The 72,089-nt window shown below is 43.1% G+C and overlaps 1 protein-coding gene across 1 annotated transcript; it reads right to left on the bottom strand.

Moving 5' to 3' along the window:
• Window positions 1-23,129: 23,129 nt before the first annotated feature.
• LOC117854497 (alpha-glucan water dikinase, chloroplastic) lies at window positions 23,130-64,249 on the bottom strand. The gene is made up of 30 exons (XM_072291360.1): window positions 64,067-64,249; window positions 63,922-63,963; window positions 63,637-63,749; window positions 63,479-63,557; window positions 57,267-57,358; window positions 56,879-57,176; window positions 56,673-56,780; window positions 56,498-56,596; window positions 55,992-56,126; window positions 55,807-55,895; window positions 55,597-55,731; window positions 55,278-55,440; window positions 54,715-54,804; window positions 54,443-54,628; window positions 33,337-33,399; window positions 33,206-33,268; window positions 33,064-33,123; window positions 32,807-32,959; window positions 32,594-32,677; window positions 32,124-32,300; window positions 31,914-32,020; window positions 25,261-25,474; window positions 25,039-25,142; window positions 24,814-24,952; window positions 24,577-24,702; window positions 24,171-24,281; window positions 23,978-24,076; window positions 23,622-23,888; window positions 23,422-23,537; window positions 23,130-23,334 (listed from the first exon to the last, which is right to left on the bottom strand). The coding sequence occupies exons 1-30, from the start codon at window positions 64,247-64,249 to the stop codon at window positions 23,130-23,132; spliced, it is 3,900 nt and encodes a 1,299-aa protein (XP_072147461.1).
• Between the last annotated feature and the right edge of the window lie 7,840 nt (window positions 64,250-72,089).

The following is a 72,089-nucleotide window of genomic DNA, read 5'->3' as shown; positions in this document are numbered from 1 at the left end:
ATTTGCCCCTCTCTGATTGAGAGTGATATCTCTGGGCCCCTCGAGTGATCGGATCCAAAAATGCATGGCCATGCTACGTACGGTTAAGAGTTAACCTACAAAGGGATTCCGAATCACAGGATCGAGAAAGAGCGGTCGGCTTGAAGCTAGACCAAATATCGTGAGGCAAAGGGAATAACATATATATTATGTTGTGATGGTTCGTCTGATATGATCTTCGTGTACGTATAGGAGTTGGCACGTCTTGCTAGAGGCCGCTACTGACTATTGGGCCGAGTAGGAGTACTCGGGCCATGTCTATACGTATCCGAACCCATAGGGTCACACACTTAAGGGGCTGGAAGCCCAATTCGGATCTGATCCGAGTTGGATTAGGTTTAGAAGTACTAATGGGCCTCGGACCCAGAGGCCCATCAGGAACCTCTATAAATAGAGGGGTGGGGGCGCCCTAGGGTTTTACACCTTTTTGGCGAAACACACCTGCCGTGCCTCCCACGCCCTCTCGCCTGTTGCAACTCGCGGATCTAGCAGTCCGACTTGCGACGCTTCCTCCCTGCACGTGTGGATACCTTGGAGATGTTGCGCCTGCAGCACTTGGACGAGCCGCCGACGAGCCGCCGACGAGCCACGACGAGCCAACGACGAGCCGCGGTACCGGAGGCGATCTTGCTGCACGTGGACGAGCTGCTGAGGAGCTGCTGGACGTGATCGACTACGTACGACTACGTTGATCGACTACGTACGACTACGTGATCGTCTTCACTGCATCGACGCATATCTACATCTTCCGCACAAGTAGTGCATCGAGTGGTAATCCCGTGATCCTTATACGGTAGTTCTTCCTGGTTATACGCGGTAGAATTTTTGAATTGCGCTAGTGTAGCCTACCTCGTATCCCAACATAGCGGAGGCACCCAGGCATGACATCATGTAGCTGTTGGGAAGCTATGGGCCAAAAGGGGCAGCAAGTCGGCTCGACCAGGGGTTGGCTGAACCTAGGGTTCAGCTCAACCAGCCCAAGAGTCGCTGGGCCCCACCTGCTGCCAACGGCCAGTAGCCGTTGAGCCTTGGCCATTCCCGGTCGTTGGCCCCTTTGCTCTATACATCGGACCCGAGAGGGGGTTGATCTTCATCCATTACTCACATTTCATCCACTCACTCCTTCTCTACTCTTTGCTCTTGGGTTTTCTTGGAAGTTTTGCTCAAAGTTGAGTGGAAGCAATCTCTCTCTCTTGATTTCTTTGCTGCAAGATTGGAAGGGCAATGTGTGGGTAAGAATTTCATTCAATTACACTAACGTAACCCATTCCGAGTTGCTCTTGTGTTTCCTTTCTTTGGTGGCAAGCATGAAGTGGGTTGCAGGCGTGTTCAGGAGGATGGCGGGTTCAAGCTCATCCCGCTCGCTGGCCAGCGCGAGCTCTCCTTACTCCTCCGAACCAATACTGAGCCTGACCTCGATGAACAATGAAGAGCAGCAAAAAGGGCAAGCTAAACTGTAAGTCAAAGCTATAGAGGTGGACGCAAGTGATGCCCCCTACCTCGACTAGCAAGGCGATCAAGAGAAGCAAGCCTACGCCATCCTCAAGGGCTGGGCCTTCGGTCACACCAAGGCCTGCAACTTGGAACTTCTGGAGAAAATAGGTATGGACCTCGACTTCGGCTCTTTTTGTTCAGCTATTGGGTGGGATGAGTTTTTGCCAGTTGAGGAGCTTGGTTCTCGGCCTCTCACCATCTAGTTTCTTTGCACTCTTCGAGAGGTGATGGATGGTGTTTATTTCCAACTCTTCAGGATGGAATACCATTTTACTTGGAAAGAATTTAGCCGTCACCTTTGTTTTAGTCCTTGTTGTGCTATTTCTCTTGACCAAGCTTGTTGCGGTTTTTCTCGACATGGTTTTTGGGGTGAAATTTCCAATCAGATTGTCCATGGCAAATTTGCACCTCGATGCAACGAGATTCAGAATCCGACTCTTTGATTGATGCACAAGTGGTTGGCCATCACTCTCTTTCCAAGAGTGGATGTTAGGACTGTGCACAACGGTGAGTCGATAATTTTATATGTCATGGTCAAGAAGATCAAGATCTCCTCCACAAGGAATTTTAAGATGACGGGTTCCGTTGAGTGCACTTCTTTGATCACTCATGTTGCTTAAGGATTGGGGTTCTAGATGGCATTACTATTCCTTTCATTGAGATGCCTCATCCTCACATGGCGAAGTGTATTTAGTTTATGGCCACACACTCAAGAAGGGCCCAGATGATTCTTTGGTTTTCTTCTTTCCCAGCTATACAAATGAGATCCCGTTACCTAACCCGGGGCTTCGTTTGTATAATTGTTGGCTGCTGACCATGCCTCTTGAGCCACAAGAGGAAGCTCGCAGGAGCAATGTTTCTGGTGGTAGGATGACCGGGAGCATGTCGAGGAGTGCAGCCACGCAGCAGCCACCACCACCACAACCTCTCGTACCTACAATGTCGGCAGGATGGGCTTTGAGTGGGTACATGCCCCAGGTTACACCCGGATATGCTTCTGGTTGGGACATGCTCTCCTATCAACATGGGGCGAGTAGCTCGGCGTGGCAAAATGCGGGCAGTGACAAGTGGGCCGAACCGATCCATCGGGATTGGTCTACTAGTTCCAGCTCCGGTGGTGTTCCTTCCACGTCCACCGCTCGGTGTTCATTCTCAGCTCGAGACTACTCTGGTCTTGCTCAACAGTTGAGTGAGCTCACCATGCGTACTAGTGACATGGTGGAGTCGCTGAACCACCACATCTAGTCCACTCAGGATTGGCAGTGATAGACCAGCGAGAGGATCCACGAGATGCAGCACTTCTAGCGGCTGCAGCAAGAGGAGCTACAGGCTTACTTTCGTTGCATGGGGTACAACCTCAACCAGAAGCAGTGAGCCTGAAGCTAGTTCCCATAACAGAGGTAACTTGTATCTTTATTGTTTCCAGAATATGCATGCTAAAAACAAATAACAATCCAAAAAAATAACAAGACCAAAAATATTTACTGCTTTCCTATTTGCGGTAAGAATATTTTAATTCTACATGGTTGAAATGATGAATAGTTGCTCTATTTATTTCCTCTCATATGTCTTGTTACAACTTAGTATCCTACCCATGTTTTTTTGTTTGTTGGCTTGCATGATCAAACCTTAGCTTGAAACTTGTGGGTAGCAAACAACATGATCCATGTCTAAGTTGTTGTGAGATACGATATGGTAGAATAGAGCTGCTATGATCTTGTTTTATGTGATGCTTGATATCTAGAGTTTTATTTTTGAAAATGCTAAAATGATAAATTCCTCAATGATGAGAAATTCCTATCCGAGGCCATATGTGATACTATTATTTAGCCTTCACATATGCAACTTGTTCTCTCATTGAGCTTTGTCAAATTGTTGTGACCCTTAGTGAGAAACTTGTTGTGACCTCAAATTGTTGTGACCTCTCATGCAGCTTGTTCTCTCATTGAGCGATCCGAGAGTATCATTTGAGGGACTTTATTTCTTTTGAAAAACTTTGCAAAACCTCTAGATTGATAGCTGATCAAGGGATGAGTGAATGGTGCTCTGTAAAACCGTTCTATTTCTCAACCACCCAAGACAAGGCGAAGCTACATGCCCCACAAAAGTAAGTTAAGAGGTAAGATCAATGCCAACTTATTCAATTCTTGGTAGAATATTTTGTTGTAGGCTTGGCATAAGTTAGGAATACAACATAGTAGCAACTCCTGATCAACCAACCTAAGTCTTAGCATTTGCTTGGGACGAGCAAAGGGCTAGCTTGGGGGAGTTGTTGATGGTCGTTAAGTACCAAATATGACCACCAATATACTCAAGAATAAAGGAGGATTGACATTTCTCACACGCATATTTGGTTTCGAATAATGTAGTTCCACTTGTCCTTGGAGAATATTTAGTTGCAAGTGAAATAACACAAAATAATGGAGAAAGCACCCTCTACGTGTGCGTCTCATGGATTGAAGGGCCCACAAACTACCACAACCGCCTCAATCCACCGGAGAACACACACAACCACCGTTGGGACCCACCAAGCAGTCACCCAGAGAAAGCTTGTTGCGAGGGGGCCCAAAGGTTGGCTCTTGTATGAACTCCATCCTGGTATCTGTTGGTATATTTAACAATCATGAATAAATCCGCAAGTGCACAGATATACCATTGTAGCTGTTGGTGCTAGAAATCAGCTGATTGAATCTCTAGCGTCGGACACACGACCCGGGAGAATCTGCTTAACTCCTGTTCGGGTGATTGCCCTGGTGCAGTTCACGCGGCGTGACAGCCAATCTGACATGTTGATTGGCAAGGAAAGAAACGTGTCAGATCCCAGAGGTTGCGATCGGCTAAGGTTCCGATCTCGAGAAAGCTTATCAGCGAATCGACCGATTTGCCGTAGTAAAGAAATCGGCTATAATGCAGCCGATTACCGGGCAACGTTGGTAAAGAAAACTGCTAGAGTAATCGAAACAACGCTACAATAGCAACACTAGGAATAGATCTGAATCGGCTATGATAAATTTAGTAACAAAGTACAAGAAAGCCGAAAGTTCCAATCCCAACCCTGATAACTGGTGATAAAACTAGAACAACAGGTAAAACCTAGAATTCTAGTGAATATCATTAACTAGTGAATAAATCTAAACGAAACAACAATGATGCGCCCAAAGTTAAAGCTTAGATATTACTCGATAAGCGGAACTTACAGAAGGCGGCCCCGCCAACCCGTACGAACTCGTGAAAAGAAGGAAACTATTGGCGAAGTTGCCTGCTCGAAAGTAAAGTGCGAGGAAATAGTATGTTGTTGTATTGATTTGATGATGATTACAGATCTATGAAGGCGGCTATTTATAGCCTGTTATAACCAATCTCTTAACCGACTAGGACTCTATCTCTAGTTTTAAACGAAAATAAATATTTACAAGTATGATTCGTATTGGAGTTGATCATCGCGCTCCCATGGGCTGATCCCCTCTTTATCTTCATAGTTCATTTTAAGCCCATATTGGCCCAATTGCTCCAGCCTCCCAATCGGCCGATTTCCACCAACTCCATCCGCCGAAATACTGCAGCACCAATCGGCCGATCCTCAACTGTAGCACCAATCAGCTGATTCCCAATCGTGACTTCTGTGTCTTGCCGCATCTCTTGATTTCTTCCCTTCTTGATGCCGATTTCATACGTGTCAAAATTTGGTGTCAACACATGCCCCCCAGTTTCGGAGTAAAACATAATCTTTACTTCAAAATTCCTTTCAACTTCCTTTCCGAAACAAACGCATTGAAAATATCCTTCCATTTCGCGGTCTCCAGCCTAATGATTGCAATCTTTTCGAAACGGGCGCCCACGACAACCACTCCTCCCGAAAAAATCAAAATGCCGACGCGGTAAAAATTCCTCTTTTACCCCTTCTCAGACCACCTTTAAATATCAGCACCCCTGTACTCCTCTTCACGAACTCACATCCCCCTTCTTTAACGCACTGATCTTCTTCTTCCTCCGGCACCTTCCTTAGCCTCCAGTCTTTCCTTCTGGCATCTCCTTCCATCTACATTCCACTCCACTTTTCCAATGGCAACACCCTCAGGCACCTCACCAACACCCGAAACCCCAGAGACGGCTCCACCAGCAGCAGCTCCAGAGGCAACGGCGGCGGCTCCATCGGCGGGAGCGGGAGCTCCATCGGCGGGGGTTGGAGCTTCGACTGAGGTCCCAGCAGCGGCTTTAGCATCCGTAGCTCCACCGGCGATCCCGCCAACCACGATGAGCTTCATTCCGAAGGTTGTTACCGAAACTTCTCTTTCTTTAATAATAACACATTTACCTTAGATCCGTTCTTACTTCCACCCCCTTTTTTCCTTTATTAGGAGGTTAGGCATCAGATTACCATTCGTCTCACAGAAACTCCCGGCCTTATCTGTCTCGGTCCCATTTGGAAACCCATAGGATCCCTTTCAAGCAATCAATCATGGACCTAGATCACTGGTCAGGTACCTTTAGATCATGGCCGAATGAAACCCCCGGCTAGAGACAATGGTACTAATGGATAGCCGCCTCCAAGAGAGTCCAATGGGACGAGCACAAAATCGGCCAGTGTATTGATCTGTCTTTATCCCAAATGGAAAGGAACGAGCCCTTAGTGATAGTAGCCTCCTATTTTTGGTCCAATGCCCTCAACGCATTTCTCTTCGGACACGGGCCTATGACTCCCACCCTGGCCGATGTGGTCATGTTGACCGACCTTGACATTTCCTCCCCTGATACCCCTTTTCGTTATCTAGCCAAGATGTCTCATCGGCTAGATACAAAAGGAATCGACGGATGGAAAGGATTCATCAGATGCAACAGAAGGGCCGGAACAGTCGAAAATAGAGAGCATGCGGCCTTCCTGATGATGTGGCTGGAGAAACACTTTTTCTGTGGGAGAGCACCCGGTCCATCTACCAACACGTAGGCTCTGGCTGAGGCACTATCGATAGGGGCCTCTGTTCCCCTTGGAAAGCACTTATTGGGATCAGCCTACCATATGCTGCACCAGATCGGCGTCAAGCTGTCCCAAGGAGAGCCGATTGGAAACCCAGGTGGACCCTGGTGGTTCATCAACTTGTGGCTTAATGTGTACATGAGCAAGATCTCCCAGCAACGAGTGGAGCACATGACGTTCCCCAACATCGAATCCATAGAAAATCGCACTGTCCGACGCTGATGTACGTCCTTCGGCGAAGCGGCATCGGCCTTTTCTGGTTGTTCATATTCTGTTACAAAGGTGGCCGAATACTTCAGATGCTTCTATAATGGCTTCAGCGAAGACGCAACCAGCTGGTTCCCTTATCAGAAGGAGGATCCACTCTTTGAACTCCCCTCCTGTTTCGACTCAGCCACTGGCAAATTCGATGAAGACCTCACAGATGAATTAATCAAGCCGGGGATCTTACCGGCAAACTTCTTCTCGAGGAAAGATGCCCCTACTTATGAGTTTTACAACCCCTCCGTCGCAGCATGGCAATTCGGCTTGGGTCAACTGCCGATTTATGCATACTTCACCGGCCGAGCAAAGTTCAGAGACGAACTTACCAAGGGTCTTGACTACAGCCGGCTGCATCATCGGATCCCAGATTCCAGCACCATAGATCTGACTGGTTGGATAGTAGCTCCTTTCGCCGTTCAGCAGTTCAAGCTATGGTGGGCCGAATGGAAGTAGTACCTGTTCTGCGCTTCTGCGGTGGTATATTGCAATCTCCTGGATCCAGACAACATCGATCCGAATGCTGAGGTACTTCTCTCTTTCTGGCCGATTTTAATCTCCCTTCCTTTTTTTATATATACTGACTCTTACTATTGCTTCAGTCTGAGAGCCGCGCTCCCCCAAAACGCAGCAGAGTGGTCGGCCAATAGAGGACCGCTATCTGTACACAGCATTCCCCCTCATTGGCTATCACGCCCCTTCTGTCGATGACATAGCCAGCCGAGCGAAACAAGCACAGAAGAAGGTCATCAAGAAACCAGTCGCCGAGTGCGTGCTCGTACAGAATCGGCCGATCCACCTGCGATTGCATCGCCGGAAATTTCGGCTGCGCCAACCCTTCCTGCCAACATCATGTGGAAATCTCTAATAGTCAAGAAGTATGAGGAGGGTGCAACAGAAGAAACAAGGCGTCTTGACTTAGATAGCCTTGAAGAAGCTTGTTGTGCAGCACTCATCCAATCTGCAAGGTAAATTGAAGGAATCCACCACTATCATGATCGCAACATCAAAGAACGTTTGTTCAATATAGGCGATATGGTCCTCAAGTGTCTTCAAGACACGAAGGGATTGCACAAGCTAAACTCACCATGGGAGGGACTGTTCATCGTCTCTAAGGTCACTCGACCTGGGTTGTATAGTCTCCAACATCTCTCTTGTGAAGACATCGACAACTCGTGGAACATCGAGCAACTCTGTCAATTTTATCCCTAAATTTTTATTTACATATTCATGAATATCGGCCATCGGCCCTAATTGCAGAATTACAATTCAATAAAGCAGTCATAATTTTAGTCATAATTTGACTACTTATTTCTGCCTATCTACGGCTTGCAGAAGCAAGTTTGCGGAGTTATTCAGCTCCCTGGGCAAAATTGTCAAAATCGTAGCCTATAATAACAAGTCTACACAACTACAGCAAGCTATTCAGCTCCTTGAGTAAACATGCCCACATGCGGCTTGTAATAACAAGTCTACAAAATCTTAAAGAGTTATTCAACTCACTGGACAAAATTGTCCAAACGCTAGCTTGCAAAAGCAAGTCTGCAAGTAAACTTCATGAGTTAGTTAACTCATTGGAGAAATATGTCCCTTAGCGGCTTGCAGAAAAGAAGCCATTAGTACTCCGGGGGTTAATCAAACTACCTGAGATACTATCTAATAGACAAGTCTGTCTAGTCGCTGCTTGTAATAACAAGTTTGCAGTTCCAGGTTTTCTAGAGGGCAACATTAATACTACCTAGAGAGGTTGTAAAGATGGGCTCTAGTTGAAGAAACCCTAAAGCGACTACTCGTCCAAGAGGTCTAACTACCTAGATACCTTGAGTACTCGTACACCACAGAGAGGAGTCGCATCCTAAGCACTCTACAGTGTGTATCTGAAGAGGCTCATCAAAGAAGCCTTGTGCGCAGACCCCTACATCTACCGTATGAGCAAATATCAGGGGAGATTGTAGGATGCACTAAAAAATGACAAGTCAAAAGAAACAAAAATTGCAACAAGACTTAGAATTATTTTCATTTCAAAGCATTCATATCATGTTTACAGTACAAAGAACTAATGTTTGCTCTGGATACAGAACTACTCAAGGTCTAGATGATTTGCTACTTCTTCCGTGATGGGGTCCATCTCTTGCAAATACTACTGAAACAGCTCATCCAAATAGTCTTCCACTATTCCCTCTGCAACAGGCGTCAGATCAGCTTGAGGATAGAAGGACTTCATGAAACTCAGCAGCTGCTTGGAGACCGACTTCACCATCTTCTAAATGTAGCTGGTGAATTTTGCTGGCACGTCCTTGAGTACTTTGGATAGCGGGCGGGGCTCTACACCCTCAACTGGGGGCTTCACCATGTCCGCTATCGGCTGGGCTGCTTCGAGAAATCTCCTTTAGAGCAAGTTTTGCAGATTCTAGCTCGGCTTTGCGCTCTTGAATGGTCTTCATGGCATTGACCAAGTTGACTAGGTGATGATCTAGTTTCTAATATAATGATACCCGTTTATCATGTTGATTTGTCACTCGGTAGTAAGAGTTCTTCCAGTCGGTGACTTGACCCTGAAGATCTTCTTTTGACTTCTCGAGCACTTGACAAATAATACACAAAAGGATCAGTATTACAAACAAAATTAGTACTTGAAATCCAAGGAAGAAGAGCAATTAACTTTCATTTGCTAGTTCAATGACTTGTTGCTTCCCTTGAGACGGTCTTTTTCCTCCACCCCAGCTGTTGGATGCGGTTCCGATATTCAATGGCTTGTCCGTCATACTTTATTAGTAGTGTGAAGGAGTGCTCCCTCTCCTTGGTAAATTTCTTTGCAAGGGCCTCAGTACAGAGTACTGGGTCTCCATAGCCTTCAAGCATCTACGACTTCTGGCAGGAGCATTTGATGACATCCTGCGACACAAAGTAAGTACTCGTATCAGGGCATGGGTACTAATTACTATCTACAAAGTTATGGAAGAAGCTGGATCAAGCATACCTCTGCATAAGCACCGATACGACGGTGCATCTCCATCATCCTAGCTACCATATCATGTTCAGCAACAGGTCGTCCATCAACTGGATATCCTCAAGGCTAATCTCTCCCGCTGCTAGTAGATTCGCATGAGCTTCAAAATCTGTTGTACTAAGTGGAACCACGAAAACTCTTGTCGACGGACCTAGCTCGAAAGATATGTTGGCAGCCATGACTTCCAGGACTTCTGCTGCTTCAATTTCTACCTCTAGCTCGGGGGCTATAAGAGTAGCCATGGTGCTAGAGGTAGTCGCCACCATGTCTTCGGGCACTCGTTGCTTGGGGGTTGGCACTACAACGTTAGTCAACGATGATATAAAATCCTGAATCATTGTTGCTACAAGAGACACAGCACTTGATTTGCTTATTATCGCAGGGCGTTCTTCTGGCTGCGAACTTATTTGAGCTGGGGAAACGTCCTGGACGGAGTTGCTACTACCATCAGTCACGAGCTTCAGGCTAAGCCCTTCAAGTTCCACATCAGAGGATTTTCTACATACAACAAAGTTTCAAAGACATAAAACAAGTCAATCATGAGCTACAATTAGTACTCAAAAGGAGTAGCAAGGCATACCTAGTAGATCTCCTCAACTTCAGTAGGTTCCCCTGTCAGGCGCACCTACACGATTTCTTTGGCGTGACTTGAAGGGTCGGAGCACAACCATCCCCAGCCTTCGTCACTGCCTCTATTTTCTTAGTAGTTCTTGTGCCAGCAGGGTCCACCTCAGTGACAGGAGGCTCTGGATCAGCCTTAATTTCTATCACCTCCTCGATGACCAGCAGTTTGTGTTGAGGAGTCTTAGCAGCAGCCTTCTTCGCCTCACTCGCCTCTTCGAGTACCTGCAAACCACCGATGTCATCTTGAGTAGACATGGTGGTATTAGAATTACCTACTGGGAGTACTCGATCTTTAGGATCTTGTCCTTCCTTCATAAGTTATTACCGCGGGAGGTACATCTTCTGCAGTGATAGATTTCTTTACGGTCCGCTTCGCAGCGATGGACTGCTTCTTCCTCAGTGGCGGAGGAATTGCAGCTTCAAGTTGTCATCAACTGCAAGCTTCATTGATCCCCAAGACAACCTGGCCTTATCAGATGGCCAGGACTTGACTTCGAAGTTCTCCACAGCATCATAACTAGAGCTACTGGAGGCCTCGAGTGCTTCCTCCTCCTCCTCATTGTTGCTTCATGACGCTGAAAGCTACCCCAACTCCAGTCAATCCTTCTTGCTTCAATTTTGATATTCTATCAAGGAGCTCGTGTTGTTGCATGCAATCTTCATGAGTTGCCTCAAACAACTATCGGTTGTTCCAGGTAGGGGCGATGCCCTATTAGCTTGGGGAGCTAATGAAGCAACACTTCTCCTTCCACCCGACATTTGAATCTATCAGCTCATAATCCAAGTAGAGGTTGTTGAGCTTCTCCCGCATTTGGATTCTGGCACCTCCGACTACTTGGGTGTGCTCCCTCTTCGGTTGTGGCTTCACGCGGAAGAATCTTCGGAAAAATTGGAAGTGGGGCCTGATCCCAAGAAAGCTTCATAGAGATGCACAAGAATAGTAGTGTGCAGAATGCCGTTGGGGTTCAAATGAACTAGCTCAAACTTGTAAAACTCCAATAGACCCCAGAAAAAATTGGATGTCGGCAAAGCAAGACCACGCTCAGTGAAGTGAGCGAAGATTACCATTTCATTTGGGTACTCCTTCAATCACCAAGGGTTGCTAGAGGCGGATCTTCAGTTGATAAAATATTGATCTTGGAGCAGATTGGCAGCCACCAGCACCTTGATCTTCTCCTCCTTCAGAGATGATTGCTTCCATGCACACGCAGGAGTTGGCGGTGTAGTTTGGTCCCTCTTCCTGTACTTGGGCACCGGCAACTGTGGCTCCTTCTTCTTGTCGTACTTCTTCTTCTTGTTCTCCACAGCAAGCTTGACAGTAGCAGCTTTTGTTCCCATCGTTGATGTGACGAGTCTCTTCTATCGCACGCGCTCGAGGGCCGAGTGGTGGGGGACCGTGGCGCTAGAGCTACAGTAAGGAAGTTGAAACAACAGATGGTAAAGGTAAAATAGAAGGGATGATTTCCTCTGTTATTTATAACCATGCCACAGTAACAGTAGTGTGAATAAAGGAATATTCAGGGTTAACGGCTCCAAAGATTTCACGGCACCTGATTGGCAGTTACCTCTATTTTTGGAAGAGATAAGGTTTCTGTTCAGAGATGGTCATGTTGACCAGAGGTTGACCCTTATACCCACCAAACTAGTTAGATAATGGCTCGGGGGCTGTGTGCCACGTGCCTATTGACAAAAAAGTTTTTTCTCTGGGTTTTTAAGGGCAAAGTGAATGCAAATTGCAGATTGACCCTCAGCCTGATTCTTTGATTCAACCTAAGGCTCGAGGGCTACAACATATGGAGTGCGATTTTCGTCGCACTTCTATATAAAAATTTGAGATTGAAGCATACAAGACTAAGTTAAATGAGGCTTGACCACATTCTAACTGCATGGCAGTGCTCGGCCATTTTTCATTCCAGGGTTTCTCTGAATTTGGAGTGAAATTGGAATGCCCCCGAAAGGGTGAAGCCTCAATCCGAAGTACTTGAAGATCACCAAAACTAATTGGTGAAATCTATAAAAGTACTAAGAACTGCTACATTTGACTAAACGGTAGTCAAGACTTGTCGTACATACATCTATAGGTCTACCAGAAGGTTTGGATAGTCCTAAATATAGGGCTGGACATCGAGACGTGTCCGACATGAAGACTATGGTGCAGGACAACATAGTCCATGTGGCAAGATAGAAACTAGTCGAGGATTAGGAAAAGTACTCTTAGCAATAGGAGTAGCACTCGTCTAATCGAATCCGACTAGTATTCTTGTAACCAACTGACCTATAACCCTGCCCGTCCCCCCCCTCCCGACAATATAAGGTAAGGCAGGTACCCCCTCCAAAGAAATTCAATCCAACCAACACATAGGACGTAGGGTATTACGCTATTCAATGGCCTAAACCTATCTAAATTGTGTGTGTGTGTTCACCTTCGAGTTCCTGATCTCGGCGAGCCTCACTAACCAAAACACTACCTTGGGCACCCCTCTCGGTAGGTTGCCGGGTCTAAACATCGAAGGATCACAATTTGATATGGATACGATCGAGGATTTCGACTACTACTCAGACCCGGATGAGGAGATACCTTTATTAGGTCTACAGCAGGGCCTGGTGATTACATCAACTTCCTAGGATGGATTCGTCTATTGGCCCAACATGAAGCCACCTGCTCTCACCAAGGATGAAGATTCACACCTCATCGCGTACCTTGACACCCTCCCGTACCAGGAGGAAACTCCTTTGTCACCCATCTATGAAGAAGGTGGCACCACGGAGGTCATCACCTCAGGTTTAGGAAGCTACTCTCCAGAATGAGAACTCTTCGCTCTCATTACTAGACAAGAGAACAAAGAAGAATAGCAACGGGACAGAAACCCACAACAGGAGCATCATCCTGATGACGTATCGCAAGATGAGCTCACTGCCAATGTTGTCGGAGAAGAGATTGAAGCTCAAAGAACTCGACAACGAGCAAGAAACACTACAAGAGCAGAGCGCCACCGCCACCTTGTAGTAGACTTGCTAATGCAGAACTTGGATAACACCTTTGAAGCAGTTCAAACGTGTCACCATCATACCCCTCTAGCTACCATCGCGTCTATTGACCTCGTCACCTGCGTGATGCCTCAGAACAACTACACTAGACAGTTGGCTCAATTGGTGGAACTCGCTTATGAAGAACTTGATCAGCAGAATCTAATACAGTCAGTTCAATGTTCCCCATCCCAGTGTAGTCAACATGGGGCAGCAGCAATAGAGGCCCTCTGTCCGGACCAAGCCAACTTCAAGGCACCAGACCAAGCCAAGCTAGAGCAGAGGGTAGTAGGGCAGGATCTTCGGGAGGCTGTGGCCACCATGGGGCTAACCCAGAACTCGAGCGCCCAGCAGAAGACCTTCGCAACAAGATCAACGCCAGCTGCGACACCTATACCATCATCAACACATGGCACCGCGAGCGCAAGCAAGAAGTCGAGCACCCAGAAGATGATTCTAAAAGGTTCCCCTCCTTCTCAAGACATGTGAGGAGGACAATTCTACCCGAAAAATTTAAACCTTCGGATATCACCAAGTGCGATAGAAAATAAGACCCAATCCAATGGTTGTGGTGCTACTCGCTGTTAGTACAAGTAGCTGGGGAAAATGATGACACCAAAGTCATCTATTTCCCCATCTACATGGAAGCGGTGCCACTCACATGGCTCGAATCATTGGATAAGAACTCCATCGACTCGTGGAAGGACCTCAAGGTAGCGTTCACCAACAACTATGCAAGGGCAATGCACCATCCTGGCAACATGATCGAGTTGTCTCAAGTTAAACAACAAGAAGGAGAGACCCTGCGTAGACATCACGGAACGCGACATCATAGACTGCTTCCAGAATAGCCTCTACAACCGCCGGATGTTCCAGGACTTCGGCAGAAGATGCCCTGCTGATGTCAAATCTCTCAAGATCATGGTACAGGCATAGGCAGATGAAGAAGACAGGAAGATCAAAAGGTTCGAGTCTAATCGCAACAAGGGCTAGAACAACAACAATCTGAATAGTGGCCAATGCAACAACAAGAACCGCAACGATCACCCTAACAATGACAACTGAAATAACTACTCGTAAGGTTATAAGCGCAAGTGAAAGCAAGACAATACTGTCGCAGCAATGTCATAGCCATCTAAGAAAGGTGGCGGCAAGAATCAAGACAGGTCCTCATTCAATGAGCTCCTAAAAAAATAGTGCCCATGGTACCCATACCACAAGCACTCTGCGATAGATTGTTTCAGTCTATGCAAAGTCATGAAGGACCTGCTAAAACCATCTGGCACAAAAGACAAGGGTAAAGCTAAGCAAGATGAAGAAAATGGTGACAATGGCAAGTTCTAGAACCCATCGAGCACCGTCAACATCATCTTTGGTGGAACATCGGGTACTGCTACCAAGCGGTCCCAGAAGCTCGCCCTTCGAGAGATAATGTCCGTTGAACTTGCGACTCCAATGTTCCTCAAATGATCTGAGGTGCCAATTACCTTCTCTAGGAAGGACCAATGGACTAGTTTCTCATACCTAGGACAGTATCCTCTTGTCCTGGACCCGGTTGTCACTGGCTCCAAACTCACTAAAGTACTCATCTATGGTGGCACCGGTCTCAACGTGCTATTCACAAAGACACTGAAGAAGATGGGCCTCGAAATCACCGTTATGCTCACCCCATTGAACTCTTTGTTCTTTGGGATTGTCCTAGGCAACGCAGTTGTACCCCTCGGACAGGTGGTTTTGCCAGTTACCTTTGGGAACAAAGAACAATACCAGACAGAATACATTCAGTTTTAGAGGTAGCAGATTGCGAAACATCATACCACGCCATCCTCGAAAGACCAGCATTGGCCAAATTTATGGCCACCCTGCACTACGTGCACTTTGTACTCAAGATGCTAGGACCCAATGGAGTACTCTCCCTACACGGAGACTTAAAGAGGTCATATGACTGCAACACAGAAGCCATGGAGCTAGCAGCAAACTATACAAGTACCAAATTCGATGATGCAAGTCTCCACCTCATCCAAGAAGCTATCCCCGTCAAAACTCGAGATCCTAGAAAAGAAGTCGGGGGAAACCAAGATCAGGCCAGCAAGTGAAGTAGACGTCAAAGACATTGACCTTGAGACTGGTGATAGCTTCAAAACAGCCCTGATTAGCATAGGGCTAGATCCTAAATAGGAAAGCGCGCTCATCAGCTTCCTCCGAGCCAACCAAGACATTCTCGCATGGAAACCAGCGGACATGCCAGGGATGCCCAGGGAGTTGATCGAGCACTCACTCGACATGGACCCAAAAGCTACACCTAAAAGGCAACGCCTACGACGATTCGCCCAAGACAGAAGGGAAGCTATCAAAAGAGAGCTGGTCAAACTACTTGCGGCGGGCTTCACAAAAGAACTCTATCATCTAGAGTGGCTCACTAATCCCATCCTGATGCGAAAGAAAAATAACAATGAGTGGAGGATGTGCGTTGACTACATAGACCTCAACAAACACTGTCCAAAGGACCCCTTTGGGCTCCCTAGGATTGATCAAGTCATCGACTCCACAGCTGGATGCACCCTACTCTATTTCCTCAATTGCTACTCAGGGTATCACCAGATAGCTATCAAGGAATAAGACCAAATCAAGACCGCATTCATCACCCCATACAGGGCTCTCTCCTACACAACAATATCTCTTGGGTTGAAGAACGCAGGTGCTACTTATCAACGGGTAATCCAAGAGTGCTTCAAGAAGCAGCTACACCGCAACATGGAGGCATACGTGGACGACGTTGTCATAAAGACCTGAAATCCCGATAACCTGATTGCAGTTTTAGAAGAAACGTTCACAACTTTACGAGCATTCGGGTTGAAACTCAACCCAACAAAGTGCATCTTCAGCGTACCCTCCAGGAAACTACTCAGTTTCATCATCAGTCACTAAGGAATTGAAGCTAACCCTGAGAAAATCTCTGCCATCACCGACATGCATGCTCCATCATGTATCAAAGATGTCCAAAAGCTGAATGGATGCATAGCAGCCCTCAACAGATTCATCGCAAGGCTTGGAGAATGAGGACTACCCTTCTTTAAACTACTCAAGTGGCAAGACAATTTTTAGTGGACTGAGGAGGCAGATAAATCCGTACAACAACTAAAGAACTTCCTACCAAAGCCACCGGTCCTCATGGTGCAAAACCCCAACGAAGACTTGCTACTGTACGTCGTCATGACTACCAACATCGTTAGCACGGTGATCGTGGTTGAAAGACCAGAACCAGGCCATGTATACAAAGTACACAGGCCCATTTATTTTGTAAGTGAGGTATTGTCAGATTCCAAGGCTAGATACCCACTAGTCCAGAAATTGCCATATGCAATACTACTCACCACGCGGAAGTTACGACACTACTTCCAGGAGCACAACATCTTCGTCATCACAGCCTTCCCTTTGGGAGAAATCCTCCACAATCAGAATGCAATAGGAAGAATATCTAAGTGGGTGGTAAAACCCGGAGTATTGTCCCTAGAATTCAAGTCAGGGACTGCAGTCAGTTTCATGGTGGAGTGCCGGGAAAGTCAAGTACCAACATCAGCAGAGCGTCCAGAACACTGGTCATGTATTTCGACGGATTGCTCAAGCTCAAGGGAGCTGGCGCATGAGTATTCTCGACATCTCCCATAGGTGAACAACTCAAATATGTCCTGCAAATCTTTTGGGAAGCATCATCAATGAAGCTGAATACGAAGTGCTTCTGCACAAGCATCTCCTAGTAGTCTCGCTAGGAATTAAGCAATTGTTGGTGTATGGCAATTCACTAGTACTGATCAATCAAGTCAACGACGAGTGGGATCACCACAAGGAGAATATGATGCATATTTCCTAGAAGTACGCAAACTAGAGAACAAATTCTTTGGTCTGGAGTTCTACCATGTAGTTTGTGACAACAACATAGCTGCGGACGTTCTATCCAAGCTTGGTTCTACTCGTGACCAAAATCCAGCAGGGGTTTTTGTCCATGAGCTACACAAGTCATCCATAACAGAGTTGGCACCATGAGCAACCACTGGTCAAGGTCTTGTCGCACCAGATTGGGAGGTTATGATGATCGACGTAGTCTAGAGAGCTCCCTTCATCGACTATATCAAAGAGCACAAGTTACTTCCAAACAAAACAGAGGCAGAGCAAGTCTCACGACGCTGCAAAAACTATGTTCTAATCAGAGACATGCTTTACAAAAGAGGTGCATCATCAGGAGTACTCTTGAAGTGTGTCCTACGGCAAGATGGAAAGAACATAATGGATAAAATCCACAAAGGCATTTGCAGCAACCACGCATCCTCACAAACAATCATGAGCAAAGCTTTCAGAGCAGGGTTCTATTGCCCTACAGCTCTCGCTGACATCGAGGAACTAGTCCGCTGATGCTAAGCATGCCAATTCTTCGCCAAACAACAATACATCATGTATTTGAGAGGCTCATCAAGGAAGCCTTGTGCGCAGACCCACCACATCTACCGTACGAGCAAATATCAGGGGAGATTGTGGGATGCACTAAAAACCAACAAGTTGGAAGTAACAAAAATTGCAACAACACTTAGAATTATTTTCATTTCAAAGCATTCGTATCATATTTACAATACAAGAATTAATGTTTGCTCTGGATACAAAACTACTCAAGGTCTAGATGATTTTCTACTTCTTTCGTGTTGGGGTCCATCTGTTAGAAATACTGCTGAAAGAGCTCATCTGAACAGTCCTCCGCTATTCCCTCTGCAATAGGCATCAGATCAGCTTGAGGATAGAAGGACTTGATGAAACTAAGCAGATACTTGGAGACAGACTTCGCCATCTTCTGAATGTAGCTGGTGAATTTCACTGGCACATCCTTGAGTACTTAGGACAGCAGGCGGGGCTCTACACCTTCAACTGGGCGCCCCACCATGTCCGCTATCAGCTGGGCTGCTTCGAAAATCTCCTTTAGAGCAAGTTTCACAGCTTCCAGCTTGGCTTCACGCCCCTAAATGGTCTTCATGGCATTGACCAAGTCGACCGCACCATCTTCGTGCATCTTTTTCTCTTTCTACAGGTGATGATCCAGGTTCTCATATAATGATACCAGCTTATCATGTTGATCTGTCACCTGGTAGTAAGAGTTCTTCCAGTAGGTGACTTGACCCTAGAGATCTTCTTTCGACTTCTCGAGAGCTGCACAAATAATACACAAGAGGATCAGTATTACAAACAAAATTAGTACTCGAAATCCAAGGAAGAAGAGCAGTTACCTTTCATCTGCTAGTTAAACGACTTGTTGCGCCCCTTGAGACGGTCTTTTTCCTCCTCTAGCTGATGGATGCGGTTCTAATATTCAGCGGCTTGTCCGTCAGACTTCACCAGTAGTCTGGAGGAGTACTCCCTCTCCTTGGCAAGTTCCTTTGCAAGGGCCTCAGCACAGAGTACTAAGTCCCCATAGTCTTCAAGTATCTGCGACTTCCGGTGGCAGCGTTTGATGACATCCTACGACACAGAGTAAGTAATTGTATCAGGGCATGGGTACTAATTACTAATTACAAAGTTATGCTAGAAGCAGGAACAAGCATACCTCTACATAAACAACTATACGATGGTGCATCTCCATCATCCTAGCTACCATATGCACGTCCAACAACAGGTCATCGATCAACTGGATATCCTCAAGACTAATCTCCCCAGCTGCCAGTGGATTCGCATGAGCTTCATAATCTGTTGTATTAAGTGGAACCACGACAAGTCTTGTCGACGGACCCGGCTTGGAAGATACGTCGGCAGCCATGACTTCAAGGACTTCCGCTGCTTCAATTTTTACCTCTAGCGCGAGGGCTATGAGATTAGCTATGGTGCCAGAGGTAGTCGCCACCACATCTTAGGGCACTTGTTTCTCGGGGGCTGGCACTACAACGTCAGTAAATGATGATATAACATCCTGCATCAACGCTACTACAAGAGACACAACACCTGGATTGCTTATTATTGTAGGGTGTTCTTCTAGCTGCGGACTTGTTTGAGCCGAGGAAACATCCTGGACTGAGTTGGTACTACCATAAGTCATGGGCTTCAGGCTAGGCCCTCCAAGTTCCACATTAGAGGATTTTCTGCATACAACAAAGTTTCAGAGACGTTAAACAAGTTGATCATGAGCTATAATTAGTACTCAAAAGGAGTAGCAAGGCATACATTGTAAATCTCCTCAACTTCAGAGAAGGTTCCCCTGTCAAGCGCAGTGGCTTGACAATCAGAGACCGTTTCTTTGGCATGGCTTGAAGGGTCGCAGCATGACCATCGCCAGCCTTCATCACCACCTCTATTTTTTGAGTAGTTCTTGTGCCAGTAGGGTCCACCTCAACGATAGGAGGCTCTGGATCATCCTCAATTTTGATCACCTCCTCTATGACCGGCAATTTGTGTTGAGCGGTCTCAGCAGCCGCCTTCTCCGCCTCAGTTGCCTCTTCGAGTATGTGGAAACTACCAATGCCATCTTGAGTAGACATGGGGGTATTAGAATTACCTACTAGGAATACTCGATCCTCAGGATCTTTTTCTTCCTCATAAGTTATTACCGCGGGTGGTACATTTTCTATGATGATAGATTTCTTTACGGCCCACTTCACAGTGATGCACCACTTCTTCCTCGATGGAGGAGGAATTGCAGCTTTAAGATCGTCATTAGTTGCACGCTTCACTGATCCAGAAGATGACCCAACCTTATCCGATGGTCGGACCTTAACTTCGAAGTCCTCTGCAACATCAGAACTAGAGCTGTTGGAGGCCTCGAGTGCTTCCTCCTCCTCATCATCACTCTCTGCACTCTCTGCTGTATGCACGCATGGAGCAGCTTTGCAAATATCTTCTGATCCGAGAGGAGGAGGCGCAAAGAAGTACAAATTGACATCTTCCTGCACAGAAAGCCAAGTTAGTACACCCAGACACTACAAAATAAGTACTCGAGGGCTGCGGCCACGAGTACTTACAGACTTTGGCCGGTTGGCAATGTAGAATTATCACACTATGGTGGGGATCTCACCCACATTCTTGAACATCCACTTCAGCTTCACCATAATCTCGTCTGTGCTGACTTCCTTAGAAGATAATCTTGATGGGTCATTGACATCCGAGTACTTGTAGCCCCAGTGACATCGTTGCTACAGGGGCTGAATTCATCGCTTCATGAAGCTGAAAGCTACCCAACACCAGTTAGTCCTTCTTGCTTCAGTTTTGATATTCTGTCCAAGAGCTCGGGTAGTTGCAGGCTGTCTCCATGAGTTGGGTCATCCAGCCATCGGTTGTTCTAGGTGGGGCGATGCCCTGTTAGCTTGGGGAGCTTGGGGTCGTGGTTGCTGATGTAGCAGTACTTCTCCTTCCACCCAGCATTTGAATCTATCAGCTCATAATCTAGGTAGAGGCTGTTGAGCTTCTCTTGCATTTTGATTCCGGCGCCTCCGACTACTTGGGTGTGCTCCCTCTTTGGTTGTGGCTTGACACGGAAGAATTTTCCAAAAGGTTGGAAGTGGGGCCTGAACCCAAAGAAAGTTTCATAGAGATGCACAAAAATTGCAGTGTGCAGAATATCGTTGGAGTTCAGATGAACTAGCTCCAACTTGTAATACTCCAACAGACCCCGGAAAAAATCAGATGCTGACAAAGCAAGACCACGTTCGATGAAGTGAGCGAAGATTACTGTTTCATCCGGGTACTCCTCCAATGGCCATGGGTTGCCTTAGGAAGATCTCCAGTTGATGAAATCTTGATCTTGGAGAAGATTAACGGCTACCAGCACCTTGATCTCCTCCTTCAAAGACGATCACTTCCACGCACACGCAGGAGTTGGCGGTGAAGTTTGGTCTGTCTTCCCGTACTTAGGCGCTGGCAACTACGTCTTCTTCTTCTTGTTCTCCACGGCAGACTTGACAGCAGCAGCTTTTCTTTCCATCTTCGATGTCACGAGTCTCTTCTGTCGAATGCACTTGGGGGTTGAGTTGTGGGGGGGGGGGGCGGTGCTAGCGCTTGGAGGTTGGGCAGCGGCGGCGCTAGGGTTACAATATGGAAGTTGAAACAGGATATGGCAAAGGTAAAATGGAAGGGATGATTTTCTTCATTATTTATAATCACGGCACAGTAACAACAGCGTGAATACAGGAAAATTTAGGCTTAACGGCTCTAAAGATTTTGCGGCACCTGATTGGTAGTTACGTCTATTTTTGGAAGAGATAAGTTTTTTGTTCAGAGATGGTCACGTTGATCAGAGATTGACCCTTATACCCACCAAACTAGTCGGATAATGGCTCGGAGGCTATGTGCCACGTGCCCATCAACAAAAAAAAAATCTGGGTTTTATGGGGAAAGTGATGCAAATTACAGATTGACCCTTAGCTTGATTCTTTGATTCAACCTAAGACTCGAGAGCTACTCCATATGGAGTGCGACTTGCATCGCACTTCCATATAAAAATTTGAGATTGAAGGATATAAGACTAAGTTAAATGAGTTTTGAGCATGTTCTAGCCGCATGGCAGTGCTCAGGTACCTTTGAAGACTCAACTCGAAGAAGTACTTGAAGAGCACCAAAACAAGTCGGAGAAGTCTACAAAAGTATTTGGAACTGCTACATTTGACTAAAAAGTACTCGGGGGGCTTGTCATACATACATCTATGGGCCTACTAGAAGGTTTGGACAGTCCTAAATATAGGGGATGGACACCGAAACGTGTCTGACATGAAGACTATGATGCAGGATGCCATACTCTACGTAGCAAGACAAGAACTAATCGAGGATTAGAAAAAGTTGCTAGGAGTAGGACTCGTCTAGTCGAATCCGACTAGTATTCTTGTAACCAACCGACCTGTAACCCTGCCTCCGGCAATATAAGGTGAGGCAGGAACCTCTCCAAAGCAATTCAATCCAACCAACACACAAGATATAGGGTATTACACCATTTAGTGGCTCGAACATGTCTAAATCGTGTGTGTGTTTTCACCTTTGAGTTCTTAATCTCGACGAGCCCCACTAACCAAAATACTACCTCGGGCACCCCCTTGGTAGGTTGTCGGGTCTAAACACTGACAATGAGGGCTTTGTCCAATTATGCTTTATTATAGTCCAATTTTTTGCGGAAACAGAATGTACTCCAAAATACAATGCATATGTGAAAACGACCCGATTATTAAATATGATCAATAGTTTAGATATTAAATTCATGCTATTATTGAAGATAAACAGAGTCAAAAATATGTCATTAACGAGCCCCAACACATTCTTTTCCTTATCTTAACCTATATTTTGATGCATTGCAAGTTACTTTGTGCTTTTTGTTTGCCTATCAAGCTTCCTGATTTGCATTATTGACAAAATAAGAAAGCTAGCAAATTGCCCCTTTGCTAACGATTTGATTTATGGTAAAAGTAAAAACCATGCGCTACATAGAGACACACTAACCATTCATTGAAAGTTGAATATTGGTACCACCAGAATTGTGAATCACCAAATTGTTTTCTTTTCAGCAACAATCTTATCGGATAGAACATTCTATAATGAGGTTCATTCGTAAGCCAAATCCTTCTACGGGACTGAAGTCACATCCTTCATAAGCTATATAATGAACAGACGCAAGAAACTAAAAGGATCATAGGAATGATGTCTCCCACATCATTGAACTCCCTTTGTAAGCTAGACAGATGCAAGTCACATTTGTGGTCTTGTCTGGACTACAAATATCTTCCCATCCTTCACCACTCCTTCAATGTCCTGAGGAGACCCATAGAGCTCCTCAATTGCATATCCAGCATGAGCAATGCTCGAGAGGATTGTGTTACGGAAGCTAACGTCTGTAATGAGGCGATCGGTTGTGTAATCAAGAACTACTACTTCTTCGTTGTCCATAGGCACACTGCAGGTAAGAAGCATAACACAGTGGCTACAACTTCATTTCAAAATTTTAAACATACAGCCATGAACTATAAAATATTTCAGTTACCTATCATAGAGGCCAGCCCCAGCATAGCCTTCCAAATCCTCGCCGTTTGAGTCAGAACGAAATATGATTGATTGCTTTATGAAGAGACCAATTGGCTTGCTTGGATAGCCCAATACCTATAACACGTGCACCTAGTGGACTCAGTTCGGCCTTTACTTACACAAACGAAGGAAAAATGTCAGCTGACAGGATACATTTACCTTCGGAGAGTTGAGATCATCCTTCTTGCAAATAAAGCTCATGGCACGACCCGGATAGGCCCCTACAAGGGTCTCCCCAAGGCCTTTCACAATTTCAGCATATATCTCTGAACGATCTCCAGATGATGGGTTAACGGTATGTATCACAAAAGCATAGTCTGCACTGACAATTTCTTGCACAAGAACAGCCATGGACAGGTAAGCATGATCAAGCTTCACTTTACGAGTGCTGTAGTATGCTCTCTCATTCCATTTCGAGGCCCAAACCTGCATATAGTATATACCGCATCAATTTTTCAGTACCAACTACAATGACGGGCGAGGGAGAGGGGTCGGCATAGCGGTTGAATACCTACCTTTTTAATTGCTGTCCATGCTTGTTCCCAACGTTGTTCACATTCATCCCCTGGCCAGGGCATTCCACAATCTTGCATCTTCTCCTTGAGCTCTTTCACCTGAAACAAAATTGACGGGAAATTCAGAAATTACAGTAGCTAACTGAAAAAATTACTGCTGCAAATAGGATTTTACTAAAATATGGTATCTTACTAAATTACTAGGAGCTATCAGGTTCAGAAGAGCATTTCGGATTTCATCAAGTGCACTAAGTTCTCCTTGACTGAGTTTTTCCTTTAGATGCTTTACATTCTGGGCTACATGCTGTCCATCAGAAATAAAGAACCATAAATACAATGACTGTTAGCCAGCAATTCAATAGTGTCCCTCACAAATGATATAATAAACTGAGAAGTTCTCTTAATCTATGTAGACAAGTAGTCTTTGGTTCTTCAAAAAAAAGTAGCCTATGCTTATGAAACATGATTGTAAATATCAAATTTTCTCTTTTATCTTAATTAGGAAAGTAGAAAATATGCTTCAAGAAGAACAATCTAGCTAGTATAATGGTCATCAAGCATCACTATCATTAAAAAGACACATGGTAAGTGTTACGAACCTTGTTCATCTTATCGGACAAAACTGTTTCAAAGGTTCCAAATGGGAGTGCTACTGACGCTGGGACACCAACAGATGGAGGTACTTTTCCTTTTAGGTATGCTATGTTCCGTGATTTAGCTCCAACCTAGTGTGGAAGGCATAAATATGCTTCAGATGGGCAAGAATAGAATGCCAGCCAGCTTAAGATCAAAAGTCCTGCTATGTAAGTGTAATTTAATTATGTATAAGTAATAACCATTTCATCAGAAAATTCATCAGCACATATTGCATATTTTCCAGGAAATTGCTTCTTGGCTAGTGAAATAGATGGCTCTGATTTATCATCTTCTGCAGTTGAGGAATTTGCAACCAGAAGTTCACTCTCTGCTGTCTCTCTGACGTTTAGAAAGATAGGTATTAGACTTAGATTAATTTCACTATCTTTGTATATTTTTATGATGAAATGTGTCAACGATTTTACCTGTAGCTTATATCAGCAGAAGTAGGCTTTACTGAAATTAACTTCCCATCATTTCGTTGAAGTTCAGACAAAATCTCTGGGTCAAAGCATGTTGCAAACAATACCTTCATAGAAAATAATTGGCTATAGTTATTTAATAGTATATGCAGAAAATTAGATAAAGGTATCAAGATAGGAAATCATTCTATCAATATCCATGGCATAGTTCAAACGCCAAAAGACCTTGCTATTCCTTGCTCGAACAGAGACATGTGACAAGACATCTGGCATGTCTGGTGTAAGGACAGCAACAACACCATCAGGTATTTCCTCCTCTCCCTTGACAGCTTTTGCAACCAAAACTGTTGGCTTATCATAAGATTTATTTTGAACAGTGAGCAATTCATCGACCACAGTCACATAACCTATGACTTCAACTGGGCTTATTATTTGCCAACTGTAAAAGTAGGAGAGATATTAGTTACAGAGTATGCTTAGGTTACATGAGCCTTCTGTATGCTTTCAGAAAACTTTTGCAACTATTATCATTTCATAAAATATTTAAATACGAATTTATGTGTGTTTACCTTCCTAGGTTTGCAATATTCCTAAGAACAGGGTCAAGACGGTTTAGAAGTAGAGACAGTGAAGCTGCTGACCCACTACGAATAATTTCTTCAGTAAATATATTAACCTGTAGATATGGTTTTTAACACAAGTATGTCCATAATAAGTCAAAAATGAATCAACAGTTTAATGGAGCACTTACTGTCCTTTTTTCTGAGGAAAGCACTTACTGTCCATTGTTCAACTCCAAGTAAGGAGCCAAGGTATTCAGCAGAAGGCTGAAGGGTATGATGGTATTCTTCTCCCTTGGTTACAAGTGCAAGTCTAGTTCTATCAAGATATGCTTTTGCATACAATGCCCATTGGTCATCAAAGTTGTTCGCCATTGCAAGTGCATGGTTCCACCCCTTCATGAAACAAGCAAGACTCATATGCAGCAAGACCACAAAACCAACACTAACACATTATGTGTAATGCTATTGTTTTACTACAAAGTCTATTATTACGGGCTTGTTAACTTAATGCCTTTTTGTACAACTTCAATTAGCAATTACGGGAAAAAGTGCTCTATCTTTCTGTTTTACTAAGGAACAGTACAAGAATTTGCTCTATCATAGCTTAGTGCATGGTAGTGCAAATAAGAAACTTTGGAAATAGAAAATGGATTTCAGCATGAGTTATATTCTGTGTAGAATTGTACCTTTAAGCAGCAAAGGAGGTTCTCGTTGTCTTCAGTGGACAAAGCAAGGTTTTCAAGTACCATACTGATGAAGTACATGATTTTCTAAATAACAAGAAATAATGTGTAACAGTAAGTATTATTTTAAAAAAAAAAGGATGTTGGGCATTTTAAGATGACTAAAAGATATATACTCAATAACAGGGGAAGTCATTCATATTTATTTCATTAACCTCAGGTTCTGCGTTGTTAAGTTGCTCATAAGACCTTTCAACTGCTGTCCTAACAGTAGAGTCAAGGGCGATGTCCAGAAAGATCAGATCCTTCAAGCGTTCTTGTGATCCACACAGTAAAGGACGAACTTCAGCTCGTGCCTCCAGCAAACCCTGTAAGGTTACCATTGGATGTAGGTAAAAAATGATTTATACACTTCTTAGTGACACTGGTATGTTATAGATTTTTTTTGAAGAATATTGAAAAGTAGTGCAACCTCAACAAGTGCTTCCACTGATTTATCCTCAAGATGGTCAAGGAGAAACTTAAGCAACTCCTGCTCAATAATAAACAGCAAGAAATAAGATTGTTTCTTCTAGCCATTGTATCTGCAGAAAAGATGCTTTGAGAATAATTACTTGATACCCAGATGGTAATCCATTCAAAGGGTTGACCTTGACACCAACCATGAAACCTTCGCTCTGTAATTTAAATAACAGTTATTTGTTTAATGTGACGATAGATTCTGGGTAAAATTTAGCTGTCGTACCTCCGCCCTGTACCCTGTGCATGTTCCTATAGCAGATTCTAGATCAGCACCAGAGTGAACAGCCTGTGATATTTGATAGTGCAATCAGTTATTTGCACATAAAAATGTTAGGACATGTCGGGATAACATGGTGTTGACGACCAAACTTGGCACAAGGCTGATTTTGTTGGAGATGCTCAAGAGGGCCTGGTCCAATAAGAACGTGCTGGCCCATTAAGCAACATTATATATCTAATCACCAGCCAGAAAGGTGATTAACCCTACGGCTAATCCACCTGCACCCTGCCGCACGCACTACCTGGTGCGCTACCGCCGCCGCTGCATGCACCTGCCTGGTGCGCTGCTGCAGTCCTCCCTTCCGAATCAAAGGTTGATCGTGGGTGTCTCCGAGTACGTGCCATGGAGTCCTAGCATGCTCCGGTTCATCATCCCATCCCGTACATGTTGACAGTTGTAGAGGTGTCGTACGGTTGCGCACTTTGTCAGATTGTACGACTACTTCCATGACGTCGATTGGATTGACCACTCGCACTTCATTAAGACTTCCGCTGCGACGCGCAACGAGCGAAGCTATAATCTATGATCAATTTACTCGCAAGTGATCTTGTTTATGCGGTTATATTTTGTGTGCTAGCGAGTAGCATACCGCGTTTCTTAACAGTGGTACCAGGGCTATGCTTATATTGTTTTTGATCTAGATTAAAAAATTTGCATGCTTAGTTGTAGATCATATCATTTTTGCGAATTGGACTATTTTACTCTGTTCTTGCTTCCTCATTATATGTGACTGGCTAACTGGCCGTCTTTACAACGGCGCGCAAGCATCGTGTGGCTGACCACGAGGTTGTGAGTTCGTGTAGCGAAGCAGTCGATACACATCGTGAACGGCTATGTCAGCTAGAGCGAAAAATCTGTTCTATCCGTTATCGGCTAACAGGACCGGATCGTGTTTTTTTTAAAAAAAGGGACGTGTTGCATCGTTCCTAGAAATGCCTAACTTGTTTTTGTAGAGAATGATATGATGGTATGGCCTCAAAATCATGTGATGATCTGTGTGTAATAAATTTGTGTGGCCTGCATGTAATAAATTTATTATAGTCGGGTTGAGGTTGTTCCTATTCGGCCTGTGTGCCACTCCTTATTATTTTATTTGAGCTACTAGCGTATATTAGCTGAATTAGATTATGTAATTCTTCGACACAAGCGAAGAGACTTGGCGACCGTCGTACCTTGGAGAAGGTGCCAAAGATGCGACGACTCAGTGTAAGCGTGCACACTGGTGGTCGTTGACATGTGCTGATTTTCGTTGGACAAAGACAGGCCATACTATCACAATAATTTAATTATCTGCGATGATTATCATTATTCACTGCCTATGATGAGCATGATAAATCCCTCATGAAAAATTAAGACTTTATACCCTTCCAACAGCTGCACCATTGGGGTCTTGTTAGTAAGTGATGAGTCTGCCAAAGCAGGGTGTCATCTTCTACCTTGATCCATTGGGTGGTGTCGAACACCACGGTATAGTGTTGGTTTCTTGACAAAGCTATCAAGTCGGACTTGGGCTTTGGGGCGTAAGTGTTGGGAGCTAAGACATATGATGTCGCCCAACAAACGAGAGATGCATCGAATGCGATTGCCAGTGTTGCCTACCTTGTTCACTATGATGCTAGCAGTGATGCCAAAACTCATGCTATGCAACGCCGGGGGACGTTCGCACAACATAGAAGGAATTCTTTCATTAAAAGTGTTAATAAAAGAAGTGCTAACCGTTGCATATCTTACTGTTGTAGAAAATATCGAGTGCATCAAACTTCAATCTGCGATCGATCCTAGATAGAGATAAGTTGAACGGAAAAAACTTTGTTGATTGGAATCGGAACCTGAGAATTGTTCTCAGACAAGAGGAAAAAGAGTACATTCTCGATACGCCTTACCCAGAAGAGCCTTAGAATGTCACACACACCACTAGTGCATATCGGGCTTATGTGAAGCATACTAAGATGCGGTGGATGTGTAGTGCCTGATGCTTGCTTGCATGAACTCTGAGCTGTAGAAGCAATTTGAGAGCACTAACCCATACAATATGATCGTGGAGTTACATGGGATGTTCGAAAACTAGGCGAGGGTTGACAAGTTTAATACCTCAAAGGCCCTGTTTGGTTGCAAGCTTGCTGAAGGTGCTCCAGTCACCTCATGTGATTAAGATGATTGGGTACACCGAGAGCTTGCAGAGACAGGGTTTTCCCCTCGATGACAATCTTGCCACCGTTGTGATACTGCAGTCCTTGCCTACTAGCTTTGAGCTATTCACTATCACATGAATGGTTTGAAAAAATCACTGACTAAGTTGCATGGGCAGAGGCGAGTCTTAGGAAGACTTCTAGTCATGTGATGATAGTCCAGAAGGGTAAGAAGTGTACACGCCTAGCGAAGCCTAAGAAACCTGCCTAAAGTGGGACTTCCAGACAAGCGTCCAAGGCCAAAGAAAAATAAAAGAAAGCTGGTGCCTCCCCTAATGATGCTTTCTTTCACTGTGGTGCTAAGGGGTATTGGTTGAGGAATTGTAAGAAGTACTTGGAAGATAAAAGGAAGACAAGAGGTGTGACCTCCGCTCAAGGTATTAATGTTATTGAAATTCATCTTGCTACGCATTCTAATAATGCATGGGTATTTGATACTGGTGCAATGATTCACACTTGCAAATCGTTGCAGGGGCTGAAAATGATTAGACACTTCGCGAGAGACGAAGTGGATTCGGGAATGGAGCAAAGGTTGCTACGTTGGTGTGACGACCGACCCCAAATCTCTCGAGTTAATCTTAATCCAAGTCCCTAATCCTCCATCTCAGCTTTCCCCGAGTTTAAGTGCTCAACCTCCAGTCCGATCCCAACCCCTGAGAACCGACCCCTCTCCACCGTTTCCCCAGTTCCGACACTGCCGACCCCAACTCACCCCGCTGGATCTTCTAAGTCTTCCCACAGTGTTTCTTTTCAATCTGAGTAGTGAACCAACCGAGACTGACCGGTGGACCACAAAATCTTTTCCCCAGATCTCCCGCGACAGACGCACTCGAGTGGCATGCCCGCTCCAGAGTTCCTCTGCCACGTGGCTCAACTTCTCCGACCCCCGCTGCTCCGCCCCGTCGCCGGCCGCGACCGGATGGATTCCCGCGCCCCTTTCCCCAATCACAGCGGAAGCCCTCTGCAACCCTTTCTGCAGCGTCTCACAGCTCGCGCCCATCATCACCCCGCTGGACCCCCGGCTGCGGAGCCCGATGCCTCCCGTCTTTTCCGCCGCCTCTCTACCGTCGCGCCGCCCCAGATGCGCTACGCGACGATTCCTCCTCCGCCAACCCCGACCCCGGCCGTGACAGCTCCTTTCCCGCCTTGCCAGATCTGCGCCCCGACAGTCTGTTGCTTCACGCTCGCCCGCGCGACCGCAGCCCGCCTGTCTTCTCACCTGTGCGCCCTCGCTTCTAGCGCCGTTCCCTCGGTCACGTCCATCAGATCCGCCACACGACGACGCCCGCCTCCGCCAAATCGCAACCACCGGCAAAACCGCGCCTGCGTCGCCCTGCCTCTGGTGCCCAATGGCCGACGGTGTCATCCCTGAAGTCCTGCTTCGCCGCCCCGCTGCTCAATCTCCGCCCCGGTAGCGCACTCCATCGCTTCTTCCCAGTCTTTGTGCCGCTCCACCTCTCTCTCTTCCGCGCAGCTATAAAAGGGATTGCTAGAGCCCCGCCGGAGTCCCCTTCGCCATAGCTGCCTTGCTGCCGTTCTTCTGCTTCGTGCTCAAAGCGCTACCGCCTAAGTCCCTGAGGAACTCTCCTCTCCGCTCCACGCCCACCCTTCCAATCTGCCCAGTCGCTTGCTCCTCCGCGCTGCGCAAGAGCTTGCTTGTGGTTCACAAGAAGCACCGCCGTCGCCGGAGCACCGCCGGGCATCGCCGCCGCGAGTCTTAGTGCTCCAGTTCCTCCACCCAAGTCTGCTCTTTCCCGACCCTAAGCTTCACCTGTGAACCGAAGGTAAGCTGCCGACCTTTTTCCGCCTCGTCCGACCCCTTCTGCTCGTCCGACCCCTTTTCGGCCTCGTCCGACCCCTTCTGCTCGTGCGACCCCTTTTCCGCCTCGTCCGACCCCTTCTGCTCGTCCGACCCCTTTTCCGCCTCGACCGACCCCTTCAGTCTGCCCGACCCCTTGTCCGCCTCGTTCGACCCTATCCGTTCGACCGACCCCTTTCTCCGTCTCGCCCGACCCTGTCTGTTTCGCCGACCCTTTCTCCACCTCGCCCGAGGGCTCGGCTATATCCTTTTTCCTAGACCCGAGGGTATATATGTAAAAATGGGGGACTTCTCTGCGTTAAGCCTGTGGACCCTCAGCACATCTATTCCCCTCGTCTAAGGGTCAGATCATAAGTTCCTTCCCATCCGGCCCTTATATCTTGATCTCCACCAACTCAAGTGAACTTCTCCACCTTTTTCCGTAGCTTTGCTACAAGTTTCTGGGCGAAAACTTGCAAATGTTGCTATTGAAACAATCATCTAAGTGCTAACCCCTGCATTGCATTTCGTGTAGAGTTGCATCTCGCTGACGGCTTATACGAGCAACAACACCATCAGGTATTTCCTCCTCTCCCTTGACAGCTTTTGCAACCAAAACTGTTGGCTTATCATAAGATTTATTTTGAACAGTGAGCAATTCATCGACCACAGTCACATAACCTATGACTTCAACTGGGCTTATTATTTGCCAACTGTAAAAGTAGGAGAGATATTAGTTACAGAGTATGCTTAGGTTACATGAGCCTTCTGTATGCTTTCAGAAAACTTTTGCAACTATTATCATTTCATAAAATATTTAAATACGAATTTATGTGTGTTTACCTTCCTAGGTTTGCAATATTCCTAAGAACAGGGTCAAGACGGTTTAGAAGTAGAGACAGTGAAGCTGCTGACCCACTACGAATAATTTCTTCAGTAAATATATTAACCTGTAGATATGGTTTTTAACACAAGTATGTCCATAATAAGTCAAAAATGAATCAACAGTTTAATGGAGCACTTACTGTCCTTTTTTCTGAGGAAAGCACTTACTGTCCATTGTTCAACTCCAAGTAAGGAGCCAAGGTATTCAGCAGAAGGCTGAAGGGTATGATGGTATTCTTCTCCCTTGGTTACAAGTGCAAGTCTAGTTCTATCAAGATATGCTTTTGCATACAATGCCCATTGGTCATCAAAGTTGTTCGCCATTGCAAGTGCATGGTTCCACCCCTTCATGAAACAAGCAAGACTCATATGCAGCAAGACCACAAAACCAACACTAACACATTATGTGTAATGCTATTGTTTTACTACAAAGTCTATTATTACGGGCTTGTTAACTTAATGCCTTTTTGTACAACTTCAATTAGCAATTACGGGAAAAAGTGCTCTATCTTTCTGTTTTACTAAGGAACAGTACAAGAATTTGCTCTATCATAGCTTAGTGCATGGTAGTGCAAATAAGAAACTTTGGAAATAGAAAATGGATTTCAGCATGAGTTATATTCTGTGTAGAATTGTACCTTTAAGCAGCAAAGGAGGTTCTCGTTGTCTTCAGTGGACAAAGCAAGGTTTTCAAGTACCATACTGATGAAGTACATGATTTTCTAAATAACAAGAAATAATGTGTAACAGTAAGTATTATTTTAAAAAAAAAAGGGATGTTGGGCATTTTAAGATGACTAAAAGATATATACTCAATAACAGGGGAAGTCATTCATATTTATTTCATTAACCTCAGGTTCTGCGTTGTTAAGTTGCTCATAAGACCTTTCAACTGCTGTCCTAACAGTAGAGTCAAGGGCGATGTCCAGAAAGATCAGATCCTTCAAGCGTTCTTGTGATCCACACAGTAAAGGACGAACTTCAGCTCGTGCCTCCAGCAAACCCTGTAAGGTTACCATTGGATGTAGGTAAAAAATGATTTATACACTTCTTAGTGACACTGGTATGTTATAGATTTTTTTTGAAGAATATTGAAAAGTAGTGCAACCTCAACAAGTGCTTCCACTGATTTATCCTCAAGATGGTCAAGGAGAAACTTAAGCAACTCCTGCTCAATAATAAACAGCAAGAAATAAGATTGTTTCTTCTAGCCATTGTATCTGCAGAAAAGATGCTTTGAGAATAATTACTTGATACCCAGATGGTAATCCATTCAAAGGGTTGACCTTGACACCAACCATGAAACCTTCGCTCTGTAATTTAAATAACAGTTATTTGTTTAATGTGACGATAGATTCTGGGTAAAATTTAGCTGTCGTACCTCCGCCCTGTACCCTGTGCATGTTCCTATAGCAGATTCTAGATCAGCACCAGAGTGAACAGCCTGTGATATTTGATAGTGCAATCAGTTATTTGCACATAAAAATGTTAGGACATGTCGGGATAACATGGTGTTGACGACCAAACTTGGCACAAGGCTGATTTTGTTGGAGATGCTCAAGAGGGCCTGGTCCAATAAGAACGTGCTGGCCCATTAAGCAACATTATATATCTAATCACCAGCCAGAAAGGTGATTAACCCTACGGCTAATCCACCTGCACCCTGCCGCACGCACTACCTGGTGCGCTACCGCCGCCGCTGCATGCACCTGCCTGGTGCGCTGCTGCAGTCCTCCCTTCCGAATCAAAGGTTGATCGTGGGTGTCTCCGAGTACGTGCCATGGAGTCCTAGCATGCTCCGGTTCATCATCCCATCCCGTACGTGTTGACAGTTGTAGAGGTGTCGTACGGTTGCGCACTTTGTCAGATTGTACGACTACTTCCATGACGTCGATTGGATTGACCACTCGCACTTCATTAAGACTTCCGCTGCGATGCGCAACGAGCGAAGCTATAATCTATGATCAATTTACTCGCAAGTGATCTTGTTTATGCGGTTATATTTTGTGTGCTAGCGAGTAGCATACCGCGTTTCTTAACAGTGGTACCAGGGCTATGCTTATATTGTTTTTGATCTAGATTAAAAAATTTGCATGCTTAGTTGTAGATCATATCATTTTTGCGAATTGGACTATTTTACTCTGTTCTTGCTTCCTCATTATATGTGACTGGCTAACTGGCCGTCTTTACAACGGCGCGCAAGCATCGTGTGGCTGACCACGAGGTTGTGAGTTCGTGTAGCGAAGCAGTCGATACACATCGTGAACGGCTATGTCAGCTAGAGCGAAAAATCTGTTCTATCCGTTATCGGCTAACAGGACCGGATCGTGTTTTTTTTAAAAAAAGGGACGTGTTGCATCGTTCCTAGAAATGCCTAACTTGTTTTTGTAGAGAATGATATGATGGTATGGCCTCAAAATCATGTGATGATCTGTGTGTAATAAATTTGTGTGGCCTGCATGTAATAAATTTATTATAGTCGGGTTGAGGTTGTTCCTATTCGGCCTGTGTGCCACTCCTTATTATTTTATTTGAGCTACTAGCGTATATTAGCTGAATTAGATTATGTAATTCTTCGACACAAGCGAAGAGACTTGGCGACCGTCGTACCTTGGAGAAGGTGCCAAAGATGCGACGACTCAGTGTAAGCGTGCACACTGGTGGTCGTTGACATGTGCTGATTTTCGTTGGACAAAGACAGGCCATACTATCACAATAATTTAATTATCTGCGATGATTATCATTATTCACTGCCTATGATGAGCATGATAAATCCCTCATGAAAAATTAAGACTTTATACCCTTCCAACAGCTGCACCATTGGGGTCTTGTTAGTAAGTGATGAGTCTGCCAAAGCAGGGTGTCATCTTCTACCTTGATCCATTGGGTGGTGTCGAACACCACGGTATAGTGTTGGTTTCTTGACAAAGCTATCAAGTCGGACTTGGGCTTTGGGGCGTAAGTGTTGGGAGCTAAGACATATGATGTCGCCCAACAAACGAGAGATGCATCGAATGCGATTGCCAGTGTTGCCTACCTTGTTCACTATGATGCTAGCAGTGATGCCAAAACTCATGCTATGCAACGCCGGGGGACGTTCGCACAACATAGAAGGAATTCTTTCATTAAAAGTGTTAATAAAAGAAGTGCTAACCGTTGCATATCTTACTGTTGTAGAAAATATCGAGTGCATCAAACTTCAATCTGCGATCGATCCTAGATAGAGATAAGTTGAACGGAAAAAACTTTGTTGATTGGAATCGGAACCTGAGAATTGTTCTCAGACAAGAGGAAAAAGAGTACATTCTCGATACGCCTTACCCAGAAGAGCCTTAGAATGTCACACACACCACTAGTGCATATCGGGCTTATGTGAAGCATACTAAGATGCGGTGGATGTGTAGTGCCTGATGCTTGCTTGCATGAACTCTGAGCTGTAGAAGCAATTTGAGAGCACTAACCCATACAATATGATCGTGGAGTTACATGGGATGTTCGAAAACTAGGCGAGGGTTGACAAGTTTAATACCTCAAAGGCCCTGTTTGGTTGCAAGCTTGCTGAAGGTGCTCCAGTCACCTCATGTGATTAAGATGATTGGGTACACCGAGAGCTTGCAGAGACAGGGTTTTCCCCTCGATGACAATCTTGCCACCGTTGTGATACTGCAGTCCTTGCCTACTAGCTTTGAGCTATTCACTATCACATGAATGGTTTGAAAAAATCACTGACTAAGTTGCATGGGCAGAGGCGAGTCTTAGGAAGACTTCTAGTCATGTGATGATAGTCCAGAAGGGTAAGAAGTGTACACGCCTAGCGAAGCCTAAGAAACCTGCCTAAAGTGGGACTTCCAGACAAGCGTCCAAGGCCAAAGAAAAATAAAAGAAAGCTGGTGCCTCCCCTAATGATGCTTTCTTTCACTGTGGTGCTAAGGGGTATTGGTTGAGGAATTGTAAGAAGTACTTGGAAGATAAAAGGAAGACAAGAGGTGTGACCTCCGCTCAAGGTATTAATGTTATTGAAATTCATCTTGCTACGCATTCTAATAATGCATGGGTATTTGATACTGGTGCAATGATTCACACTTGCAAATCGTTGCAGGGGCTGAAAATGATTAGACACTTCGCGAGAGACGAAGTGGATTCGGGAATGGAGCAAAGGTTGCTACGTTGGTGTGACGACCGACCCCAAATCTCTCGAGTTAATCTTAATCCAAGTCCCTAATCCTCCATCTCAGCTTTCCCCGAGTTTAAGTGCTCAACCTCCAGTCCGATCCCAACCCCTGAGAACCGACCCCTCTCCACCGTTTCCCCAGTTCCGACACTGCCGACCCCAACTCACCCCGCTGGATCTTCTAAGTCTTCCCACAGTGTTTCTTTTCAATCTGAGTAGTGAACCAACCGAGACTGACCGGTGGACCCACAAAATCTTTTCCCCAGATCTCCCGCGACAGACGCACTCGAGTGGCATGCCCGCTCCAGAGTTCCTCTGCCACGTGGCTCAACTTCTCCGACCCCCGCTGCTCCGCCCCGTCGCCGGCCGCGACCGGATGGATTCCCGCGCCCCTTTCCCCAATCACAGCGGAAGCCCTCTGCAACCCTTTCTGCAGCGTCTCACAGCTCGCGCCCATCATCACCCCGCTGGACCCCCGGCTGCGGAGCCCGATGCCTCCCGTCTTTTCCGCCGCCTCTCTACCGTCGCGCCGCCCCAGATGCGCTACGCGACGATTCCTCCTCCGCCAACCCCGACCCCGGCCGTGACAGCTCCTTTCCCGCCTTGCCAGATCTGCGCCCCGACAGTCTGTTGCTTCACGCTCGCCCGCGCGACCGCAGCCCGCCTGTCTTCTCACCTGTGCGCCCTCGCTTCTAGCGCCGTTCCCTCGGTCACGTCCATCAGATCCGCCACACGACGACGCCCGCCTCCGCCAAATCGCAACCACCGGCAAAACCGCGCCTGCGTCGCCCTGCCTCTGGTGCCCAATGGCCGACGGTGTCATCCCTGAAGTCCTGCTTCGCCGCCCCGCTGCTCAATCTCCGCCCCGGTAGCGCACTCCATCGCTTCTTCCCAGTCTTTGTGCCGCTCCACCTCTCTCTCTTCCACGCAGCTATAAAAGGGATTGCTAGAGCCCCGCCGGAGTCCCCTTCGCCATAGCTGCCTTGCTGCCGTTCTTCTGCTTCGTGCTCAAAGCGCTACCGCCTAAGTCCCTGAGGAACTCTCCTCTCCGCTCCACGCCCACCCTTCCAATCTGCCCAGTCGCTTGCTCCTCCGCGCTGCGCAAGAGCTTGCTTGTGGTTCACAAGAAGCACCGCCGTCGCCGGAGCACCGCCGGGCATCGCCGCCGCGAGTCTTAGTGCTCCAGTTCCTCCACCCAAGTCTGCTCTTTCCCGACCCTAAGCTTCACCTGTGAACCGAAGGTAAGCTGCCGACCTTTTTCCGCCTCGTCCGACCCCTTCTGCTCGTCCGACCCCTTTTCGGCCTCGTCCGACCCCTTCTGCTCGTGCGACCCCTTTTCCGCCTCGTCCGACCCCTTCTGCTCGTCCGACCCCTTTTCCGCCTCGACCGACCCCTTCAGTCTGCCCGACCCCTTGTCCGCCTCGTTCGACCCTATCCGTTCGACCGACCCCTTTCTCCGTCTCGCCCGACCCTGTCTGTTTCGCCGACCCTTTCTCCACCTCGCCCGAGGGCTCGGCTATATCCTTTTTCCTAGACCCGAGGGTATATATGTAAAAATGGGGGACTTCTCTGCGTTAAGCCTGTGGACCCTCAGCACATCTATTCCCCTCGTCTAAGGGTCAGATCATAAGTTCCTTCCCATCCGGCCCTTATATCTTGATCTCCACCAACTCAAGTGAACTTCTCCACCTTTTTCCGTAGCTTTGCTACAAGTTTCTGGGCGAAAACTTGCAAATGTTGCTATTGAAACAATCATCTAAGTGCTAACCCCTGCATTGCATTTCGTGTAGAGTTGCATCTCGCTGACGGCTTATACGAGCTGCACCCGGCGCCAGAAGACGAAGCTGCAATCAAGCTCCCGCTTCCAGAAGCCGAAGCCGCCCAAGCAGAAGAGCAACTCCCCTCCTCCTCGTTTGAAGGCAAGCCCCGGAGCATGAACCCAGTTTTCCCAAACTTGCGCATGCCTTCTCCATCTTGTTTTGTGCATTTACGTATAGGTGTTGTTTGAAACCATAGATTGCATGACTTAGTTCCCTTGAGCTGAACACTAGTCTGTTGGGTCCGAGTAGTTGCTATGCTTAATAGAGAGCGGTAAAAGCTGAGTGATCTCCTATCACTCGCGAGTTTATAGGAGTTGGTTGTTTCTCTTCTGTTGCAACTATAAGGACGATGGACGGGGCAGAGTTTCGGTTAACTCTTTGGTGGTCGGCTGATCGCCCTGTCTGTCTATGGAACTTGCTAAGGCCCGACAGTGGTGGTGTTCGTGATCAAGTGTTTGAAAGTACTAACCTCATACTCAGTATGGGATGAGGAAGCCGAGTACCGAATTAAACATAGACGTGAGCGGTTGCCCCATTGTCCTTAGAACGGAGTTTCCCCTGCGGCCGCACGTGGTAGCAAGTGTGGTCACAGAACGGCAGAGGCCGGGTCTGTGGAACATTGCACCAAAGGAAATGGGTCCGGCACGGGTTAGGAGTTGATGGGGAAGGCCGACACGGGAAGCGACCCTCGGTGGTGCGCGGATGTCGTGAGGTTAGGTTCGCCATGCATGGTTAAAGAACTCGAATCGATTCGTCTGCCTCTCACAGTTTGAGACTACTTGATCGCTATGCTACACTGAGTAATAATGAAATCTGATGATGATTTGGTCTTGCTGATGTTATATACCTTTTGGTTGGTTCTATGTTTGCTTAGAGTAAGTTGCTAACTTAGACCGGATAATGAACTTAGAATCTAAGCTAAAACTGTGAAAATAGGGATCTACATAGTGCTTTTGGCAAACAAACCCCTCAGCCAAAGAGCCTTGCATGTCTAGAAGTGGTGGAGTAATACTCCCGTCGGTTAAGTCTTGTTGAGCTTAGTAGCTCAGCCTTGTGTGGCTTTTCTTTTTCAGGTGAAGTCGCTGCTCCCGAGTCCTCCCCTGTTGGCACTTGGCTGCCCCAACTCCCTCCGGGTTGGACGGTCGAGTGGGATCCCTCCTCGGACGGCGAGGAGAGGGATCACTGACATCTTGGCAGGCCTCACCAAGGATGCCCGACCCCTACGTTTAGCTTCCGCTGTTTTACCTTCTGTTGTTTCCTTTCGAACCATGTAAAAACTCTAATTTCGTTTTGTTATTGAACTAAATGGCCAAATTTGTTTAACTCAGTGGACTTGTTGTATTCTCTGAAACCGCTCACCTTCGTGTGAGTTTTGCTAACTCGGTCCTGTTCAAGTGGTTAAATCGGATGAAATCCGATGGCACTTCGTGTTAACTTGGCTAAGGCATGAGTGTCGCGTGTTAGGCGACTTAACCATGTTTAATCAAGCTAATCCGAAGTGGATCCGCCATAGCTGGCTGTCAGCACTTATCCATTGTCATTTCCTTCTTGATTAGTACTAGAACTCAATAATTGTTATTTTCTTCCTACATTGAATAAGAATATTATTTCCTCCTCATGTTTATAGGATTATGGTTATGAATTCATAATAAAGAACAAGTGTTGTTCCATTTTTATGAATAGCATGTACTATGAGAGATGTCCCATTGTGAATGGGCTTTATGTTCTTGATCTAGAAGATGCATAAATTTATAGCATTAGTACTAAGAGAACTCATGTATATAACTCAAATCCTACTTACTTTTGGCATTGTCGTTTAGGCCATATAGGCAAGAAACGCATAGAGAGGCTTCATAAAGATGGTCTTCTTAATCCTTTTGATTTTGAATCGATTGAGACATGCGAGTCGTGCCTACTTGGAAAAATGACTAAAACTCCCTTTGTTGGACAAAGCGAGAGAGCAAGTGAGTTATTAGGCCTAGTAAATACAGATGTATGCGGTCATATGAACTTGGTCGCAAGAGGTGGTTTTCAGTACTTTATTACCTTTACTGATGACTCAAGTAGATATGGCTATATCTATTTGATGAGGAATAAGGCAGAATCCTTTGAAAGGTTCAAAGAATTAGAAAATGAAGTATAGAATCATACCGGCAAGACAATTAAATTTCTACGATCGGATTGTGGTGGATAATATTTGAGCCATGAGTTTAGCGATCATCTGAAGAGTTGCGGAATTGTTCCACAACTGACTCCACCAGGAACATCACAGTGGAACAGTGTGTTCAAGCGGAGGAACCAAACCTTGTTGGACATGGTGAGGTCTTGATGAGTCAAGCTGATCTTCCATTGTATTTTTGGGGCTATGCACTAGAGACTGCTACGTTCACACTAAACCGTGTACCATCTAAATCTGTAAAGAAGATGTCATATGAGATATGGATTGGGAAGCATCCTAGTTTGTCGTTCTTGAAGATTTGGGGCTGCGAAGCCTACATGAAGCGTTTGACGCTCACTAATGATGAGGACACCACGAGTACATCTACACCAGCAGCACCTCAGGCGCCTCCAGTTGCTCATCCACCTCAGGCGCCTACAGTTGCTCATCCAGTTGGGCCAATCACTCGAGCCCGTGCGAGAGAATTAAACTTCATCATGCTGTTAAGGAACGAAGGCCCATCGGAATAAGAAGATGGCCCAACAGGGCAGCCCAGGTGGGGCGCCTAGGGTTGGGCGCCATGACCCCTTCGGACTCCAGGGGCTGCGCCCCCTTTATTTAGTCCGAGTCCTTTTTGTTTACGACTTGAGTTTTGTTTTACATCTAGCTTTAGCTACTCTAGAACACGCGCAAATACGCGCTGTCCTTGTGTGATTCAGAACTCCACCTTCGAGTGATATTTAGATTGCTCGCCTCTTTTTCTTGTTCGTTCTTCGATTGCGGACAGGAATCGATCTTCGTGATCAGGCTGATCTCGCACCGGCGAGGTTGGTAACCATCGGGAGTTGGTTCAGCGATTGCATTGGCGCTTCGGGTTCGCTCGTCGTAGTCGGATCGTGAGGGTCTACTTCCACCAAGTCGAATTTATCTCCACTCACCGAAAGATCGGGCACTCCGACTCCGTATTAAACAAGAGCGGGAAGGAAAATGTCATTGCTGATGCTTTGTCTCGTCGCTATACCATGCTGTCACAGTTAGATTTTAAAATCTTTGGCTTGCAAACTGTGAAGGATCAATATGTGGATGATGCTGATTTTAAAGTTGCTTTCGCCCACTGTATTCATGGCAAACCATGGGGCAAATTTCACATACAGGACGGGTTCCTGTTTCGCGCTAACAAGCTGTGTGTTCCAGCTAGCTCGGTTCATCGTTTGTTGTTACAGGAAGCGCATGGAGGCGGTCTCATGGGGCACTTTGGCGTCTACAAGACGCATGAAGTGCTGGCTGCCCACTTCTTTTGGCCCCGGATTCGTGCTGATGTTGAGCGCCTTGTTGCCCGCTGCACTACTTGCCAAAAAGCTAAGTCACGATTCAACAACCATGGTTTGTACATGCCTTTGCCTGTTCCTACTTCCCCTTGGCTTGATATTTCTATGGACTTTGTTTTGGGATTGCCTAGAACTAAGAAGGGGAGGGACAGTATTTTTGTGGTTGTTGATCGTTTCTCCAAAATGGCTCATTTTATACCTTGTCATAAGACTGATGATGCTAGCAATGTTGCTGAATTGTTCTTTCGCGAGATTATTCGTTTGCATGGTGTTCCAAATACAATAGTCTCTGATCGTGATGCTAAGTTTCTCAGTCATTTTTGGAGATCACTATGGAATAAAATGGGAACTAAATTGCTGTTTAGCACCACTTGTCACCCTCAGACTGATGGACAAACTGAGGTGGTTAATCGAACTTTGTCCACTATGCTTAGGGCTGTTTTAGATAAACACTTGAAACGTTGGGAAGATTGCTTGCCTCATGTTGAGTTTGCTTATAATCATGCAACGCATTCTTCTACAAAGATGTGTCCTTTTCAAGTTGTTTATGGTTATATTCCTCGGGCGCCTATTGATTTGTTTGCACTTGATGCCGAGGACACCCCACACATAGATGCCGCTGCACATGTTGATCAAATGATTAGCTTGCATGAGCAAACTAAACAAAACATTGCTGCTGCTAATGCTAAATATCAGGTTGCGGGTAGTAAAGGGAGAAAACATGTTACTTTTGCACCGGGTGATCTGGTTTGGTTGCATTTGAGGAAGGATCGTTTTCCTACCTTACGTCGTTCTAAATTGATGCCACGTGCTGCTGGTCCTTTTAAAGTGCTAACCAAGATTAATGATAATGCTTATATCCTTGACCTGCCTGCGGAGTTTGGTGTTTCCACGAGTTTTAATGTTGCAGATTTGAAACCGTATGTGGGCGAAGATGAGGAGTTGCCGTCGAGGACGACTTCAGTTCAAGAAGGGGAGGATGATGAGGACACCATGAGTACATCTACACCAGCAGCACCTCAGGCGCCTCCAGTTGCTCATCCACCTCAGGTGCCTACAGTTGCTCATCCAGTTGGGCCAATCACTCGAGCCCGTGCGAGAGAATTAAACTTCATCATGCTGTTAAGGAACGAAGGCCCATCGGAATAAGAAGATGGCCCAACAGGGCAGCCCAGGTGGGGCGCCTAGGGTTGGGCGCCATGACCCCTTCGGACTCCAGGGGCTGCGCCCCCTTTATTTAGTCCGAGTCCTTTTTGTTTACGACTTGAGTTTTGTTTTACATCTAGCTTTAGCTACTCTAGAACACGCGCAAATACGCGCTGTCCTTGTGTGATTCAGAACTCCACCTTCGAGTGATATTTAGATTGCTCGCCTCTTTTTCTTGTTCGTTCTTCGATTGCGGACAGGAATCGATCTTCGTGATCAGGCTGATCTCGCACCGGCGAGGTTGGTAACCATCGGGAGTTGGTTCAGCGATTGCATTGGCGCTTCGGGTTCGCTCGTCGTAGTCGGATCGTGAGGGTCTACTTCCACCAAGTCGAATTTATCTCCACTCACCGAAAGATCGGGCACTCCGACTCTATCAACTAAACTCGAGCCTAGATCTAATAAATGTGTCTTTGTGGGGTATCCTAGGGAAACTAAAGGATACTATTTTTATAACCGTCAAGAGAACAAAGTGTTTGTTGCTCGCAACACTGTCTTTGTTGAGAAAGAGTGTTTCTCTCGAAAGAAATTAATGGAAGCACGGTGCAACTTGAAAAAGTTCAAGAAACAAAAGAAAATGTTTTAGTTCCCATTGATGAGGTGCAACATGATGAATCAGCAATGGTCGCTGACCAACATGATGAACCTCAACCACGAAGATCAACATGGGCACATGCACCTGATAAGTACACGCTACTGATTATAGGGCAGCAGGACATCCTATTGTTGGACAATGAGGAGCCTAAAACATACACATAAGCATTGATGGGACCAGAGTCTAAGAGATGGCTTGATGCCATGGGCTTTGAGATGGAGTCCATGAGAGAGAATCAGGTTTGGAACTTAGTTGAGCCACCCGATGGCGTGAGAGCCCTTGAGTGTAAATGGATTTTCAAGAAAAGATAGATGCTTGATGGAAAGATTCACATCTTTAAGGCATGACTGGTAGCGAAAGGTTTTTAACAAATTTAAGGTGCCGACTATGATAAGATATTTTCATCCGTCGCAATGCTGAAGTCTATTCGGATCCTTCTAGCAATTGCCGCATATTATGACTATGAGATTTGGCAAATGGACATCAAAACGGCTTTCCTTAATGGAAACCTAAGTGAGGATGTGTACATGACACAGCCTGAAGGTTTTATTGGCCAGCAAACGGATAAAAAAGTGTGTAGACTTAGGAAGTCTATATACGGGCTAAATCAAGCATCCCAAAGCTGGAATCTTCATTTTGATGAGGTAGTCAAATCATTTGGCTTCTCTAAGAATAAAGAAGAGGCATGTGTTTACAAGAAAACTAGTAGGAGCGCACTCGTGTTTCTAATCTTGTATGTGGATGACATACTAATAATTGGGAATGACATTCCGCTTATGGAGGATGTCAAGACCTCATTGAGAAAGAGTTTCTCTATCAAGGACCTTGGAGAAGCAGCCTACATACTAGGTATAAAGATCTATAGAGATAGGTCTAAATGCTTAATTGGATTGAGCCAGAGCATGTACCTTGACAAGGTGTTGAATAGGTTCAACGTGAATGATTCCAAGAAAGGGTTCATACCTATATCACATGGTGTAACTTTGAGCAAGACTCAGTGTGCGTTGTCGCCTGATGAGCAAGAAAGGATGAGTCGGGTGCCATACGCTTCAGCTATTATGGGCGCGCCTAGATATTTTCGTATGCTTACTAATCCAACTCGAGTGATGGTCACTGGGTTGCAGTAAGAAATATCCTTAAGGATATGTTACTAGTCTATGGAGGTTCGGAGGAGCTCATTGTAAATGGTTACACCGATGCTAGCTTCCAAATTGACCAGGACGATAGCAAATCTCAATTGGGATATGTCTTCTGCCTCAATGGTGGGGCATTGAGCTAGAAAAGTTCCAAGGAAGAGACAGTTGTAGATTTGAGAACGGAAGCCAAGTATATTGCAGCTTTGGAAGCTGCAAATGAAGCTGTATGGATCAAAAAATTTATTTCTGAGTTGGGTATTGGTCCCTAGTCAGTCTGATAGACCTCTATTGTGACAACAGTGGTGCTATCGGACAGGCAAAGGAGCCTAGGTCACACCAAAAGTCCAAACACATACTACGGCGATATCACCTATTTCGAGAAATCATCAATCAAGGAGATGTGAAGATATACAAGGTGCACACCATTCTAAACATTGCAGATCGGTTGACTAAGCCACTCCCAGGAGCAAAGCATGAGATGCATACGAAGTCAATGGGCATGAGATGCTGGCATAACTAACTAGCACTAGTGGGAGGCTTATGATGATGTATTCCATAAAGGTAGTCATAAGATGATGACATCATGTCAATATTTGTAATCTGCATTTTTTAGTGATATGTTCCATGACTTTGTCATTATATGTGATTAGCGAATACGTGATTCGTTAGTGAAACTCCATGATACAATATTGATATTGTACTAAAATGATCCCCAGCTTCCATCCGTCATGCGGGATTGTGACGTAGAGATAAGCTGGTACATGTGTTTGGTGGATGATCTTGTTTCACAGGTCATGGCAATATGGGATACTGCGCCGACAATGTAGGCACGTGTTAGGAACACGGTGACAGATAGACCCACTACGAGACACCGCGAGTACACTGCTATCGGTGAGTCTCGTAACGACACGCATATTATGTCCTCTGGCCTGAGATTGGTGCAGAGTCCCGGATTGTGGAGCATCACATTTTGGGGTTGCTAAACGTTATTCCATAACTAGGTAGTTATAAATGCAACTTTCGGATGTGGTTGAAGCAAGTCGCAAGGTGTACCGAGTCAAGAAGGAATCTGCCCCTCCCATTTCAAGGAGAGACTCCACTGGGCCCTCTTGATGTGATGAAATAAAAGCGCATGGCCATGCCTCAACTAAATGTTAGTGATCAGAAAAGTTCTTCGCTGAGCGAGAAATGGCTAAGAATAGGGGTAGCACATCACTCTCCTTATACTTGGTTAGGTGCCGTGTAGTGGAAGGATATAATATTGGTGAATGTTACAGGTTATGCAAGATATGATCTTCGTGAATCTTCAGGAGTTAGAACGCCTTGCTAGAGGCACATGCTAACTATTGATCGGAAATGGTTTCTAAGTTATGTATGTTGGTTGCATGAACCTATGGGGTCACACACTTAAGGGATTGGAACACATGGATACTTGCATAATTAACTATTGTGCAAGTGGGAGATTGTTGGAGATGCCTAAGAGGGCCTGGCCCAACAAGAACGTGCTGGCCATTAAGCAAGCGTTATATATCTAATCACCGGGCAGAAAAGTGATTAACACTAGGGCTAATCCGCCTGCACCCTGCCGCATGCACTGCCTGGTGCGCTGCCGCCGCCACATGCACCTGCCTGTTGCACTGTTGTAGTCCTCCCTCCCGGATCAGAGGTTGATCGTGGGTATCTCCGAGTACGTGTCATGGAGTGCTAGCACACTCCGGTTCATCATCCCATCCTGTACGTGTGGACTGCCATAGAGGTGTCGCTCAGTTGCACACTTCATCAGATTGTACGACTACTTTCTCGATGTCGATCGAATCGGCCACGCGCACTTCATTAAGACTTCCGCTGCGACGCGCGATGAGCGATGGTATAATCTATGATCATTTACTTACAAGTGATCCTGTTTACGCGGTTGTATTTTGTGTGCTAGCAAGTAGCAAATTGCGTTTCCTAACAGATTTTCTAGGTAACACCGGCTTAGCCGGTTTCTAATGTCGGCCAGGCCGATTTACAAACTGGCTACGCCGGTTCATAGAATCGGCTAAACTAGTTTTCGTAAGTTTGAGTAGAAATTTGAGATTCGTGTCGGATCGAATTTGTAAATGATCTCCGATCGAAGCAAGACCTCCCCACCCTATAAATAGGAAGGGCTACGGCCAATTGATGGCATCCAATAGATCAAAACACTTTTACCTTTATTTTATTTCCAACTATTCTTTCCTACACCCTAATTGTTGTTCTTCTTCTGTCTCTATGGCATCCGGAGGCATTCTGAGAGGTCTGCCGATCTCAGAGCAACCCTAAGTGTGCTAGCGCGACAGGATCCTTCCCAGGCCAGCGTTTGTAGGTCTTCGCAACGAACCTCTGGAAATCGGCCCTAACTGTCTTAGCCAATTTTGGCAGCTAGAGTTGTGTGAGTTGATCCATTGCAGATCCGTGCGTTCTAGTGCTTTAGTGTGTATTAGAAAAAGCGTCAACACACTTTTTGGTGACTCTGTTGGGGACAAAAGAACTTGGTTCCACAAAAACCGATCTAATCTATTCCTAGCAAAATGGGTGCCAACATCGAGCTTGACAAGGACAACATCATCCCACCAAACATGGCAGAGCTCTGTGAGGACGAGAAGTAGAGGTGCCTCAAGCTTGAAGAATAGATGTAGAAGCTATTCTTGATGGACTTCAAGAAATACCGTCAAGGAGGTGTTACAAGAGTTCAAGAGATTGCAATGCCATCCTTCACTCCCAAAGATAAGCAAGTTGAGGTAACAAACAATGTGAGCATCCCTCAAACAAAATGGCTTGATCAAATGGCTTTGCTTATGGATAAGAAAATTGCTTACACTAATCAACCGATAAGTGAATTGGTAACTATGGTGTGGAGCAACTAAATGCGCTTAACAAAGGAAATACTTTAGATAATGGTGCTTCTCCTGTTAATCATGTTGAGCAAAGCGATATTCTTAAAGCAAGTTCATGGACTATACCTGATATGCATACTGGACAAGTACTTTACAACATGTCGATGAACTCCTTTGTTGGGCAGACCCCCCCTCCAAACCCACACACACACACACACTAAAATCACTTTTGCTGGAATCAACAAAACCGGCTAAGCTGGATTCCAAACTAATGAACTATGTTACTGCTCTAAGTTCATCTGCCCCTGGACAAACTAATGAACTTACAAACTCTATACCACCTTATATGATAGTAGCACATAGCATTCCACCGATTCCACCTCAAGGAACATGTATTTCTTATGGACCGGTGCCAAATGATGTATTTAATTGCTATTTGAAATGAGCACTGGTTCATTATATTCAAAACACACCCCATGTTATGGGGCTTGCACAACCCAATGCTTATGCATCTTCATAGCCAAATACTTATGAGGTGGATTTTGCTAAACTTAAGGAAGATTTGGCTAATATGATGAAAACTAAATTGGGAGACATGAGTAGTTCTCGGTTATACCGAAAAACTTATTCTTCGTGGTTTGATGTGGTACCATATCCTAATGGTTGGCGTGTTCCCAATTTTGTGAAATTTAGTGCTGATGATAATAGAACTACATGGGAACATATTAGCCAATATGTTGCTTAATTAGAAGAAGCTAGTGGTTATGATGGTTTCATTGTCTTTGACTAGCACTGCTTTCTCTTGATTTTGATCTTTAGCTTCTGGTTCTATTTGTTCTTCGAGTTAATTTGAACAGAAATTTCATGATCACTTCTATAGTGGGAACAATAAGATGATGTTTTAATTTGTCTCTTTTTGATAAAGACTTGGCTGTTTTGTGTTCTTATGGCTTACTTTCCTATCTTAAGGATAGAATAGAAGGTTTTATTTTCTTGCAGTTAGCCAAGTTCAAGTCAGTGCTTTAGTGCAAGAAAACCAAATGAAAAATACTAAGGAAAGTTATAAAACTCATTGGTCCAATGTACATGTTGTTGAATATGATTTTGACACTTCGGAGAATGAGGAAAGAAATGTATATGCTGCTGAATTTGTTTGGCCATCAAATGCCAAATCATATTCTTGTTCATCTCTTAAGCCGGTCAACAAGAATCAACAAGAAGAGGATAAATTTACATTTGATGTTTCCAAGTGCGATTGTATTTCAGATGAATTGTTAAAAATTAGGAATATCGAGATGTCGCACAAACATACCATCGCTTGATGAGCTAATGCAGCGTCCTTATTGTGAATGGCATAACACTTTTTCACATGCCACTAATGACTGTAATGTTTTTTGTTGATAGGAGAAACAACCATTAATGAAGGATGATTAACTCTACATGAGCTGCAAATTGATAAGGCTCCATTCCCGGTCAATATTATTGATCTGCAGAATTCCAAGGTGTTGGTTCAGCCTCATCAAGACGAGTCAACCAAAAGGAAGACCGTGATCATTGGTGATGAAGCACCAAAAAATTCAAATGACAAGATTTTGAGAAGCGAAGTGGTGCTTCAAAAGTCTCCTGATGGCAGGGAATCATTAAAGATAATTGTTGGACCTTTTGGACTATGGGGGAAAGGAATCTCGGTGCAAATGATGGTTGAACCTACTCTGCAATGAAAGCGGCCCAGCTGGTTTTAGAAACTGGCCAAGCCGATTTTGGTTAGGGAACACCGAAGATGCTCAAGCAAAAGCGCCTTAAGGTTGGTACTTGGAAGGCGAATCAACCTAAGGTCTAGGGAAGGTTTGCCAAAAAAAAACTAACCGTTGATCAGTTGTTGACAAAGCACACAAGTCAAAAGGTCAATTCAAGTGATCGGCCAACAAAAAAATGTGCGAGATCACCTTCACACCAAGAGCAAGCTCAACCATTGAGGGAGACTACAAGGCTGAAGAGTGAGATTGTCACGTTGCATCCTCCTCAAAATACATAATCGACCATGCCTTGTGCTCCTTCGATGTCAAATTCTCCTCATTCGGTGTGGGATCACAATGGGATGTGGATGCAGTGTTATCCTATGCCTTTTTCAACTTTTCATTCATGATGGTTACTGCCTAACGAGCTGGTGTTTGACAAGCTTTCGAACCCCATGCATGATCGTGTTGCTTTTGTGCAATCTGGTTGGGTGCAGTAGACAAAACTGGCTAAGGCAGTTTCTGCAAACTGGTGAAGTTGGTTTCCTCAGAGACACTGGGCATCTCCTCCAATGCAAGTGTAATGTGCTAAGATGAAGCTAGAGAATGTGCAACCTAAGAATTTTGATCTAGAGAGAACCACTGGTAAAGATATTATTTCAATTGGTGATATGAAAGTGGTTCTCAAGGACGATGGCAAAAGACTGATTGTCATTGATGATCTGATGCGGATCCAAGTACTAAAAGCACATTGAGTCCTAATCCTAGAGCAGCTGCAACTAAATGGAATGATCAAATACTTCACATATTGTCACTATTCAGTTTGGTGCATTATCTTTTGATGTTAAAGAAGATAGAAAGAAACATAAAGAAATCCTAGCTTCTACTATTGCCTTGCCGTGCCATACTTTTATTGGAGTAAAGCTGCAACACAAGAAGGTGGAATATAGTAGGCCAAAGCAATTTATATTGGTGGCGTGATTATGCAATCATCTAGTAATATTTGCATGGAAGCTGGAAAGCTGGATTATTTTATTCATTCATGCATGCTTGTTGTGCTTAAGAGGAGGAGCTATATGTCTCGAGCTCAAGCAACACAGAACCATATTATTTTACTATTCTTTACGTGAGTTACTTTTGGTCTGGTAAAGTTAGCATGTAAGTTAGAGGCAAAGTCCGAATATAATATTATTTAGAATAAGGTTAGGTTTGTTTTATTCCAGAGTCCTAATCATGATGTGCCTGCGTGCACTATAAATAGGGCATTGTACGCCCATGTAAAGGGGATTTTGAGTGATCGTGAGTTATTTCCCAAAAAAGCCTAAGGGCTGACAGAGTAGTTGGTGTTTCTTGTTTGTGAGGCCTAAACCCATCTAGGGTTTTTCTTGAAGCGTGATTTCAAGCTGCTGCTATGATTCATCCGATTCCATCTTGTAATTCTAGCCCTATAGTGGTTTGCGAGATTCCTATCCTTCTTTTTGTTGTAGTAGGATTTTCTTTGGATCTACTATAAACTGAGAGCTTGCTATCTTGATTAGTAGCACATGGTTGCATCTAGTATTTTCCTATTGTTCTAGTTTTGTAACACCATCAGAGATTAATCAATCATTGGAATCTGTTCATTGATTATTTGTCTGTTACTAGTATATTAAATATATTGCTTTGTTGGACTCAGTCTGTATCGGTCTGTTGCTGTGAAAGATTGGCAAATTATACACATCGACTGGGGTTTCACTAGTTGGTCCGTATCATGATCTAGTTAAGACTTCTATCCCAAGAGCTTCCGATGATCATGAAGCTAGCAGTGGTAACTCTTCTCAGTACTTCCAGCCTAGGTGGTGTCTTTCAGGCTTAACATGTCCTCAAAAGAGGAAATTGCAAAGGTGGTTTGCTAGGAAAAGGGAGGAACAGGCAGAGAAACAGAGGGATCAACAGTTTAACAGAGCTATACCCATGTTTCCTTTGAAGAAAGAGTGAAAATACAAGGCCGTTGTTCAGCCAAGAGCAGAATCGACCAAGCCGGTTTTACTCAGGATAGTGCAGCCGGTCCCAGAACTAGCCAAGCCAGTTTTAGAACTGGCTAAGCTAGCTTCAGAAGAGGATGTGTCATCTTCTGATTTTTTTTCTTTTATTTCTTGTAATGGTGACCTTCCATAAGCCCAGCAAAATAAGGATGATGAGGAGTTGGTTGACTATGGTTCTTCACCTGGACACAGCATGGAGATCAATGTAGTGCATTTTCTTGCTGATTATTATGTTATTCCTGAAGAGGACTTTGCACATCTTGATTTTAGGCTCCGAGACATTGTGTTTCAGGAGCTTAAGGAATTGGATAACCACCTCAAAGCATTATACATCAGAAGTCGTATTAATGCTAAATCAATTTCCTGAATGCTTGATGATGGAGGGCAATTGTTAGTTTGATTCCATATGCTCTGTTCAAGAAGTTGGGAGGTTTAGATGAAGATCTTGTGAAGACAAACATGACTATCAATGGTGTGTGAGGTGGCGAGCTTATGGGTGCTAAAGGAGTCATTTCTATGGAGCTCACTATTGGGACCAAGATGTTATCCACTGCTTTCTTCATTCTTCATTGTTGATGTGCAAGGTAACTTCTGTTTAATTTTGGAGCATGATTGGATTCATGCAAATCAGTGTGTGCCTTCTACTTTTCATCAGTGTCTTATTCAGTGGATAGATAACGACATAGAGATTGTGCATGGAGATACTTCGGCTTGTGTCGCTACAGCGTATCATCCTCCCATGGGTATGCATGATAACATGAAGTTCTTAACTAGTTTAGATCTCTTTGATTGTGAGTTGCTTAGTTGTACCTAGGTTTGTTCCTATTGTACTAAAGCCAATGGTAAACCGTCTAAACCATTCAATACAATTTAATGGATACAAGCTCAAAATGGTTGCAACAGAGTCTTGAGCACTACCGGATGAATAAGAACGATACATGTGAGGCCATTGAATATTTTGATGATTTGAAATAATTAGAACAATATTTTATGTCAGCTAATCCTTTAGAAAAGGTTGATATTGGGGATGGCACTATTCCAAGGCCGACATTTGTAAATCAGAACTTGAATTATGAGTATAAAGGTGAATTAATTGAATTATTGAAAGAATATGTTGATTGTTTTGCATGGAAGTATCATAAAATGCCTGGTTTAAACCATGAGTTAGTTGAGCATCGACTTCCTATTAAACTTTGATTTAGGCCTTATAAACAACCTACTAGCCATTTTAATCCTCTTATGTATGACCAAATTAAAGAAGAAATTAATTGGTTGCTGATAGCAGGATTTTATTAGGCCTTGTAGATCTGCTGATTGGATCTCTAACATTGTACCTGAAGACAAGAAAGATTCAAGCAAGCTTAGAGTTTGCATTGATTTTGGAGCTCTTCATAGAGCTACTCCTAAAGATGAGTATCCTATGGCTATAGCTACTATGCTTCTTAATAATGCCTCTAGACATAAAGTTCTTAGCTTTCTTGATGGTAATATTTTTATAGTCTTAGAAGATTGTGCTAAAATGACCTTTAGATGTCCGGGCTTTGTTTGTTGGTCTCTTTGAGTGGGTTGTTATGACTTTTGGTTTTAAAACTGCTGGTGAAGTTATCAAAGTCATGCATTTTATTATCTATGGTTTTCTTGGTGTGATCCTGGAAACTTATATTGATGATATTGTTGTCAAATCGGATGGGCTTGATTCCCATTTAGCTGATCTAAGACTTACTTTTAAGAGGATGCATCGGTTTGGTTTGAAAATGAACCCACTCAAATGTGCTTCTGTTGTACGGACTGGAAAGTTCTTAGGATCTATTAGTGAAGTGCAAGCTCCTACTTGTAATAGGGAGTTGCAAAAGTTCCTAGGAAAAGTGAATTATTTTAGAATATTTATATCTAATTTGTTTGGGAAGATTCATGCATTTACTCTTATCATTGGGTTAAAAGATGAAGTCGAATTTACTTAGGGAGCAGAATAGCAAGAGTTTTTTGAGAAAATTATTAAGTGCTATTTGTCTTCACCACATGTGCTCAAGGCACCTAGGAGGAGAGCTCCTTTTTGGTTTTATGTGGCGGCTGAAGAGAAAGTTATTGGTGCTATTTTGACTCAAGAAACCAAAGGAAAGGAGCATGTTATTACTTATGTGAGTCAACATTTTGTGGATGCTGAAATAAGGTATGCATTCATTGAGAAATTATCCTTGTTACTATATTATATTATTCATGTACGAAGTTGAGGCATTATTTGTTATCTAATACTTGTAATGTAGCATGTCAAACTCATTATTAAACATATGGTAAGTAGACCGATTTTAAGTGGAAGGATTGGTAAGTGGGCATATGCACTTGTCGAATATGATTTGGCCTATGAGTCTTTAAATTGTATGAAAGGCCACATTGTAGCTGATTTAATTGTTGAGCATCAAGTTGATGATGAGCATGATTAAATGTCAGTCATGTGATTCTTACTCCATGAAAATTGCATTTTGATGGATCAGCTTGCAAAAATGGTTATGGTGTTGGTATTGTTATTATTTTACCTAGTGGTGCTGTTTTTGAAGCTCTTAACCGATTGGAACATAAGTGTACTAATAATCAAGCTGAATATGAAGATATTCTATTCGGGCTGGAAATTTTGTAATCTGTGGGTGTGAAGAATGTGGAAGCATTTGATGATTCATTACTGGTAGTTCAGCCAGTTTCTAAGTTTTGTCAATACTTGGATGGATTTCTAAATGCTTATCTTGATAAATGTCTAGATCTTATACATTATTTTGATAATTTTACTATATATATCATGTGCTTAGCGTTGAGAATCCGAGGGCTAACACTCTAGCACAACAATAATCTATCTATGAAGTTCATAAGATTAACTTTCATAAATGAAAGCCGATGTTTGAAGAGGCAGAGGTGCAGACCCTAGAAGAACCGGTCTTGCTAGATTATGGAAACCGGCTTAGCGGGATTTCCGAAACCGGCTTGGCCTATTTTGAAACCAGCTAGCCAGTTTTCTGGATGAAACGCCACGTTAGCCATTAAACCATTAGCGGTTGGCAAGAACGAAGATTGTGACTAGAGAAGGCCTATTATTGATTATCTAAAGAATCCCAATGGTAAATTTGATAGAAAGATTCGACGTTTGGCATTAAATACATGTTGATCAATGATGAGTTATATTGTCGAACTATCAAAGACTTATGTCTAAAGTGCTTGGATTCAGATCAGGCCAGAGTGGTTATGGGTGAGGTTCATGAAGGTATTTGCGGGAAGCATCAGTCGGCTCCTAAGATGAAGTGGTTGCTTAAGAAGGGCTAGACTTTATTGGCCAAATAGAATTGCCAACTGTTTTCATTATTACAAAGGTTGTGGCCAAATATGATTTTGTGGATAACGATAAGAGAAGTCACATTTTACCTAATATGTGCTCAACATTTGTATTTTCTTTCATAAATGAAACTAACCTTGAGGCTTCTCATGTAGTTTGCTAAGTCATGGAGTAGACCTTCCTTCTGATCACTCTTTAAATTTGGTTCTGAATGAATAGGGTGGTCATAACTCGATAGCCGCTCCTTTGTTATACCATTCTTGTTCAGTGTGTCCCAATAAACATTAATGTCAAGGTCACTACTGAGATAGTCCATAAGTGCCTACAAAGCAGGCACTATTATTTTTGAAGGAAATGGTGGAGGGAACCTTATTTTATCGGAGTAGGAAAAAATTTTAACACTCTTACCTGGCAAATCACCACATCATCTAGGCTTGTATTGTTGTGTAGTTTCTGATGCCATTCTTCCATCATTCCACCCATGCAATTATTTTTTCTCTGCAAAACCAACAATCATGTTCACATAGATAGCCCCAAACCACTTCTCATGTGTCTTTATACTCTTCTCTAGTACTCCCTAAATCCCGCAAAGAGTCTCCTTTTAGAAAATTTCAGACATAATAGTAGTCATGAGAAACGATCATGCTGTCCCTAATTACTCATATTAGTTATTATTAAAAGTCATTTTGTCTTTTCGGTTTTCTAGAGCCTGAATAATTGCACATACGATTGAAGCTAGAAAAATAACATCAACTAGTTATTTGATTGGCTCTACACGCTTCTCCATACATTCCGTTTTATTGGTGTGGGTGTTGTTTTAATTAGATGAATCTTAATATAAACTAAAGTTATTCTCTTCGTGGAACAAATTTTAGAGTCTAAAAGGACACTCTTTACAGGATGGAGGAAGGAGCTAAGAAAGTAAAACCTAACTAGTGGAAGTTCAAGTGAGTTCTGAGTAGAGAACTTGCCTGTATAACTAATATCTCATCACGGATACGCTGGCCGACATCACCTTCACCTCCTCGGCCAACAGCTGACATTATCATCCTTGTTATCTCCCTGTACTGTGGATATGTTTTGTATAGATTTTGAAGTAGATCTGTGAACCTATCTTGTGCTTGGCTGATTTCACTGCACAATTATAACTTTTTCAGATTCATTTGAGTTCTTGGGTTGCATTGTATTAATGCAATACTATTACCATTCTACTGAAACCAAATTATATGGGTTTATCCTTTTGTGGGGTTGTTATCATATAAAAAATGAATAACAGAAACAAGTGCATACCGTGGTTTCACATTATAGTTCTTATTCCATATAAGTTGCCTAGTAGCCATGAATCTCATCCAAACAAGTAGTCCAGCAAGACCTAATTTTCCAGAATCTTTTGCTTCTTCAACCAGATCAGCAGCAATATTGAATCTATGGAAAAGTGTAGTTTATTGAATTATGGAACTGAAAATAGCTAGCCAAATTACTATGTTTGTACTTATTTACCTATGCATAAGAGATCTTTGGGAATCTTCCTCTAGATCAGCTATAGTTTCCAGCAAAGCTTTTGCCGTTCCTTCTCCAACAGTGCCATCCTTTAGTTACAGAGCAAGTATGAGATTTGTTAAACTTAGCAAATACAATCTTAGGTATATTTGGGAAATATGTGATAAGTGTAAGGTGAAAGTTACCTCTGTACTCTTAGTAACCGGTCTTCTAAACTGAAGATAGAAATCAGACGTATTATTTTTTATCCACGTTTCATTTGATCGGAGAACGAAAGGCATCCCCTTATAGTTGTCTTCATCAAGCTCTATCTCCAAAGCCTTAGTAAAAAAATAAGTAAAATGAGATGAAGTATAAAAGGATTAATGTGTAACACCCCACCGTCCAAAATCTTCTTATGACCGAACTCCCATATAAACGGGTCCGCATGCGCATAGCACATCTCTTACATTTCATCCTCGCTTCAAGTAAAAAGATGAACCTAGAGGTGCTATGATTGAAACGATAAGGATTATAAGTTGTCCCTCACCCGCAAAACTTCCAAGCCATACCACAACCACAGCTAAGCTACATAGGCCAACAAAACTAGTATGAGATATTGGGCTGGGGGTATTAGGTAAAGGGTCATGGTAAGAGATAGAGGATGACAAGAAGACAACAATTATTACTACAATGGTAATTTTATATTTACCTGGTAATGCAAACCATCTAATGTAGCTTCAGAGAAGGAGCTCTCACATGCCATTTCAAGCAATGTTGAGCCGGGAGGTAATATGGTTGCAGGAGGTGCCTGGGTGCATAGAAAAGTTGCATGTTAGTCTAGCTGTTGATCTTATTAATCTTACGTGCAAAGCATTTAATGTTACCTTCCACTCGCCAGCCTTCTTCGCCAATGCCCAATGGAGAATAAGTGGCTCTGCATAGTTTGTGACCAATTGAACTTTGGTTCTACCTTGTTTGTCCAATAACAATGCCTTCAGAATATATAAACTAGCTTACATTCTGAAAGTGTTACATGAAGCATAAAATAAGTCACACATATTTTGATTATACGTGTTCTTCAGAAACTGACCAAAATTTCATTGTCTCCCAGCTTGAAGAACTTTGTGCAGAGGACTTCACAATCATTTTTATCCTGTAGTGACTTCAAGAAAAGATCAAGACCTGTAGGACTCTTTGGCGCTGCTTCTACAAATCCATTTACTTGACTGGATGCTGGTTTACTAAGGAACTGCATGACGTCTCTATTTTTGCGCACAATCCTTCCCGCTGATGAGCGTCCTCTTGTTTTTGTTGAAGTAGAACGTTGTTCCTCATGCTGATCTGTCGTTCGGAGATGAATTTTGAAGTTCTTTCCATTGTTATTAAGCCTAGACATGGAATTCATGATTCAGGTCTGTTGCATCATCCAAATGGATAAAATGGTAGAGATGAACTATGATTCTGAATACAGTACTCACCACTTGTTTTGTGCCTCATCAACCACAACAAACTCAATCGATTCTACAGCTGGATCATCTATCTCTATTTTTATTGTAGAGTTCGAACCAGACTGGAATTAGGGAGAGAATTCAATAAAACTTATTAGAAAAAGAATTAACTTCATGTCACTTGGTACTAACATCTGGCTAGTAGGCACACATACTAAAATTCTTCAACTTTTAGCTTAGATGCTTTTATCGTATGCCTTAAACAAACAGATATTGTGGGTTCACCTATTTCGTTCAATATTACAAATAAGCAAAGGGTACTATAATTCAAGATAATAAAATTATTTTTTTCTGGAAGTGTATAATGATTGGTGCTGAGGATGCAGACTCGTGATATATTCTCATGTTTGAATGCTTTCCATGTGCCGGCTGGGCTCATGATATTTTCTGATTTCTTAAATTTGGATACGGTTTACTTTTCTTTTTGAGAAGCAATATAGAGATGATTTCCCAGGTCTAGGGTGGGTACTGGTCAAACATAAATTTGGATCAATCTTTTGGCCAAACATGAGAAATTTCTATCACTGGAATATCTTTCATCATTTTGTATGTTATAACTATGTCAATTTCTTTGAAATTTTTATTCAGTAAATCTTAGAAAATATCAAAAAGATTATTACTGAACTTATCCATGACACCTCGTATATTCACCAGTAGTGTGATTCTTGATTCTAGATAAATATCCAAGTCTTATCATATGCGTACTTGGGGTTCATTTTGTATAGTTTGCGATTATCCAATAAATTAATTTCTAATATTTTTTTTTCTCCTTATTCCATTGCTTATATAGTACTAGGGTTAGTGCTGTTTTTTTATACCGTGTAAACGGTTACCAACCTAGTAGAAAGCTGATATGCTCATAGTTTGGCGTTATCTAATTCAAAAACAGCCCCCATCCTTTTTCTTCCTCGATGCGATCTCTTCTTCCCTGCCCCAGCGACGAGGAACCAGAGCAAGACGGAGAAGGAGTTTCTGCGAGCCTGCACCGTGCGCCCACATGATCTTTCTACTTCCCGAAATCCTAGGGTAGCAAATGGCCGCCTAGGCTCCGCCGCCGAAGCCTCACAGAGCGCCTATCTGCGGCTGTGTTTCATTGAGGACTGTCCCACAGTGCAAAAGCATATCTTTGGTCGTAATTCATCCAGGGCGTCTCGCAACCACCATCGCCGACCTACAAATTCTCGCTTTTGAAGTTGTTTCGGCCGGCACACGGGGTGCTCTGCCTCGACGGCCGGCTTGAAAGCGGCAGCGATGACTCGCTATCCATCTTGAGGGCAGCAGAACAACCTGCACGCCGCCATTCGTCTCCTCGGACGCAGCAACTCTACCACGCTGGCCATCGCTGCCGATTGCTCATTGGTCATTCCAGAGGGATCCCAACCATGGCCGAGAGAGATCATGTGCTTCAGTGCCCAAGCTTTTTCCCTTTTCGTTACAGATGGCAATCAAACAATGGCAGTGATTCGTTACATTGTTTCAGGTCACAGTGTCAATCGATAACGTTTGCGTTTGCGTCTGCTTATCCGAACCAAACAGCACCTTAGTTACGGTGAAACAAACAAACGTAATAAATACTAAGCCACACCACCTACACAAAGCACTAGTAGGCATCGGACTCACCATAAATATGATATGAGAAAACACTAAAGTAACTAATTTAAATGGACTTCACTAAATTTGCAGACGTTCTCGCAATTTATTAGTGATTTATTAATAGCCTGTTCCTTACATCTTGATTTGCAGAAGATGACTCTTAATTTTTGAGTACTTGTTGCAAGAAGAGAATTATATTTTGCTACAATGTATGTTTCCCATGTTCTCTGTTTTTGCAAAAGATTGCTCTGTGATTGCGTAAGTGCTTTTAAGGTAATTCGGTGAACGCTATCTGGGGTGGTAAAGGATCCACTAATTTAGTCTACAAAATTTAAGGATCAGGTTCAATAAGAGCTGGGCTATAATATTATATGATTTTGAACTAAAATAAATAGGACTGAGTTGATTGTGAAGGAGGCATGAGGGCCATGATCCATTACCAGCCCTGTCACTATCCCACCCTGGACGATGCCAATTATAATTTAATTGTTAGGGTTGCTTAAGTTTATTTTGCCCGTTGTAATAGGTGCCATTTTTAATCATATTTTGAGCTTTTGTGATGCCTTGTTCAGCATCATAGTTTTGTTGCTGATGTCAGTTCGTTGTTTACTGGAAATATCACAGTAAAAAGATCCATACAGTGACCATTTTCACATTTTAGATGCAACTAGTGCATATATTATTCACCACCCCATCCAATGGAAATACGACTAATAGCGCAGAACACACCTTCCTCTCCTCAGCCCTTGATACACCTTATCTTATTTCTGATGCATTATATATCATGTTTATGAGTATGAAATGTAGCTTTGAAGGCAAATGACTAAGACTAGGGTGGTAATATGGCATTCCGCGAGTTGAGTTTTTTTTGCGTAGGTGTGGATGGGTGCGGGGGGGGGGGGGGGGGGGTTGGAGAGGTTTACCATATCATTAAATTCATAGCTGATTCATGTCTGAATATAAATATTCAGATTTTTCATACAGTTTGATGAGGTTCTTGTACTTTTGGAATAAAGACAAAGCTACAAGCCCTAGGCATAGACCCGCACACATGTCTAAGCTGGGGTGACCCTAGAATTAACTCTCGAATAATAAATTGCACCTACCATATAACAACTTGTCAGATCGGTGCAAATTTGTCGAACAACTTGTAAAGTGCTCAATCTAGTACAATAACTTGTTAGGTGGGTGCAAATTTGTCCAACAACTTGTAAAATGCTTAATTTAGTACAATAACTTGACAGGTGGGTGAAGATTGTTCGAACAACTTGTAAAATACTCAATTTAGTGCAATAACTTGAAAATTGGTGCACCTACAGTCCAACGACAACGTATTAAACAAATTAGATGGGCATGTGAATTTTCTTCCAATCAATAATTTTTATTTTTTATCAATAAAAGTCAATGATCGTGACCAGTCTGTTGCTTCTCAACTTTGTACTCCTTCCATCCCAAATTATAAGTCATTCCAAGAATCTTGGAGAGTCAAAGCATCTCAAGTTTGACCAAATTTATATGATAATATAATAACATTTATGATGTCAACTAAATATCATTAGATTCTTCATCAATTATATTTTTATAGTATACCTATTTGATGTCATAAATCTTTATAATTTTCTCTATAATTTTGGTCAAACTTGAGATGCTTTGACTCTCCAAGACTCTTGGAATGACTTATAATTTGGGATGGAAGGAGTACAAAGTTGAGAAGCAACAGACTGGTCACGATCATTGACTTTTATTGATAAAAAATATAAATTATTGATTGGAAGAAAATTCACATACCCATCTACTTTGCTTAATACATTATCGTTGGACTGTAGGTGCACCAATTTTTAAGTTATTGCACTAAATTGAGCATTTTACAAGTTGTTCGGATAATCTTCACCCACCTGTCAAATTATTGTACTAAATTAAGCATATTACAAGTTGTTGGACAAATTTGCACCGATCTGATAAGTTGTTATATTGTAGGTGCAATTTATTATTCGAGAGTTAATTCTAGGGTCACCCCAGCTTAGACATGTGTGTGGGTCTATGCCTAGGGCTTGTAGCTTTGTCTTTATTCCAAAAGTACAAGAACCTCATCAAACTGTTGAAAAATCGGAATATTTATATTCTAGCTTACGAGACATTAATCAGCTATGAATTATAGAGGGAGTACATAATTTCTTTTTTTAAGTAGTTAAAATTGAAAAAAAAAATTAGAATTACTCCATTGGCATTACCGAAAGACTAAAGTTCATAAAGAAGACCTTGTGATCTTAGATTTTTTTTCAACAACTGTAGAGTAGCATGTATGTTTTTGTTATTTTAGCTCATTTCACTTTCTAAACAACCACATGAGCCTTTCAAAATCTTTGTTCCAAACTTCTAAAAAATATTTTTAGTATGTATTAACATATTATGTGTTTTTAGCTGAACAAAATGCATATAATCAAACATGTAAAAATAGTAAGGATGAACTTATCCATATTGAATATGAAATTAAATATTCCTAATAAAAAAATAAATCATTGTATACAAAATTAGTTAATACGAAGACATAACACTAGTTGTATAAATACCGAAGGTTCTAGTCCTGGCCAAATACATTTTCATTGCGACACTAATATATAGGTCAAATAATGCTCAATAACTTTTTCCGGCACAAATATACTCTGGCCCGGCATTTGCAAACATATTGCTTGTTATACATTTGGACTTCGTATGCACTAATTTGCCAAGTTATTGCTCTAAATTTAGTATTTTACAAGTTCTTAGATCAATCTGCACCTACTTATTATACTAGATTGGATATTTTAGAAGTTCTTGAACCAATCTGCACTCACCTGACAAGATATTATACTAAATTAAGCATTTTATAATATATTGGACCAATCTGCACCCTCCTGATAAGTTGTTGTATGTTGGCTGCAATTTACTGTTTTTCTTTTCATTTACAAATGCCATACTTACCAGTATCATCATTACTGATGCTGGGGTTATGCCATGCTTTTCCACAATAAAAAAGGAATACAAACAAAAAGACTGAGACCACAACAATAATACTCCCGCCGTTCCAAATTGTAGGTCATTTTAGCTTTTTTAGTTCATAGATATTATTATGCATCTAGTGTATGTCTGGATGCATAACCTAAAGCTCTGTTTTGGTACTCGTGCCAGTTACCGTCATCACTAGCTTCCCATTTTGTCTGCAATAACAAGTGTACGAGGTCACCCACAAAAGATCACATGAAAGTTCTTACAACTACAAGACAAATTTGACGTTTATGGCAAGAATAAAGAAATAGTTATCTATTCATTTTGGTAAGATGCAGATTTGACAAACAATTACTACATGAATATAATTAATGTTTTCATTATCTTAATATAATTAATGCTTTGACAAACAATTATGAGTTATCCACTACAAAATTGATAGCCTTGGATGCATATTTAAAACTCTGATGATTATGATTGGATTACAATTAACTTGTACAAAAATATTTAAGATAAAAGATTGATTTTGACACTAAATAAACTACACTCTATAGAAATGAATAAAGGACGTGCGATTTCATAATGGTGTATATTTTAAGTAACATATACATTAGATTTCTAGTTGGTAGTAAAATTTTTTATTAACTTTCCAACATTTGATATTAAACTCATGGTTTTCGGTCCAAAAGTCTAAGATGTTATGTCTAAAACTCATGATTTATTTAGCAAATTCAATTTTCTTGTTAAAAATAGAAACCAGAAGTTGAACTTTTTATAGTTGAAATCCAAAACTTCCCGTTGTAAAAATTTAAGTTGGTAGGCTGACTTTCCATGTTGGTAATTCGAACATTAGAATTGAAACTATTATTTTATGGACAAAATTGCATCCAGATGTGATTTCTTTAATTGTTTTCTCCAATTTGCACCATGGAAAGCAATGCCACTGGAAACTGGAGTCTAGGGGAAGTATGAAGGCCTCATGGTGTGGTTGCTTGAATCCCTTTGCTAGGTAGTAAGTCGCCAAATGGACATTCACCAATTAGCGAAGTCCTCTCAGTGTTATCGTTCCCCATCTCAAGCTGACAAACACATTCCTCGTGATCCTCGCATCTGATGCCTCCTTTCTTCTATTTCTTATAATCATTGTTGCCTTAGTTTGCATCTCTAGGGTAGAATTCACAACCTTATGCTGGGTTTCACTTTCACCCCTAAAGTGCCTAAGTTCAAGGTTCTTCCACCATTTTTCTAGCCTACACTTGTCATGTCGTCCATACCATGTTTTCGAACCCGGATGTACATTTTCTTTTGTTACTCATCTTAGACGATGTGAAGTGACAGGTGCGAGTTGCATTTTATATAGGTGCTTCCCGTATGGGAGATCACAATATTGGGGGTTTCCTTGGGTTGCTAAAATGAGACAGAAAAACTTTTTTCTTCTTTGGAAGGTAAATAGCCTTTTTATGGTAATGAGCTGACCCACGGTCAGCCCGTGCATGATCCACGCATTTTTTTTACATCAATAGGTATGATTGGTACTTGTGAGACTTATTAGAAAAGAGGTGGGATACCTATCCTTTTTTCTAAAAGAAATAGAAAAGACGCACACTTTTGAAGGGAGTCCTTAGAGCGGCGTCTTCGTACGTCCTTGTCCCATCCGGCCTCCTCAACGGCAGCACCCATTCCCTGCACGCGGAGCACGTAACATAATTACCTTCTACCCGTTGGCAGTAGGAAGCACCTGGAAAGTTAGCTTTGACATTACCTTCTCCCCTCCTGCAGTGCACCCCAGTGCAGGCAGAGTGATGAGGCGCCGGTGTTGGTCGCCACGAGCACGACCTCGGCCACAGAGCCGTCAAGTGTAGGACTCACGGTGACCTGTGGTTAAATTTGGTCATGCCATATATGCATCAGTCGAATCCATGTAACATGCAGTATTTGACACAGATATCTCGAACCTCGTCGACTGCTGATATATTACTTAATTGTTTATTGTTGCATATAGGGGAATTAATTTACAGCAAATGCTTTTGTTGCAGGAGGGGAGTACCTGAAGCTCAGAGTTGTAATCCAGGCCAAACCTCCCAGCGTTCTGCACAGCACATATAGAAATAAAGGAAATAAAAAAAGAGAAGAGAATGATCCAGTATCGCTGGTTTTATTTGGCCAGGAACATGTTGGCATTGCGTATTTACCGTGGCGGAGACGGCGCCAAGCCATCGGCGGTAATGGGACGACACGGAGAGCCGGCACATAGAGCCGAGGCGCGGCGAGAGCAGCGCGCACTGCTGGGACTTCGTGCGGGCATCTCGCGGCGCGTGTATGACCCCCTGCACGCACCTCTCCGACGTCGCCGTAGCCGTGCCGGATCCCGCCATGATGTTCAGACTCACAGCTAGCTCTTGCGACTTTTATTGCTTTTTATTAGTTTGATATGTTATTCTTTCCCTTTCGATCATTCGACCGAAAAGGAGAGAAGAGCGAGAGAATTCTGAGCTGTGTTTAAACTCTGAAGCAGAATGATGCATGTTAATTAGGGAAGTGGCTAGTAGAGGCGAGGAGAAACAGACGGAGAGGCCCGCCGGAAATAGTATCGCGTGCATGCGCTCCATATGCGGGTATGACGGACCACTTGTACTTTTTTTTGGTTGTTTCTCACTCTCTTTACCTTACAGTAAAATGTATGAATGATCATTATGCTTGTTAGTTTGTTTCAATTTAACCATTGTAATTAAAAAGTATAAATCATGGCCACGCTACTTGGAAAACTGGTCTTTAATCTCGGTTAGAAAACCCCTTTAACCGCAGTTTTGCCAATCGGGATAAACCAAACGAGACTAAAGTCATTAATTAGCTGTAGTCCCGATTGAAATACCTAGGATTAAAGTTGTCTCTTTAGTCCCATTTAGTGTTACATGTCACGCGATTTTTCATATGAAATATACACGTGCGCGGTGCGTGGGATTCAAATTCACGACCTCTTACGTCTTGCGTAGCTTCCTTACCATCCTACGTACACAACACATTTGACTCAGTAAGGATGCTTTCTTTTTGTAATCACCCATGAGGTAGCCACTAGTAGAGAATTGACCTTTAGTCCCGGTTGTAACACCTATAAAAAATTGCACCGATGCCCCCCCTGTTCTGATTGGAAATTCATCCAACAGGGATAAAAGACCCCCTCCTTTTGTCCTGGTTGGTAATTCTAACCGGGATAAAAGGTTTAGTTTCGTCATCCTCCCTTCATTTATTGTTATTATGCTTTATAGAGGGAGAAAAATGAGTTTTTTAGAATGAGGGAGAATGGAGATGATTTTTATTTATACATGTTTTTATCTAGAATTTGATGGATATCTTGCTTGTTATATATGATTCGTATTAGTTAAAAGAATTTGATCAATATTAAGTATGGGAAAAAGTAGAGTAAATGTGTTTTTAATATTTAGTCATTGCAATAAAATTAAGGTAAATAAATTATAGGTATAAGAAATAGAATTTGATCATTGCTACAATTTTTCATGTCACTGTAATTTAACAATAATTGTATTTCTTTGACCAATAATTTAGTTATCTCATGTTTATTGCAAGAACTAAATATTATAAACACACTTACTCTATTTTTCCCCTACCTAATATTGATCAAGTTCTTAATGTAATACTAAGCTCTATATTCATTTTTCACGTAATACGATACAAATGGACCGGCAATGGATGTACCATATCCGTTTCTCCAATCCTAGAGAACAGTGTATGCATATGGCATGAATGTGCTTACACTATTCTCTATACATAACTCAATCTTCTATGAAGTCCATGGAGAGTCAACTCCGCTCCTCCAGTACCAGAAAATAATGGTAGAATAGAAGAGCTTTGAATCCACAAACTTGGGCTGAATATCATAAAAGAATCTTAAAATAGTATTCCAAACGCCTTTTAGAGCCTAATTCTCATAATAGAAGTATGGTGGCCCAATAGCCCGTTCAGGCAGAGTTCTGTTCACCATTGGCTTTTGGTTGATTTTGGCTTGCCAAAACGGGCAATGCTCAGTGAACAGATCTTTTGCCTGGACGGGCTATTGTGTGCCACCATACTTCTATTATGAGAATGTGGCACTTGCTCCAAAAGATATATTTGGACAATTATTTCAAGATTCCTTTATGATATTCCGTCTGAGTATGTGGATTCAAAGATTTTCTGTTGTACCATTATTTTCTGGTACTGGATATTTGGAGATGACTCTCGATAGACTTCATAGAAAATTGAGTTATGTGCAAAGATGGCTTGGAGGGCGAACATTCTGCTATGTTGTACCATTATTTTAGGATATACGTGAACTAAAGTGCTAAGCGTCTGTAATCTTTAGTGTATATGTATCTTTATTGTCTTGTTATGAGTGTAATATTTATATGTATCTTTAGTGAATGTTATGAATGTTGATGGTTGTAATTTTCATGTGAATTGTTTTTATCTTTATAAAGGTTGATTGGTGTAAATTATGAATATTTATTTAGTTCTTTATCTAATATGAAGACATATGTCCATTTCTCACGTAATAATTTATTTATCTATTATTTTTTGCAAGGACTAAATATTATAATCACATTAACTCTATTTTCCCCTACCTAATATTGATCAAGTTCTTTATCTAATACGAAGACCTATGTCCATTTGTCATGTAATACGATGCAGATGGACCGGCAATGGATGTATGACGCGGACAGACGGACCAAGGAGTTTGTTGATGGCTTGAATTATTTTCTCGAAGTGGCCAAAGACAACAAGCTAGAGAATGGATTCATATGTTGTCCGTGCTTCCAATGCAATAACAAGAAAGACTACTCTTCCTGTGGAACTGTTCATAGCCACTTGTTTAGATACGGTTTTATGCCTAACAATTTGGTTTGGACAAAGCACAGCGAAAGAGGAGGATGATAACAACATTTCGGATTGGGCTATAGGCCAAGCTTTTGCAGATACTACAATGGGCGAGGCTGATGAAGATGAGTTTGCAGAAGATGGCCCTATTGATGATCTTGGTCAGGTGCTACGGGATGCACATAGAGATTGCTATCATGATATTATCCAATAGCAAAATTAATTTGCACCAGTCTAGTTACGTTTACCTTACCACTATTGTTTAGCCATCGAATGTGATATGGATGTGGGTGCGGTTTGGTGGTAAGTGCAAGTTTCTCCACCATATCGCTGCTAGCCAAATTGTTGTAGCTACCTCCATTAGTGATCTAGCGACAAGAATGTTCTTTAAGGACACACTTTGTTTGAAACAATGTATGTTGTAGATTTTGCTCTGCCTCCTCCATTTATCCACTAAGCACACGCTGTACAATGAGGCTCTCATAATGCTCTGCATTTCTGCACCAATCTACTCCTCTGGCCGTTCGCCACTACCTGCATGGTCAGCAGCAAGCAAAGCGAGTGTATCTTCATCAAAATCACTAGCAGAGGAGTACCCACCATCTTCTTTGACCATCAAAACACGCTTGTGAGGATAGTCACGTTGTACGTGTCCAAAACCCTTGCATCGATGGCACTGAACATCTTTTGTTGTACCCGTGGATGCAACCGAAGAGGCACTAGTGGCTCGCTTTTGGGCAGCCTTGGTTGCTGAATTTGTGAAAGGAGCATGTTGCTTATCGCTGGATGGAGGAGGTGGTCCCAGCTGACTCAGGGAGGGAGAGGGTGAAGGTGCACGTCCAGTCAGAGAGGTAGTCGTGCACAGCTGCCATGATGTAGCTTTTCCTGCAGAAATATTAGTCTTGGTACTAGTATGTCACCCTTGCACTTCCCTTTCAGGTTTACAAGCAATATGAAACAAATGGGTTGCGTTAGTATAATCTCTATAAGCAAGGATGTCCTGAATTTTTTGGTTTAAACGACCCAAAAATCTAGCCATAGTACGTTCTTCACCCTCCACTAAGTTACAACGCATCATACCCATTTGTAATTCTTGATAATATTCTTCTACACTTTTAGCACCCTGTCTTAATTGTTGCAACTTATTTAACATATCACATGCATAGTAAGACGGAACAAATCTAGTCTGCATGACCCATTTTAAAGAATCCCAAGTTTGTAGCATGTTATTAGGATTTTTCTTCCCATGTTCTATCTACCAAACAGAAGCAAAATCATTGAACTCACTAATAGCAGCCCTAACACGTGTATTCTCAGAAAATTCATGACATGCAAACTTTTGATCAACAGCAATTTTCCAAGTAATGTATGCATCAGGTTGATATTTACCATCAACAGGAGGTATCTTAAATTTTATCTTACTGAAAGCATCATCATTATTATGTACCTCACGCCATTGGTAACCACCCATACCTCTACGATTAGTACGTAGCCATTGGTGATCATGACTGTCTTGGTCATCTTCTTCAGTATCAACATCCCAATTGTCCTTGACATGCACATCCTTCTTGTTATCTCCAACACACCCATTAGTGGGTTTGGCATGCAACTCATCAAAACACCTCAAAAGAGCCGCAAGACTCTTGTCAATACAAGCAACCGACACCTCCACCCCTTTAAGCTTGGTGTTGGTGTCGATCTGTGTGGCCTCCAATTGCCCAATCTTGTCATTTGTCACCTGCAAGTCATTATAAAGTCTTTTTGTGTATGGTTTCACCTGCCTTTCGAAATGTGGTATGATGCCCTTGGTGCGAGGTGAATGTTGCATATTGTCAACATCCTCAGAACCTGTCATGGTTAAAAGAATAGTGGAAACAAGAAAACAGGTGAAGAAATAAAAGTCCTACAGCTATTAGGATGTAGCTACTACAAGGCACTCACTCTCAACCTATTTCACAAACTCTTACCAATTCTTACCTTTCTCAGCAGGAGGGGACGGCAACCAACAAGTCTGCAACCGTGGAACGAAGTGTATCGATGCCACAGCAACAAGACTTGTCAAGCTATAGTTGAATATTTTGAGCTATGGGTGGGCTGAAGCAAGGAAGTACTAGCACTACATCAGTTACAAAAGCAAGCTGAATAATCGTTCAACGGTGGTACTTTGTTGGTCCTAGCCTAGACCGTGCTAGAGGCACGAGCTGGACACAAAGGAAGTCACAACACACCACCAGAAACAATACAGAAGCACAACGAACAGCCCCTTTTCTTTTTTTTATTTTCTTTTACTTTTTCTCTTCTTCTTCTTTTTTTCATTTTATTTCAGGGGATCCTCAAAACTGATGATATAAACAAAGGTACTTCACAAGAGTCAAACACCACACACGCTTTTTCCGAAAGTACAAGAGTCAAACACCACACTACACCTCTCTCTCTCTCTCTCTGGACTAGGCCGACCTAATATGGATATGCACAATGTGGAGAAGTCGAGTATAGCTATGACCTACTGCTGCCTTCCTGGAACACTTCACTATATCTAGTACAAGCACAACAACAACAAGATTTAGTAACATGGCGCAACAATCAATTCGGACTCAAAACCGATTCCAACTTGAACTTCAACACCATGTGGAATTCGGTCTCATCAACTCAGATTCCTAGTAGGACTTGAATAGAAAGATGTACTCAGATTCAGCCAATAGAGGATTTATATGGTAGTGTACGGCTGTGACTAGAATGTGACAAGCACTCGAAACTCTAAAGGACTAAAACTAAGACTAGCAACTCGACATAACCGATACGATCGAAAACTCAACAAGCCCTAACTAAGCAATACTAGCAAAGGCTCAAAGGGTTTATAGGATTGCGGGTAAACTAATCTACTATATATTTTTTGCCTTTTCTGGACTATACAAAAATTAAAACAACAAAGGATTAGAAGTCTCTCACCGATAAACCTTGCTCTGATTACCAACTGATAGGAACCCACTAGGGTTTGGGACCCAATCTTTCGATGAGAGAGGGGGAATAACTTGATCGGTGGATGGAGATGATGTTCACGGCTCGACTACAGCCTTCCATGGATGCTGCACCTTAGCAACTGATACACCACCTCCAATAGCTACCGCAATCTTGTGGAGCGTGTCACCGGCCACTAGGGTACTCGTCCTACAAGGAATTGAAGAACTAGCAACAACAATTATAACAAGTATTGAATTACTAGATATAGATGAAGGTTTCAAACTCAATCACAATTATGGTGGGGTTCTGAAGACAAGAAGACTAGCGGCTGATCCAGCACGCGCGCTTACAAGCAAGTAGCAAGAGCTAAACTTAATCTAAGCAAAACCTGAGTGTTCCTGGTGGTAGATAAGGGGTATACGAACATGGGAGGATGACCACAAGGGTGTTGGGTTTGTGCTCCAACCCTAGGACGCGTCCCTAATGGACCCAACTTGATACATGACCCATTGGGGCAAAATAAGGCAACACAGCACCTTGGATATAAAAACCTCTTGGTAATAATTCGATCATTGTAATTGCCTCAGAACATATATGGACTTGAGTCTGGATACATATAAAAGTAGACTTCATAAGAATTCCATGAAGTACTTGAACGCCCCAATCCGAGTCCATATGCAACCGTGGTGACCGTCACAAGTTGATCTAAGCCTACATGAATCCTTTTCCCTTTCGGTCTTCTCCCTGGTTCCAAAGCAAAACAAGAGTGCACGTATCTCCATGGTCTAAATATGATGGACAGGAACTCAATAAAGAACTCACCTAATGATTAAGTTGATGAGCAAAGGTGTGAGTAATAGGACCAGAAATTGGTACTTGTGTAGGACCAGCATTTGGTACTTGTGTCGGCGTGGAGGTATCGGTGGTATTGATGTCCTCATGATCCTCCCCTTTTTGCAATTGAGTCATCCTCGACTCAAGCTCATCTTCTTCTCCCAAATATGGCTTCAAATCTACAATGTTAAATGTGGGACTAACCCCAAAATCTGCAAGCAGATCTAGCTTATATGCATTATCATTAATTTTCTCTAACACTTTAAATGGTCCATGAGCCCTTGGCATCAATTTTGATTTTCTCAATTCAGGAAACCTATCTTTTCTTAAGTGCAACCAAACTAAATCTATAGGTTCAAAAATTAGTTTCCTTCTTCCTTTATCACAAGCACACTTATACTTAGCATTCACGCACTCTATGTTTTCTTTAACGGTTTTATGCAGTTTTGACATCAGCATGTTTCATTGCAACAAAATTTAGTTTTTAGAAGATGGCAAAGGCATCAAATCAATAGGAGCACGAGGCAAGAAACCACAAACAATCTACAAATAGTACATCTTTGTAGTAGAATGCAGCGAGCGATTATAAGCAACTTCAATATGAGGCAAACAATCTTCCCACATCCTAATGTTCTTCTTTAAAACAGCCCTTAACATAATAGACAAAGTTCCATTCACAACTTCAATTTGACCATCGATTTGGGGATGATATGTAGTAGAAAACAAAACCTTAGTCCCTAATTTTGCACATAAAGTCAACAAAAATGATTAAGAAATTTAGCATCACGATCAGAAACAATTGTGTTGGGCACACCATGCAAACGAACAATTTTGTGAAAGAACAAATCAGCAATATGAGTAGCATCATTAGTTTTATGACATGGTATGAAATGTGACATCTTAGAAAATCTATCAACAACCACAAACACACTATCACGTCCCTTCCTAGTCCTTTGCAATCCTAAAATAAAATCCGTAGAACTATCTTCCCAAGGAGCACTAGGAACAAGTAGAGCCAAATACAAACCGTGTGGATTTAACCGTGACTTAGCCTTTTCACATGTCGTGCAATGAGCAACAAATCTCTCCACATCTCTTCTAATCTTTGGCCAAAAGAAATGACCAGCAAGTGTGTCCTCCATTTTCTTGAATTTTCTCAAAAATGCTCCATCAGGCCACCTCCATGCACTTCTTGCAGCAACAACAAACGAACGGAGTTAGCTGGAATGCATAGGTTGTTAGCTCTAAACACAAACCAATATTCTCTTTCCCTTTCTTGTGCTTAATAACATAAGGAAAAGGTTCAATAAATTCAACCCACTTAGCATGTCTACGGTTCAATTTTCCTTGACTACGAATATGCTTCAAAGATTCATGATCAAAATGGATAACAAAAATGTTGTCGTGTTTCTAATGTGCGAATAAGAGCATAAAATTTCTTATCATAAGTAGAATAATTTAGAATAGGCCCGCTCAATTTTTCACTAAAATATGCAACAGGTTTGCCTTCTTGTAACAAAACACCACCCAATCCAATTCTACTAGCAT

This window comes from Setaria viridis, chromosome 1, assembly GCF_005286985.2.
Source record: "Setaria viridis chromosome 1, Setaria_viridis_v4.0, whole genome shotgun sequence".
NCBI classification, from domain to species: domain Eukaryota; kingdom Viridiplantae; phylum Streptophyta; class Magnoliopsida; order Poales; family Poaceae; genus Setaria; species Setaria viridis.
Note: the sequence above shows the minus strand (reverse complement) of the source record. Positions and strands in the feature narration are given on the sequence as shown.

Excerpts from the sequence above, each read along its gene's own strand:
- LOC117854497 (XM_072291360.1), bottom strand. The coding sequence starts at position 64,249 with ATGGCGGGATCCGGCACGGCTACGGCGACGTCGGAGAGGTGCGTGCAG. Across the intron at positions 56,127-56,497 it reads TAGATGGTTTGCATTACCAG|GCTTTGGAGATAGAGCTTGA; the intron begins GTAAATATAAAA and ends TTTTTTACTAAG. Across the intron at positions 32,301-32,593 it reads ACCTCCTTTGCTGCTTAAAG|GGGTGGAACCATGCACTTGC; the intron begins GTACAATTCTAC and ends TGTTTCATGAAG.